Source organism: Hippocampus zosterae, chromosome 2, assembly GCF_025434085.1.
Source record: "Hippocampus zosterae strain Florida chromosome 2, ASM2543408v3, whole genome shotgun sequence".
Taxonomy (NCBI): Eukaryota; Metazoa; Chordata; class Actinopteri; order Syngnathiformes; family Syngnathidae; genus Hippocampus; species Hippocampus zosterae.
In genome coordinates, this window is record NC_067452.1 from 3,148,274 (window position 1) to 3,220,362 (window position 72,089).

Genomic DNA, 72,089 nt, shown 5'->3' on the forward strand with positions numbered 1-72,089 from the left:
GGCAGAGGAGTCCTTAAATACTGAGGCTACTAATCACAGATTGGCAGCAGGTGTGCACAGAAGTCCGCTCATGCCACCTGTTGGCCAGACCGAAAACAGAACCGTGACAGACACTTTGGAAATGAATTGGGCACCCCGGTCCGACATAATGTCCACCGGGATCCCATGAAGAAAGGAAGGTGTGGATTATGAGGAGGTTCGCGGTCTCCAGGGCGGATGGCAGCTTGGAGAATGATGTGGTTGTGGAGGCCTAATTATGTATTACCATGAAGTCATTGAGCAATAATAACAGTAATAAGAGCAAAAAAAATCCTCAAAAATGCAGAAAATAACATTTTCATGGAATAAGAGGTGTACTCTGAGCAGATTGTCTCGATCCAAATGTGAAGTACTTTTGGAGGCCTAAACGTGTATTACCGTGACGTTGTTGAGCAATAACAACAACAAAATTCTCAAAGATACAGGAAATTACATTTTCATGAAATTAGAGTTGCAGTACAGTATAAGCAGGGAGTTCCCATCTATAGGTGGCGTGGCTTTGGAGGCAAAATTATGTACAATCGTTAAGTTATTGAACATAAATAAGAGCAATAACACCCCACCCCCTCAAAAGTTAGAGGAAAGGACATTTTCATAAAAATAAAAGATGTAATGTAAGCAGGCAGTCCCCATTTATTAGTAATTTGGTTTTGGATGCCGAATTATTAACGACCATGAAGTTATTGAGCAATAATAACAACAACATCAATGTGAAAATACTGGAAATTACATTTTCATTAAATAAAATTTGTAGTATCAGCAGGTAATTCCCATCGATATGTGATGTGGTTTTGGAGGCCAAATTGAGTATTATAATAAAGTTATTGAACAGTAATAACAGTAATAACAACAACACAAATCCTATAAAATACAGGAAAGGACATTTTCATAATATAAGAGTAGTTAATATAAGCAGGTAGTCCCCATCTACATGTGATGTAGTTTTGTAGGCCGACATATGTTCTACCACGATGTTATTGAACACAACAACAAAAATGTCTCAAAAGTACGGGAAATTTTATTTTCTATAAATAGGAGTTGTAATATAAGTAGATAGTCCACATCTATATTTGAGACTATTTTGGAAACATCATGAAATTATTGAGCAGTATTTAAAAAATTTTTTTTTTGAAAAGTAGAGACATTTTCATTTTCACAAATTAAGAGTTGTAGTATAAGCAGCCAGTCCCCATCTATATGTCATGTGATTTTGGACGCCTATGTAAAATCATGAAGTTATTGAGGATTGAGACTAACTCTCCTTTAAAATCCCCAAAGTTAAAACACATATCCAACATAAGGGTTGTACTGCAACCATTTAAAGACCGCGTGTGTGTGTTATTATTGAAGAAACACCATGATGAATTATGACGAAGTCTTATTTTTAAATGGTTCATTTTCTTGTCGCTAGTTGCTATTTGTTGACGGTCCCTGTGCACTGTCCTCTCGTCAGCTCTTCATAAGAAACAACGTCGAATTCATCGTTCCGACTACGAGTGGATGTGTTAAAAATCATCCCAAATCTGATTGTAGCTAATTGGCTACATCACTGTGATTAGACAGAAGCATACTTTGTGTTTTAATTATGCTTAGTTATTCCGTTATTGGACCGACAACTCCGAATGTGCCAATCTGTTGCATATTTGACCGGGCTTGGGCAGCACGGTGGTAGCCATGGCGACGAGACGACAACAGAAAAAGTCAATTGACAGCCGCTAAGCTAACAAGCTCAAGACACGACGGTATGTTTTCGTCCGGTATGCGCGTGTATATGTTAAACATTATATTGTCGTGTAATAGTAAAGATAATTCCATGTATGTTTTGGTGGGGCAAGTTCGAGCATTGTAAAGTTCTATCAGCCAGTCACATCGCCGTAAAAACAGAAATTAGATCACAGTTTACGTATGTAAATGTTGTATTTCACCAGGTAGACGATCGAATGAGACCCAGAACCATTGAATTATGAATTTAGATAAAGATAAAAATGAGGGTCCTCATAATTTTCATTGTTGTTCATTTACGATTTTGCATCGACAGTAGTGTATAAGCTAATGAAATGACTTTGGCCTCACGACGCATTAAGAAATGTTGGAAGCAGCCAAGTGATTTAGAAATTTGATATCAGATTTTTGGACCAGGCTGCCATTTTGGTGACGCACTCGAAGGGCAAAGGAGTCAGTCAACTAACAGGTGAAGTGATGGAGATGCTGGTGGAGTCCAATGAGGAGCAAGCAGAAAATGGAAATGAACAAGTGCAAGAAGCAATACACGTCTCAGCTGCGAGTGATTTCCTGTAAGTGACCGCTCACCTCATGTCAGGCATGGCTCCGGATTTTTTCTCTCCTGGTTCTTGACCTATACAGAAATCCATCCATGCATTTTCTGATCCACTTATACTAACAAGGGTCGCAGGGGGTGCTGCAGCCTATCCTAGCCGTCTTCGAACAGCCGGCAGGGGACACCCTGGACCAGTTGCCAACCAATCGCAGGGCAGACAGAGACGAACAACCATCCAGGCTCACACTCACACCTCGGGTCAATTTCGAGGTTTCAAGCAGCCTGCCATGCATGTTTTTGGGAATATGGGAGGAAACCGGAGTCCCCAGAGGAAACCCACGTGGGCACGTGGAGAACATGCAAACTCCACACAGGGAGGCCGGAGCTGGAATTGAATCCGGTGCCTCAGCACTGTGAGGTCGACGTGCTAACCACTGGACCCACGGACTGTCCTGATACAGAAATGTATAAATAATTTTTGCTATTTTTAGGATAACAAATAAAATGCCAGAGAGGCTTAACTGGGCTACACAGATTTATGATGGGGCTGTAGCACCCCTTTAGCCCTTTTGTAGGGCCATCCCCGCTTCCTCTCATGACACACACACACACACACACACGCACGCGCACACGGAAACACTCTTGATCTATATTGCTGTTTGTGTTGATAATATTTGAGTCTGCAGGAGCTGGATTTTGAGTTGCGAGTGTGTCTCACAGGTCCAGTCCACTCCTTCCTGAGTCATACAAGTGTAATTCCGTGGAGGAAGTCCGGCTGCTGGCCATTGCCGACAACTTCCAGCGTCAGTATTGTCTTTTGTGTCCCGAACGCAAATCACTGCTGCTCTGCCCCATCAATGAATGCGGCGTCCAGGTAACTGTACCTACGATCATTAGACATTGCCCAAACTGAGGTAAACTCTGTCGGTCTGTCTGATACCTGTGTGTGTGTGTGTGTGTGTGTGTGTGTGTGTTTAGAAGTTTGTTTCAACCACTTTGCGCCCCACCATGACAAGCCATCCCGGGCTGCTCAATTGGGAAGGATGTGCTTTGTTTGTGGCCGATTTCTTATCTCTGAATCCTTTGGAGCCACCTGGAGAGCTTGTGAGTGACATCCAGAATGTGCTATTAATAGAATGGAATTGTTTTCATACAAGTACAGTGGTACATTGACTTACATGTTGAATTCATTTTGTGAGTAAGCTGACTATCCAATTCACTATCGAATTGTGAGTGAGATGCGGAATGCTGAGTGGATATTGTGCTATTTGTGTCGCAGTGGTGTATCTTAAGCTTTTATGGACTTCAGGGTACATAAATCATCCTGAAGCAAAAGGCAACAGGGACGTGCGGTCAGGGGAGGCAGGTGAGGCAGTGCCGCATCTCTGAACGCGCATTGCATTGCGCAATCATCACAAACTGGGTTGATACATGCAACTGGCACGTCCTGCTTGCCGTACATCTGCACATCAGCAATATAACATTTGCAGATACATTTATTTGATCTGCTTTTCTTAAGTCTGGCTAATGTTTTAAAACATTTATGTTTAATGTTTTTTGTGACATATTTAGATTTGCTGATGGGAAATAAAACCGCAGTGAAAAGGCATAGGTTGCGGCAGATCGTTCTCTGCCCCAATTAAGAGGGCGTACGTGAGCAAACAGGTACGTTGCGCTCTTCTTCCGTGCAGAGGCGCCAGGCGAGTCAAGTGCGATCCTTTTTTAAATTTGCTACGTCGGACAGCCAAAATGGAAGAAAAGGATTATATATCGAAGCTTAAAAACTTCTCAAAACTTGACTTTCAGTCAAAAGTGGACGTGATTAACACAGGTAGACCAACGCCGGAGTGAAAAGGTTTGCTTCAAACTACAGGACAGCCCGGACAACTTTTCAAACGGAGTGGTAAAGAACAGTGATGTGGCTGTCCTTCGAAAACCCGTCTTTACTGTTTTCCCTGCCTTTTGTTCTCGATTTGTCTGGATATTGTGATATAAAAAGCGCAAGGATCGATTTGGCATTGAACGAACAGCGGAGGTTCAACGTTAGCATCCGCAATGCCAAGGTAAGGGAAAACCGAGAGATTGTGAAAGACCTCATTCATGCAACCTGCTTTTTCGCTAAACGGGAGTTGCCATTTCGTGGTCACGACGAGAGGGCAAGCTCTTCTAATCGTGGCGATTATGTAGAACTATCACATGCTTTTGATGAGAAAGATGAGAGGTTAGCTAGACATTTGGACTCATCCAGTGTGCTTTCTGGCTTGTCCAATAGAATACAGAACAATATAATTGAAGCTTTCGGTGATGTGATAATAAATGATCTAAAAAGGGAGATCAATGCTGCCCCATTTGTTTCCATAGAGTTGGACGAGACTACGGATATCACAAACAAAGCACAGATCTGTTATTTTGCGCTATGTTGCCAAAAGTGAAGTGGACTGTGGTGGTGGAAGCATTATTAGGATTTGATGATGTTAGTGATGATAGGCGAGCCCCTGCTGTAGCTGCGTATGTCTTGGAAGTGTTGGAGAAAACAGCTGTGTTAAAAAACTAGTAGCGCAAACCTATGATCCCGATCGCTGGGACAATGATACTCAAATGATGGTCACTGGATATGATCGATGGCTGTCAGAAGCATCGACATGCTTTTTAATAATGGCGTATGAGGGCATTTTCAGTGAAACTGATGCACTTTTTAGAGTGCTGCAAAACAAAGTCATGGACATTGGATATTGTTGTGCGCGAACCCACGACACCATCGGAGTTGTTGAACGCATGAGACGGGACTTTAACACACTGTATGAGCGATTTGAGCAGAAATTCAGCACACTTGGCCGAAACAACAGTGGAAGAAATCAGTCGGTCAGAGACGAGAGAAAACAAATGTTCGACAAGATTATGGTCAACATCAGTGTTCAGATGAAAGCTAGGTTTGATCATTTTGTGAGCTAGCTTTCCTCGGTTTGGTCGACTGTACAAAATTTAATGAGATGTCACAACATTTTGATGACACCAAACTGCAGAGCCTGTCAAAATCTTATAACAAAATAAATTAGTCTAAGAAAAATACAATAGAATATTGTATTTTTACCCATGGGGTCAAATTTTGGATATGAAATTACCAGTAGCCAATTGAATAAGCTACTGTTTTTGGTTGATACATTTGTAAATCTGACACTAAAGGAGTCGGTGCCTCACCAACCATGAACCTCACCGCACGCCACTGAAAGGCAAATATAGTTATGTTTGCAACCCATTAATAAAATTGAAAGAATAGTACTATTCTTTATGGTGACCTTAAGTTCAACTCTGGATGTCTTTCCATTTCACAAAAAATAGTTGAATCTGCAGCCTTAAAAAAAAACATTTGAGTGGCATGTTTTAACTTGGTCTGAAACATAGAGCAACAGGTCATCAGCATATAACAATTTAATTTCTAAATTTGTCCTTACAATACCATTAAAAATAGAAGACCTCGAGTAAATGCACAATTCTTCATTGAAAAATATCTGACTAGAATGTTGTTGGTGATAATATTGGAAATGCAATGTATAAAGAAGGCGTATCCATGATGTAAAGATCTGAGCAACATTTATTTCCGTGAGAAAAACAAACAAAAATACTGCCACTCGACCCGATCAAACGTCTTCTCAGCATCGACTAAAATTACGAGTTCAGGCATGGTCATAAACTGCTACGAAGAGATAACATGTAATAAGCATGAGCATTTTAATAAAGTTTGTCGATGTGTGCCCTGCGATTGACTGGCAACCAGTTCAGAGTGAATCCCATCAGAAGTCAGCTGGGATAGGCTCCAGCATGCCCGCGACCCTCATAAGGATAAGCGGCTCAGATGATGGATGGATGGATGTTTCATCACGCTTGTGGCCAGAAAAGTGACTCGAAGTGTGTGCTTGAGTCAAGAATGTATAGAGCTGCCGCCAGCACATAAGTGCTGCGCTCCATTAGTGTAGAAGAAACCCATTGACCAAAAAGCCTAATCCAATGAAGATAGGACCTTGCGTTAACCATAAATAAACATGATTTGCAAATCATGTTCAACCTACCGGTATATTTAATCAAATACACTACTAATAGACTTCATGTGAGACGGGCCTGTAGTAATATTCTTAATGTGCTTTTGAAAAGAGAGAATTGAGTCAAACATAACACCGGGATTTTTTGCAGAGTCGCTTTGGGTAATAATGCATTTATCAAGGCTCAGTCTGATGTCCCTATAAATAGGTGCTAATGATGAGCAGGGGCAGTAATCAACATCTCGTTTTTTGTCATGGTGAAGAAGAAAAAAATTGACATCCATTGTTTAATCTGAGAGCGGCCCGGTAGTCCAGTGGTTAGCACGTCGGCTTCGCAGTGCAGAGGTACCGGGTTCGATTCCAGCTCCGGCCTCCCTGTGTGAAGTTTGCATGTTCTCCCCGGGCCTGCGTGGGTTCTCTCCGGGTGCTCCGGTTTCCTCCCACATTCCAAAAACATGTGTGGCAGGCTGATTGAACACTCTAAATTGTCCCTAGGTGTGAGTGTGAGTGCGAATGGTTGTTCGTTTCTGTGTGCCTCACGATTGGCTGGCAACCGATTCAGGGTGTCCCCTGCCTACTGCCCGAAGACAGCTGGGATAGGCTCCAGCACCCCCCGCGACCCTAGTGAGGATCAAGCGGCTCGGACAATGAATGAATGAATGTTTAATCTGAGCGAGGCTCACCTCTAGATTACAGGAATTGTGTGGGTTTGTTATTTCTGAAGGCGTACATAATTGGGTATTATTATGACAGTAAATAAAGTTATATTTACATAAAATATTACCGAGCGGAAGTATGTAGATGCTAAACAGGAGTGTACATGTAAGTACACATGTAATACTATGAAATTCTGAAGTTGCATTGCCAGAAAAACGGATTTAATTGCATGGTGCGTCTGCTCTGGGAGCTACAAAATAAACCAAGAAAGTGCCGAGCCTGAAATACCAACATACATTTCGAGGTGTTCGCATCGCTAAAATGGTGTAATAATAATAGTATTGATGAGGTGTCCATAGCTCAGATCATTTGACATTTTTGCAAAGGGCCGTTTCAATCGAGTGGTCAGCCCTAAATCCTGACTGAAGACGTTCAAATAAATTCTTGGCCATGTAATCCTGAAGCTGTTGCGCTATGATCTTTTCAACAGTTTTTACAATAAACAGGTTTACACAGACTCTGGGTTGAATTATGGCCGCTTAAATAGGGGTTGATGAACAGCAAGCTTAAAACTTCCTGATAAAGTGCAAGAGGAGACTGAGTCTTACTGCCCTGATTAACATCAATCATCTGAGGATTGGACTGGGGCACGGTGTCCTGAATCTCGTCCCAAATGAGTTGAATATCCTGAATAAAAAAATCGTGAGTTGAGTGAAGGGAGCTAATGGAGGTGGCCTGCTGTAGCGTTAGCATTGCCATTGTGTCAAATTGTGGGTTGTTTTCATGAGCCCGGTTTATTCTGGAGAAATAGGTGGCTATAGCTAAAAGGAGAGCTTCTTTGTATTTCAGCAAGCACCATGCCTTACAGAAGTCCTCAAGTTTAATCGCACAACATTTGCCCTCAATCCTTCGACATGACTGTCACACAAAGTTCACAGTAAGGCTCTTTGGACGAGTTTTAAATCTTAATGGTGCTACAGAATCAAGGGTGTTTAACAGAATAGCAATGGCCTCTTTTGTGAGAATCTTAATCGAACCAATGTAAGTTGGAAAGGAAGCGTTGACAGAGTCCATAACTCAGAGAGCACGACAGTGATTGAAGAACTAATGTTGCAGCTGTTGTAGTTTTCTTTGTTGTCAGGACGATGGCAATGAGCCAAGACTGCACATTTTATAAAGTAGTGGTCAGACTAGCAGTGGTATACGGTCATATCATCTCTACATCTCTACCAAACCAAACACCATACTTCCATCATCCTCCCAAACCAACTGTCTGCAGGAATTAAAATCACGGTTCACCTCAAACTTTCAAACTGAACAACAATAAAACTGAACTCCTCCTCATTGGCACCAAATCCACCCAAAACAAAATAAACAATTTCTCCATTCCCTTTGATAGCTCCTCCATCTCCCCCTTCCCTCAGGTCAAGAGTCTGGGCGTCATCCTTGATAGCACCCTCTCCTTCACCTCACATATCAACAATATCACTCGTTCTGCATATTATCATCTTAGAAACATTCACCGGCTCCGCTCTTCTCTCACCCCTCACTCCACTGTGTTAATATACACTGTGTGTATAGTGTCACTCCTCTCTTCGTAGTTAGATTTGATTGTTAAAGTATCATTCCTCGATTCTTATTTAGAATTGATTGTTAAAGTAGGCCGCTCTTCCCCCAACAACTGCTATACTTGTTCACACCCTCGTCACCTCCTGACTTGATTCCTGTAACTCTCTCCCGCTCGGTCTCCCTCAAAAAACCCTCCATAAGCTTCAGCTGGTCCAAAATTCAGCCGCTCGCATTATCACGCTCACACCATCCATAAACCATATTACACCTGTCCTCCAACATCTAAAACTGGCTCCCCATTATACACCACATTCAATATAAAATCCTGCTCCTTACATTCAAAGCCATCTATAACCTTACCCCTCCATACCTGTCTGACCTCATCCATATTCCTACACCTGTCCGCTCTCATCGATCTTCCTCCTCTCTCCTCCTCACTGTCCCCCCTGCTCGCCTCGTCACCATGAGAAACAGAGCCTTCAGTCGCTCTGCTCCCCAGCTCTGGAACACGCTCCCCGGTGACCTTCGTAACACAGACTCATGAACACATTTCAAATCCAGCCTCAAAATACATTAGCTTATTCACTTTGACCATCAATCCATTGTCTCCTTTTTGTTTTATTTTATCTTATTCTATTTGATTTTGTTTTTAAACATTATATTTGTTTTTTAACTGCTTGTTGTAAGGTGTCCTTGAGTTCTTAGAAAGGCACCCACAAATAAAATGTATGATTATTATTATTATCATTACATTTGACATTGCTAAGCCCCAAGTTAATGCCAAATCTAAAGTATTACCAAATTTTATGTGTCTTTTATCAGCATGAAATCAAAAGTATCATTTATTTTTGGAAATGCCGTGTTCTGTGGTGGTTCTAATGAATATTCAAGTCACCCATCCAAAGTATATTATCTGCATGTGTCACCATGTCAGCCACAAGCTTAAAACTTTCAAATAAAAAGGCCAGAATAAGGGACAGGGAGATGGTAAATAACCGCTTGATTGAACAGCTGTGGATCGCCTACTGAGAACTTCAAATGGGAGAAATTCAGAGCAGAATGGAGAAAATAAGGGGCGACACCTACGCCGTTCTCACAAGGAAAAGCAAAATGTGAACTCACACATATTTAGAGGAGAGGCCTCATTTTGAGGTAGAATCTCTTGTGTGATTTTTACATACTTGGCCAATAAAGATGTTTTTGATCGTGATTCTGGAAAAAGTGGGTATGGTGAGCCCACATGTGCAGGAAAAGTTGAGCCTTTCACCTGCCGTGACACCCCTTGTTTAGTGTATGGACATTGAGCCCTCTCACTGGGAAGTTTGGGTAAACCCTTTCAGCAGGGAAATTGTGGCTGTTAAGCCCCTTTCAACGTGAAAAATATGAGAGACGAGCCTGTCAAAAAAGTGGGGTTGTTGGGAAGGATTGCCTCAAAAAAAAATATCTGTTGAACCCTTTCATTGGTAAAGGTTTGTGTGTCTATGTGCAGCCCAGGTTCTTGTTCTCTGCCACCTCGGTGTTACGTAGTCAGACAGCGACATGTTTCGAGTACGCCACATTACTGTGCAGTCTGCTGCTGGGCGCCAACTACGACGCTTACTGTGTTAGTGGCTATGCGAGCAAGGAGATGTGTCTGCTAGACCAAAGCCTGCAAGACTGCCCACTGCTGGATGCCCAAGCAAAGGTAGTAAAGTCTGGTCAGCATGTGTGCATGATGGGACACCGAGCTCTTGTTGGTGTGGTGCAGGATGCAGCCTCTGACTTGCCGCCCGACATTGAGCCTGGGCTGAGATTACAGCGCGAGCCCAAGAGTCGTTTCTTGACGCAACAGGCCAAGAAGAAACAGCAAGAGGCCGAAGCTAAAGCCAAGCAACAGGAGGTAACATGAAAACACATATCAGTGAGACTTAGCTTGTGCGTTTACAACATTTGATCCGAGCAGGAGATTCCGCAGCCACCTGCCGACCCGCTGCAGGGTTTGCGGGTCCACTGTTGGGTACTGGTGTTGGCTGGGTGCCGCAGCATCCAGGAAAACTTCTTTGTTGACCCGCTAACAGGAAGGAGCTACAGCACCACGTCTGCACATTTTCTGGGCGTCGAGAGTGTGTGGAACAACCTGAACTACTATGTCAACATGCAGGACTGCAAGGACGGCTGTGCTGTAAGTGTCGAAAACGTCAATGGCCTAAAAGGAAATCATTTTCAACTAGTGTAAAAAGTCCAAAACAGTTTTCAAACGCCATGATTTTTAATATATATTTTAAAAGGAAGCACTGGAAAAGGTCCTCAGTCAAGCAAAAGCCATAAAATGTGTTTGTCTTTGTCTCTTCATCCATCTATGCATTGAACTTGCAAATGTGCATGATCAAAAAATTGAATGCTTATTTCATCTGGCGGTTTCCAGCTAATTATTAGTATCGCAGCTGCTAGGGTTTATGTTGCCAGCCAGTGTAAACTCTGCTCGCATTTTCATATATTCCACTTGATCACTTGGGTGCTACTTGTTCAAATTATTCAAAATGTTATATTATTGTCTTGGTTTGACGACATACCGTGCACAACAGCTTCCTCCTCCACGTTGTTCTGGAGATACTGCCAGTGGAGGAACTAAAATGACTGTATTCTCTGATTCCATCCACATTCTCTCTCTCGCTCTCTCTCTCTCTCGGTGTGGAGAGGGGAGATGTTTTCAAGGCTGACATTTCTCCGTTCATCAAGCAGGAAGTCGACTGCCCTGATTTAATGGAATTGTGTGTCTGTGTGTGTCTTTGCATGTGCGTGTGTGCAGGAGCTGGTATATGACCTGCATGACATCAAATTGTGGGAGCCCGTCCTGTTTGGTGCCATCAGTAAAAGACAACTGAGCATAAACCTCCTCAAGAGGAAAGAGATGAAAATGATGGGCATGACTTGGGTATGTGGTCCGTGTTTGTGTGTGTGTGTGGGGGCGGGGGGAGTGGTCTGTCTTGTGCATGCGTGCATGTATGAGGCCAAAAAAAAAAGTCAGAATGTGACACTCAAATACAAGAAAATGGAGACACAAGATTCTCAGAATGTAACACGAAGTACCTTCAGCGTCAAAGAAAAACAATGTGAAGATTTTTGTGTCAAGGAGGAAGAAGAGGAAGAGGAGGCCCGTGTCTTTGAGATGCCAAGATCCTGGGTCACTTCAATTAACATTTCCAAACAAGGTAACCAATGTCTCATCCCTTAAACAGTGCCCAGTGTTTGACAATTTTGATATGTTTAGTTCTTATTGAAAATAAACCACATCATGATGGGAGACATCTACATTAACAATGAAGGTTGCTTCATGCAGCAATCAGCAACCTGGGGATTATTCTGAATTCAAAACCATCAATCCAATCCCACATCAATCCTCCATAAAGTCAGCCTTCTCTCACCTTAAAAACATCTTCAGAGTCTGCTTACACTTCACTGACTCGATTGCCAAGATCCTTATCCACTCACTTCTTGTCTGGACAAGTGCAACTGAGTCCTGCCTAACAAGGTCATGGACAGGCTCCAATACGTCCAGAACTCCTGTTAGTTCTAACCTGCTTAAAGCATTACCAGCTTCCGAACTGTCTTCAAATTTATCTGAATGATCAATAGATCCCTGCACACTTGGCCCTACCGTATGGTACATCACCACCCTTGTTCCATTCCACACCTCTTCCTGGAAGCTGCCCTCATCCGACGCTGGCCTTCTCTCATCCCCAAGAGATTTTTCAAATTTTCAGATAGTGGTTGAAGAAAGTACCACGCACAACAGTTTTGTTGATAAAGTTATATGTTCACATAGGAACTGTTCTTGTATATCACCTTAAGAACTCTCTCATTCATGGACGTCTGAAGTCCATGGACCGTTTACTCCTGGAAGTCATTTGAGCATTGTGCTACGATAAAAGAAATGCCAATGGGTTTTTCGGAGGCGGTCATGAATGCCTCTCGAGTTGACCGGAAGAAAAGAAGGGAAGGAGACGGACAAAGACACACCTGAGTTTGTTGAAAAAAACGAGAGCTGTGGTTGTGGTTTTATTTTTTTTTTTAACGCAGACTTTATTAATGGTTTTCACAGTCTCAGCAAGTACAGGTACTGTACGTCTTTGTCCGTCTCCGTGCTTTCTTCCGTTCCACTCGAGAGGCGCTCATGGCCGCCTACGAAAAACGTCAATTGATTCTTAAAGCAAAGAAATCACAAAATAAATTCTGTAGGGGGGATATATAATTTATTTTGTGATTTCCTTGCGTGATTTTCTGTTTTGATGCATTATTTTCCATTTTCGTAGTTTCATTTAAGTACTTAATTTACATTTTTCAGAGGCGGTCATGAACGCTTCTCAAGTTGAACGGACGCCTCTCGAGTTCAATGGAAGGAGCATAGCACCATCTAGTGGACGCATTATAGATTGTGCCTTTTAGTGCGAGGCGTCTAATACATGAAAAAATAAATTACAAAATAGCCATTCATTGAAGGTGCGCCTCATAATCCAGTGCATCTTTTCCTGCGGAAAATATGGTATATATATATATATATATATATATATATACACACACATACTTACATACATATATATATATATATATACCGGGAGACGGTGGTTCGAATCCCGCTTGGGGCAAAAAATGAGCACATAACACCATCCAGTGTGGGTCCTTGGGCAAGATCCTTCACGCTAATGCCTACCTCATACAATGATGAGAGACAATAAAACGAATGACATGCCAGCTCAGACGTCGCCCGGCCAAACAAGGTCAGCGTCAGGTGCTGGGGAACCAGAGCACCTTGATGAAAAATGGGCGACTGGAACAAAGCGGAGATGGGCGAGATGCTCTGTTGGAATGCTACTACTCAAGCAACCCTAGTCAGAGGGGTTACATGCAGAGAATGTGGGCTAAATGGTTACTTCGAAACCCACAGTCACGGTTGACCACGAAACAACTAGTAGCTCAGTGTTCCAACATCCACAAACGGCAACTGCTGTCACAACTTGAGATTGATGAGGTACAACGCAGGTTCAATGGTGAAGGGCCCCAGGCTGCCAGATCAGAGGAGGTCATACAAGAGATTGGGAGGCAAGCCCCAATGAATGCAGATGATGAAATTGGGTGGCCAGCCCCAATGAATGAAATGCTGAGCGAGGCAGCAATTGACCTGAAAGCTAAGATCATGGCGAGAATGAAAGCTGGGCAACCTAGAAACCGATTGCAACGGCTATGTGAAGTACCATCTGAAAGTCTCATAGAAAGTGTGCTATGCAGCACTGAGGGTGATCCCTACCGTAACGATCATAGAAACCAATGAGCTGATATACGCTTCAGCATCAGTGATCCTGGAGACTCTGGGCTATAAGAGCAACCATGGAAGCCATGAGATACGTTACCCACCATGGAAAAGACGGTTGGAGGCTAAGATCAAGGCAGCCCGGAAAGATGTGAGTCAATTGACGGAGGCCCAGAGAGGTGTGATGAAAAGGCCGATACCCGAGAGGTACATCCAGATGACCATACCTGAAGCACTCGAAACTGCCAAACAAAGGCTCCAAGCCTTGTCCAGTCGCGTAAAGCGGTACACGAAAGAGAATGAGGCCAGACGAATAAACAGGCTGTTCGCAACACAACAAGATGTCGCCGGGCAATGGCGACATGGTGCTACGCTGTGCAATAATTTGGCTTTTATTTTCTGTTATCTGGACTAAATCGTGTCAGTGTTTTCACTATACTAGGGAGGATTTACTCAAGCATCGATACAGTTCTGGTGAGTTGTCTCACTTTGCCCTAGAAGCTCGTATTTTGATCGAGGAAATCCTGTCCGAGTCTCCAGAACCCAGCCAGTCTACTCGTAGAATACGACCCGTTAGCCGGCGGAGGCGGGGATCGAGAGGGGGTGCGCTGGTGAAACTCCGGAAACGTAATTCCCGTGCCCCTCTACCGAGCATCATGCTGGCAAACGTGCAATCGCTGCGGTACAAGATGGACGAGCTAATCAGCCTCATGGACTCGCGACAGGACTTCAGAACATGTAACGTTTTTTGTATCACCGAAACCTGGTTAGAGTCAAAGATACCCGACGCCACTGTTACACCCCCCGGATTCGCCTTGTTCAGATTCGATCGTGAATTTGACCAGGTCAACAAAAGCAAGGCCGGTGGTGTGTGCTTTTTGATCAACGAGTCCTGGTGCACCGATACAAAGGTTATTTCTAGGTCGTGTACTCCGGAACTTGAATGCCTCACCATTCGCTGCCGTCCCTTCTATTTACCACGAGAGTTCCCTTCAATTCTACTGACAGTTGTCTACAGCGAACCCAAAGCCGACACCAAGAAGGCAATGAACCAGCTCGCTGACGTCATCGCGAACAATGAGACCGCGAATCCAGGGGCTATTTCTATCATTGCCGGCGACTTTAATCAATGTAATCTCCGTAAAACTCTTCCAAAGTTCTACCAGCACGTGACTTGCCCAACTCGGGGGCCGAATACCCTCGATCACTGCTACACCACGATAAAGGACGCCTATCAGTCACTGCGACGTGCCCCCCTCGGTACCTCTGACCATGCCTGTGTCCACCTCATCCCGACGTACAAATCTCAATTCAAGCGTGAGAAACCATTCAAGAGGACAGTCCGGCAGTGGACGTCCGATGCCATTGATCGACTACGTGGATGTTTTGAATGCACGGACTGGGATGTGTTCCTAGAAAATGCGACCCTGGATGAGTGTACCGAGGCGGTGACTGATTACGTCACATTCTGCGAGGATTTATGCGTCCCCATCAAGGAAGTGACCGCTTATCCGAATCAGAAACCCTGGTTTGGCGGTGCCCTCAGGCGCGAATCACGTGCTCATCAAACAGCCTTTCAGTCTGGAGATGCGGCCGCGTACAAAGCATCAAAGTATCGGTTCAAGTCCGCCGTCAAAACCGCCAAACGCGACTACGCCAGGAAACTCGAGGATTCCCTCGAGTCTACAAATAGTCGCGACCTCTGGCGGAGAGTGCGGAAAATAGCGCCGTACAAGTCTGGCGGCAACAAGAACTATGATCCTGACGACCCAACTCTACCTGATGAGCTGAACAGGTTCTACAGCCGGTTTGAAAAGTCAATGCCAAAGCCTAATACCAGCGATGAACCCGAAGATCCTGATCGTCTGAAGATTTCTACTACTGACACCGTGAAGCAGTTTAAACGCGCAAACGTCCATAAAGCGACGGGTCCCGACAAAGTCTCGAACCGTCTCCTCAAGATTTGCGCACAGCAACTCGGTGGAATCTACACAGAAATCTTCACTGGTCACTTCGTCTTTGCAAAGTTCCTGCACTTTTCAAAGCATCTGTCATCATTCCCGTACCAAAACGCTCGCCGATAACTACTCTAAACGACTTCCGCCCAGTGGCTCTGACTTCAAATGTCATGAAGTCTTTCGAACGCCTAGTAAAGGATGTTCTCCAGTCGTTACTACCTCGTTCTATGGACCCGTACCAGTTTGCCTACAAGGCGAACCGGTCAGTAGATGACGCTGTGTCTATAGCGCTTGAGAAAGTGTACCGACATCTTGACAAGAGTACTCCGACCTACTGCCGACTTCTTTTCATAGACTTTAGTTCCGCCTTCAACACAATTCTTCCGTCCAAGCTTTTTACAAAACTTCTAAATTTAGGACTTCCGCTGAACTTGTGTCACTGGATTTATGACTTTCTTTGTCTGAGACCGCAGGTTGTTAAAGTCGGCTCCTCAGTGTCCAGTGAACTAATTCTGAGTACAGGCGCTCCACAGGGATGCTGCCTGTCTCCCCTTCTGTATTCCCTGATGACACATGATTGCGTGGCCTCATTTACTGATTGTCACTTCTTTAAATTTGCCGACGACATCACCGTTGCTGGGTTCATTGTGGCCAGTGAGCGCGACTACCGCCGCCAGGTCGACGAACTGGTGATGTGGTGCACCGAGAACAATCTCGAGCTCAATGTCTCGAAGACGAAGGAAGTAATCGTCGACTTCCGTCAGGACAATCCGAAGAAACCCTTGGCTCCTCTGGAGCCGATGGTTATCAACGGCACGGACGTCGAAATCGTTGAAACCTTCAAGTTCCTGGGAATTCACATCTCTAGTGACTTGACCTGGTCGGCGCATGTCGGCCACTGTGTAGCAAAAGCTCAGCAACGCATGTTCTTTCTGCGACGCTTGAGGAGCTTCGGGGTCGGCCAGCGCATTCTGACCAAATTCTACCGGGCGGTGATCGAGAGCGTTTTATCGCTCTCGATCACGGTCTGGTTTGGTCGTGCAACGGTCGACGACCGGCGCTTGCTCGAGCGAGTCGTTAAAACCGCTTCCAGAATTATCGGTCATGATGTAACGTCTTTGGACGAGATTTATGTTCAGCGCTCACTGCGGAGAGCTCATTTAATCACACAAGATGACTCTCATCCTGCTAACGAATTTTTTGAAGAACTTCCATCCGGTAGAAGATACAGATCGATACTTGGTAAAACTAGTCGCCATCGCGAAAGTTTTTTCCCTAATGCAGTCCGTCTTCTGAACAAAGATTTAAGCACAGCGTGTTTTAAGCATTTTAAGCATTGACTAGTCCAGTAATGTAATGTTTGATCCTAGCAATTTATGCATGCGTCCGCACCTGTTGAATTCTGTTATGTGTATACATATATAGCTAATAAATGATGATGATGACAACCTGCGAAAGTGTACGCTCAGTGGCAGGGTTCTAACAACAGAGCTGACCCACCAAGACTGGAAACTAAAAGGTACTGGAAAGGCATATAGGAGAAGGAGGTTGCACATAACAGCAGTGCACAATGGCTGGTGACCCTGAGAGAGGAGCAGAGCAACCTCCCTGAACAGAACCCAGTTAACATAACAGTGGCAGACATACAGGAAAGAGTCTCAGATATGAAGAACTGGACAGCACCAGGCCCGGACATGGTCCACACCTACTGGCTAAAGAAACTCACAGCACTCCATGAGCGCCTAGCAGTACAAATGAACCAGCTGCTCAGAGATGGGACTCATCCAGAATGGCTAACCGAAGGGCGTACGATCCTGATCATGAAGGATCCCTCGAAGGGTGCAGTCCCATCCAACTATCGGCCAATAACCTGTCTCTCCACAACATGGAAGCTCATGTCAGGCATCATTGAGGCTAAGATAAGTGGACACATGGATCAATACATGAACGAAGCGCAGAAGGGCATTGGTAGAGATACCAGAGGAGCCAAACATCAGCTCCTGGTTGACAGAACAGTCGCACAAGACTGCAGGTCCCGACGTACCAACCTGTGCACAGCTTGGATTGATTACAAGAAAGCCTATGACTCGATGCCACATACATGGATCACTGAATGCTTGCAGTTGTATAAGGTGAACAGGACCCTAAGAGCCTTCGTTGCGAACTCGATGAAGATGTGGAAAACCACACTTGAAGCCAATGGCAAGCCACTTACCCAAGTGTCCATCAAATATGGCATATACCAAGGTGATGCACTCTCCCCACTGCTGTTCTGCATAGGACTGAACCCCCTAAGCCAAGTAATCACCAAGACAGGCAGAAATGGAGCTACAATCAGTTACCTCGTCTACATGGATGACATAAAGCTGTATGCTAAGAGCGAAAGGGACATAGTTTCCCTGATCCACACAACCAGGATCTACAGCAGCGACATCGGGATGTCATTCGGGCTTGAGAAATGTAGTCGGATGGTGACTAAGAGAGGAAAGGTAGTCCGCACTGAAGGGGTCTCACTCCCTGAAGGAACAATAGCAGACATTGAGGACAGCTACAAGTACCTTGGTATACCACAAGCCAATGGCAACCTCAAACTGGCAACAAGGAAAGCGGCTACGGCCAAATACCTCCAGCGAGTGAGGCAAGTCCTAAGAAGCCAGCTCAATGGCAAGAATAATACCCGGGCAATAAACAGCTATGCCCTGCCAGTGATCAGATACCCTGCAGGAATAATAAGGTGGCCAAAGGAAGAGATTCAGACCACGGACGTTAAGACCCGAAAGCTCCTAACCATGCATGGAGGGTTCCATCCCAAATCCAGCACCCTGAGACTGTACGCAAGCCGAAAGGAAGGAGGCCGGGGACTAGTGAGTGTGAGAGCCACTGTCCAGGATGAAACATCCAAGCTCCATGAATACATCAAGGAGAAGGCTCCAACGGATGATGTACTCAGAGAATGTCTCAGACAATGGGGAACAGAAGATGAGGCGCTGGAAGAGGGACCATCATGGGAGGACAAGCCCCTACACGGGATGTACCACCGGACCATAACTGAAGTGGCTTGTCTCAAGAAGTCCCATCAGTGGCTAGAGAGGGCTGGCCTGAAGGACAGCACAGAGGCACTCATCCTGGCTGCTCAGGAGCAGGCCTTGAGCACCAGAGCCATCGAGGCCCAGATATACCACACCAGACAAGACCCAAGGTGTAGGTTGTGCAAAGAGGCACCTGAGACGATCCAACACATAACTGCAGGGTGTAAGATGCTGGCAGGGAAATCCTACATGGAACGCCATAACCAGGTGGCTGGCATAGCCTACCGAAACATCTGTGCGGAGTATGGACTGGAAACCCCAAGGTCAAAATGGGAAACACCTCCGAAGGTGGTGGAGAATGACAGAGCGAAGATCCTGTGGGACTTCCAGATCCAGACTGACAAGATGGTAATGGCGAACCAACCAGATATCGTGATCATAGATAAAGGACAGAGGAAAGCCGTTGTAGTGGATGTAGCGGTCCCAAGTGATGAAAACATCAGGAAGAAGGAACACGAGAAACTCGAGAAATACCAAGAGCTCAGAGAGGAGCTGGAGAGAGCCTGGAAGGTAAAGGTGACGGTCGTGCCTATGGTGGTCGGAGCACTCGGGGCAGTGACCCCCAAACTAGATGAGTGGTTGCAACAGATCCCGGGAACAACATCGGACATCTCAGTCCAGAAATGTGCAGTGCTGGGAACAGCAAGGATACTGCGCAGAACCCTCAAGCTTCCTGGCCTCTGGTAGAGGACCCGAGCTGAATGAGGGACGGACACCACCCGAGGGGTGAGATGAGGATTTTTTTTTTATATAGGCGGCACGGTAGTCCAGTGGTTAGCACGTCGGCTTCACAGTGCAGAGGTACCGGGTTCGATTCCAGCTCCGGCCTACCTGTGTGGAGTTTGCATGTTCTCCCCGGGCCTGCGTGGGTTTTCTCCGGGTGCTCTGGTTTCCTCCCACATTCCAAAAACATGCATGGCAGGCTGATTGGACACTCTAAATTGTCCCTAAGTGTGAATGTGAGCGTGGATGGTTGTTCGTCTCTGTGTGCCCTGCGATTGGCTGGCAACTGATTCAGGGTGTCCCCCGCCTACTGCCCGAAGACGGCTGGGATAGGCTCCAACACCCCCGCGACCCTGGTGAGGATTAAGCGGTTCGGAAAATGGATGGATATATATATATATATATATATATATATATATATATATATATATATATATATATATATATATATATATATATATATATAAAATATATATATATGTATATGTGTGTGTGTGTGTGTTGCATTTTCGGCCGACTGGCTGCATTTTCAGCCACATAACTTCACTTTAACCGCCGATCGACAGCACGTGCTTTCCTAATCCGAAAATGATTATTCGCAGACTGGGTCCTTCGGTGCATAAAACGTGGGAAACTTCGACATGTTTAATGTGAATTTGGACAGCACATGCAGTCGAGTTTCGATGGAATTTACATCATGCGACCATCGGAGGAAACAGCCTGTGAATTTGGACACACCCATAGAGTTAGAGAGATCGAGAGAGAGTGAATGTTCAGATATCTCACAAATCATGTGAGATGGAAACATGGTATATTTTGTCTATTTTTTTAATGTTTGAGTCAATCTGTGTAGAGTAGGAGTGTTTGTGTCGCCAATGCACATGACATTCTAGTTAGTCGAAGAAAAAGGAGATCTGTCACTCCTAAAGTTACAAACAATAATTTTATGAGTGGTGCACTGTCATTGAGGCAGTGAATAAATATTATTTCATGATGACAGTAGTGCTGTCATAACACTGATGGACTGACGTTTACAATTTGGTTCGTCTTGAAATAAAGCTTCACATGTTCTCAGTGTTGTTGACGACAGAGTGCTGTTCGCCACGCCATGAGTTTTTCTCCCCTTCTGCCACGAGCAGTTACAGCTGTCTTAGAAATTTGGAACACAGTGGATAAATGACAATGATCCACACAAAAGCCTTCAGCCCAAGAGAGTGTCGAATAAATCCTGCACTCATGAAACCTTTATAAAATTGAAACATGACACAGGTGTCATCACATCTTTATTGAACGGGTGGTCTCTTAAGAAAATGAAATTTGCCTTGCTGCAGAAATTTGAAGGTGTACTGTTTGCTCCTTTTGTTGCTTTTGGGGTGGAGGCCTGTTCCATATTTGTTTTCATGTGACCAAAGTCAATCATGGTACGCTGCAGTGAAGTGTTGCGTGTCAATACATTGTAACGTTTTGTTTTTGTGTTCAGACTTGGAGACTTGTTGGCCAGGAGGCAGGAAGTTGACTCGCTACAAGAAAGCAGAACTGGAGAGGTTTGCACCTTCTCTACGATTGGACGGTCTGGTGACCCGATTGAGCATCTACAAGGACCTGGACTGTGTGTGCATACACGCAAAGTGCATGTGTGATGATTCCATCGCATGTGTGTCTAGTGTAAGTGTGTGTGCGTGTGTGTGAATGTTTTTTCAGGTACAGAGGTTTTGACAGTCAAGGAGTGGTACCAGGACAGAAATGACCACCTAAGTGAGCGAGAAGTTAACAAACTGACAGGCATCACCACTGAGCGCTTCATACCAGGACGACACTTTCACCTCTTATGTAAGTTCTTACATCTCACACACACGATGACCATCACGTGATCTTTTACCATTGTGCGACTTCCAAGATAATCAAGCAGAGGCAGACAATCAACTCAACTGTATTTATAGGGCCTGGCTGGCCCCTCCCTAACAGTTTCATGGATGGATAACACGGCCCGATGTTAATGAGGTCATAGCCGCTCATTCAGTGAAGGAGGTTGAGTGGTACATGAATTAAATCCTGAAATGACTGAGGTAAATGATAATGCATTTTATAACATTTATTAAAATGACAGTCATTCTGATAATATTCATTAATCAATAGTAAAACCCGCAAAACGTAAGGAATCCACAGTACATGAACATCACAAAATCATTGCAGTGATTATGTAGCTTAAAATCCAATTGATTGGATGATAAAACCAAATAAAGTATAGATAAAAAGCGAATATGACAGAAAGGTAATAAAATGATTATATAAGATTAAATAATAGTAATAATAATAATTAAATAATATCTTGATGAGCCTGGAGGTTGATAGCGCCTAACGCCCATTTTCTGAACATTAAAACATTGTAAAAATAGTTTTTCTCTGACAACAAGAATAGGTTCTTAATTTTCTTACAGAAGTAAGGCTTTGTAGTATCCTAGTCTCTTTGGAATCTACACAGCATCGACAAAAAAATCCTCCTTCAAAATAAAAGAAAATCTGTACTTGCTCTTAGTCATTCTCTCAGCTCGGACAAAAATTAGAAAACGGAAAAAAGTAAAACTCCGTGCTTGGTCTCCTGGAGTGCTGGGCAGAGTCTTTCTCTCAGCTGGCCCTGATTTAAACAATGCAGTGTTGTTTTTTGACTGCCTCAAGTCAAGACGTGGAATCAAGAGTCGTTTGGAGCCAGAATCAAAATGAGGAGGCGAAATTGGAGCTGGAATCATGCGGATGGAATCATCCATTTTCTGATCCGCTTCATCCTCACAAGGGTCGTGGGGCGTTCTGGGGCCTATCCCAGCCGTCTTTGAGCAGTAGGCGGGGGACACCCTTAACCGGTTGCCAGCCAATTGCAGCGGAACTGGAATCATTAAATTTTAAATGATGCCTAAACCTAGTAATTAGTTTAAAAGGGGAAAAAGACTTGAGCATAAAAAGTCTCTCTCTTCCGCCCAATCTGCCTCTCTTCTTTCTCTACAATTCATTGTCCTTTTCATTTTGTGTACAACTCCACTTCCAATTGACATAAGTTGTAACACACCACTAACTTTGTTTTCAGTTCACAGATTCACATCCACTCAAACAGATGGCGTTGAGCACGAAATGGAATTCAGTGGCGCTCGTGTGGACGGACTCGTGCGGCGCGTGGACACACCGGTGGAAATGACGGAGAACTTCAAAGGTCGTGAGGACTTCCTCTACTACAGACAAGTCATCTTCGATAGCGACATCCAGTTGCCAGAGGAAAGCACCGGCTCAGAGCCAGAAGAGAGACCTCTCCTGGTAACCCACTTCTAATGACATACACGATACAGTCATAGTGTATATTGAACTTCCACTGTAGTAAGTTTGTCAGTGAGTCAGTTACTTGGTGAGTCGGTTGACTGGTTTGGAAGTTAACGATAATAATAATAATAATAATAATGATAATAATAAGGCGTCCTGGTGGTCCAGTGGTTAGTGCATCGACCTCGCAGTGCAGAGATCCAGGCCTGCGTGGCTTTTCTCCCCGGTTCCCCCTGTTTCTTCCCACATTCCAAAAACATGCATGGCAGGCTGATTGAACACTCTAAATCACAAATGTCAAAGTCAAGGCCATCGGGCCGGAAGTGGCCAAGAAGGTCTTCTACGCCCCCTGGGCTGATGTTGATTTATTGTTAGCCTGCAGATCTTTTACACGCCCCAGTATTACATTTCCCACAATGCAACAGTGACGCACCAAGCAGTCGGCCGCTTCGGTTCAATATTGGTGTAGCAGTCGTTTGCGTAACAGTAAAGTTAACTTTCAGATAGCCATCAAAAATGGCAAAAGAGAAGGTGGACACCGAGAACCCGGGTTTTCAAACAGGGTGGGAGTCGGAGTATATATTCACAGAGGTAGCTGGAAAACCTGTGTGTCTTCTGTTCGGAGAAAGGCTCGATTACTGCAATGCCCTTTACTTTGGAGTCAGCCAGTCCTCCATTAAGCGTCTCCAGCTGGTCCAGAATGCCGCTGCTCGCCTCTTGAACTGGTACTCGTAAGAGGGAGCACGTAACTCCTACTCTGGCATCCCTTCACTGGCTACCCATTCATTTTAGAGTCATTTTCAAGATCTTCTTATTTGTTTTCAAATCTCTAAATGACCTCGCGCCACCTTACCTCTCTGAGCTCATCCGCCCCTACACACCTGCACCGGCGCCTCAGGTCTGCGGACCAGACATTATTAGAAGTACCAAGAACTAAACTGAGGCTCTGAGGGGATCAAGTCTTTTCTATTGCTGGTCCCTCTCTCTGGAATGACCTTTACTGTTTGTTGTATATGTTAAATTGCTCCATGTACAGCACTTTGTATGCAGCGATGGCTGTTTGAAAGTGCTCTATAAATATAGTTGAGTTGAGTTGAAAAAGTGTGGCCTTATTAAAGAGTAGAATCTGAGATGACATCATGAAACGAAACACATGGACAAAGCCAAGAATATGGACATGGAACAAAGGCTACAAAAGGTTGAGGAATTAAAGCAAAACATCAAATCTCAAAAGGCTCTGTTCAAAAAAGCCAAATCACAAAGCCAGCCTGCTGTCAAGGCCAGTTTTATTTTGGCAAAAGAGATCGCCTAATTAGCCTGGCCATTTACAGAGGGGGATTTAATCAAAAACTCAATGCTTGGAAGTTTGTGACGAAGTTTGCCCAGAAAAAAGCAACTCTTTGTAAACATGAGCATGAGCAGAAACACCATTGCCGAGCGAGTAGAGGAGTTGGCCATTCATCAAACAGCAGCTTGTGAAAAGGGGAAAAGATGTACCGGTAATCGCATATTCCTTGGTTGTGAATGAGAGCACTGACGTTTGTGACCTTGCCAAGTTGTCAATTATCATCCGCGCAGTGGACTGCAGCCTAAGCGTGACAGAGGAGTTTTTGGCTTTACATCCTATGCATGACACAACTACAGTGCATGAAAAATATACGGCAGTGGGTGCTGGGCAGTTTGCCCGTTTCATCCCCGACACAATGGCCCAGCCACGCATCCAGGCTGCTGGAAGGGCGAACAACTATTTTCTTTGATGAAGCTAAAAAACTAGAGCTGTCAGTTTAGCCCGTTTTTATTGGCATTAATTTAAATGAATTTTAACGGGATTATTTTTTTTTCTCGCGAGATTAACGCGGCACACGTCACAAGCGGATGTTACGTTGCGCTATAAATACACCAGAAACAAAACAACAAGCACGCTGCAGAAGTCCACGCCCATGTCTGTTTTGCCAGCCACGGCAGCGTGAGACACCTAAAATGGATACTTAAAGAGTTTATGATTGGAAAGTTTACTTTTAAAAAGTTGCCAGATTGCTCCACTGACAAGACCAAAGTTACCCGTTCTTCTCTCTGTGTGTATCATACAGGTATACGACGTATGCCACTGACGCGATTGTTACTTGTTTGGAACTATTTTGTGTGGAAGGTTACGGCGTTCCGTGTCCATATAAATAGAGCGGGTGGAGCTTCTCTGTGTTCGTCTGACAGTGACAGTGTGCTGCTGTGGTAGCGACCTAGCGAAAATCAAACGTGTTGTCATCGAACCAAGTGTAGTCATCCGAAATGAGGTCTACACAAAAAACCGTAGAGAGACTTCTGCGCAAGAAGGACCAACACAATCAACATAGCCTGACTGTGTTAGGGGGAGTGAAATCCCCCCTCTTTCAGAATAGTTTGCCCCAGGAGCACGGGGGAAGTGCTTGCGCTTGTTTGTACGACTGACAATTTTGAATACAGTTTTGAATATTGAAATCAAAACCTGGATGGCACAAAATTTCTTGAAATTCAACGAAAAGAAGACAGAAGTGATATTGTTTGGTCCCAGTGGCCCTTGTATATTCCATCCTGTAGACTTGGGCCCCCTGTCTCCTTATCTGAAATCAACGCTCTCAAACTTGGGCCTTAAACTGCACAGTGATTTCAAACTCGATCGGCAAATTGGTGCCTTTGTTAAATATAGCTTCTTTCACCTTAGACAGCTGGCCAAAATAAAACCTCTCCTCTCACATGAACACTTTGAGACAGTAATTCATGCCTTTGTCACATCCCGGCTCGATTACTGCAGTGCCCTGTACTTTGGAGTCATCCAGTCCTCCATTAAGCGGCTTCAGCTGGTCCAGAATGCCGCTGCTCGCCTCTTGACTGGTACTCGTAAAAGGGAGCACATAACTCCGACTCTGGCATCCCTTCACTGGCTCCCCATTCATTTTAGAGTTATTTTCAAGATCCTCCTCTTTGTTTTCAAATCTCTGAATAATCTCGCGTCACCTTACCTCTCTGAGCTCATCCGCCCCTACACACCTGCCCGGCGCCTCAGGTCTGTGGACCAGTCTTTGTTAGAAGTACCAAGAACTAAACTGAGGTTTAGAGGGAATCGAGCCTTTTCTGTTGCTGGTCCCTCTCTCTGGAATGACCTCCCACTGAACATTCGGCAAGCCTCCTCGCTGCCCATCTTTAAAGCCCTCCTCAAAACTCACTTGTATTCTTTGGCGTTCGACTCAGCATGACTTAGATTTGTTCTTGATTTTACTGCTTGGTGCTTTCTACCGCCTTTATTGCCGATTCGTCTTACTGTTTATTGTGTATGTTAAATCGCTCCATGTACAGCACTTTGTATGCAGCGATGGCTGTTTGAAAGTGCTCTATAAATACTGTTGACTTGACTTGACTTGACAGCGGCACATAATGAACACTGGTGTCCGGGGTCTCGTTATTCTCCAACAAACATACAGAAACAGACTGCTGTGTTCAAAGCAAACTTGAGAAAAACGAAGTATGCAACCATGGTTTAAATCCACTATAGGGTGAGTACTAGTTTATCTTAGATGTGCACTTTATAATGTTATATTGCTCTGTTTTGATTTTATAAAAAAAGCTGTTAAAGCAGCTGTTGTATGACAAAATATTGTTTTCACTGTTGTTGATGGACAGTAATATTCTGTGAGAGATTATGTGTGAACAACTGCTCCAAGTGAAAAATGTTCATTGTTTGTATTTATAGAAATTGTTATTTCAGTAAATATTTGCATTTGGCACATAGAAAACTGATTCATGATTCCAAGTTGATGAGCGAATTAAAATGGGGGGAAAATAGGACAAAAATTGTAAAGGGAAATTCTGAAAAAATAAAAAAATGTGTGAGTAATCACGATTATTTTTTTAGTTCATTTGAGTTAATTATGACAGTTGCATTTTTAATTATATTTAATATTTTAATCGTTTGACAGCTCTATAAAAACACATCACACAGAAGTCGACTTACTGCTGAACACCTTCACTCAATTTTCAGGATTTCCTCAGCTCGGAGCCTGACCCCAAATATTGATGAACTTGTAGAAAAGATGAGACACCACCAAATATCAGCCTCAGCCCAAAAGAAGGGAACATTACTGTGCAATCACCCCAAAAACTGAGCAATCACTGTTTGCTCAGTTTAAGTTTAAAAATTAAAAAAGTAAACTTTTACTTTTTTTTTTCACTGCAAGTTACTTCTCCTTGAAGAAAGTGTTGTTTTGGTTAATAGATTTCTGCACTTTATATTATTGTATTTCAATCCAATTATATTTTTAAAGTATTTTATTTGAGTGATGATGGCTATTATCATCACTATACTGGCAGACCCAAACGTATAGTGAGGGTTTGTTGGGAGCGTCTGGCGGAATCCCCTGTCAGAAGGAGTTTCAACTCCCACCTCCGACAGAGCTTTTCCCATGTTCCGGGGGAGGCGGGGGACATTGAGCCAGAGTGGACCCTGTTCCGTGCCTCTATTGTTGAGGCGGCCAATCTGAGTTGTGGCCGTAAGGTGGTTGGTGCCTGTCGTGGCGACAATCCCCGTACTCGCTGGTGGACACCAGCAGTAAGGGATGCCGTCAAGCTGAAGAAGTCCTGAAGAGTCCTATCGAGCCTTTATGGCTTGTGGGACCCCAGAGGCAGCTGACGGGTATCGACTGGCCAAGCGGACCGCGGCTTCGGTGGTCGCCGAGGCAAAAACCCGAGCGTGGGAGGAGTTCGGTGAGGCCATGGAAGCCGACTTCCGGACGGCTTCGAGGAAATTCTGGTCCACCATCCGACGTCTCAGGAGGGGGAAGCAGTGCACCACTAACACTGAGTACAGTGGGGATGGGGCGCTGCTGACTTCGACTCGGGACGTTGTGAACCGGTGGGCAGAGTACTTCGAAGACCTCCTCAACTCCACCAACACGCCTTCCTTGGAGGAAGCAGAGCCTGGGGACTCTGAGGTGGGCTCTCCTATCTCTGTGGTTGAAGTCACCGATGTGGTTAAAAAGCTCCTCGGTGGCAAGGCCCCAGGGGTGGATGAGATCCGCCCGGAGTTCCTCAAGGCTCTGGATGTTGTGGGGCTGTCCTGGTTGACACGCCTCTGCAACATCGCGTGGTCAACAGGGAGAGTGCCTCTGGATTGGCAGACCGGGGTGGTCGTCCCTCTTTTTAAAAAGGGGGACCGGAGGGTGTGTTCCAACTACAGAGGGATCACACTCCTCAGCCTCCCTGGTAAGGTCTATTCAGGGGTGCTGGAGAGGAGGGTCCGTCAGGAAGTCGAGCCTCAGATTGAGGAGGAGCAGTGTGGTTTTCGTCCCGGCCGTGGAACAGTGGACCAGCTCTACACCCTTAACGGGGTCCTTGAGGGTATGTGGGAATTCGCCCAACCAGTCTACATGTGTTTTGTGGACTTGGAGAAGGCGTTTGACCGTGTCCCTCGGGGAGTTCTGTGGGGGGTGCTTCGCGGGTATGGGGTACCGAACCCCCTGATACGGGCTGTTCGGTCACTATACCACCGATGTCAGAGTTTGGTTCGCATTGCCGGCAGTAAGTCGGAATCGTTTCCAGTGGGGGTAGGACTCCGCCAAGGCTGCCCTTTGTCGCCGATTCTGTTCATAACCTTTATGGACAGAATTTCTAGGCGCAGCCGAAGCGTTGAGGGGGTCTGTTTTGGGGGCCTCAGTATTACATCGCTGCTTTTTGCAGATGATGTGGTGCTGTTGGCTCCTTCAAACGGGGCTCTCCAAATCTCACTGGAGCGTTTCGCAGCCGAGTGTGAAGCGGTTGGGATGAAAATCAGCACCTCCAAATCTGAAACCATGGTCCTCAGTCGGAAAAGGGTGGAGTGCCCCCTCCGGGTCGGGGAGGAGATCTTACCCCAAGTGGAGGAGTTCAAGTATCTTGGGGTCTTGTTCACGAGTGGGGGTAGGAGGGAGCGGGAGATCGACAGGCGGATCGGTGCAGCGTCTGCTGTGATGCGGACGTTGTATCGGTCTGTCGTGGTGAAGAAGGAGCTGAGCCAAAGGGCGAAGCTCTCAATTTACCGGTCGATCTACGTCCCAACCCTCACCTATGGTCACGAGCTATGGGTCATGACCGAAAGAACGAGATCCCGGATACAAGCGGCTGAAATGAGTTTTCTCCGCAGGGTGTCTGGGCTCTCCCTTAGAGATAAGGTGAGAAGCTCAGTCATCCGGGAGGGGCTCAGAGTCGAGCCGCTTCTCCTCCACATCGAGAGGAGCCAGATGAGGTGGCTTGGGCATCTGATTCGGATGCCTCCTGAGCGCCTCCCCGGTGAGGTGTTCCGGTCATGTCCCACCGGGAGGAGACCCCGAGGAAGACCCAGGACACGCTGGAGAGACTATGTCACCCAGCTTGCCTGGGAACGACTCGGGATCCCCCGGGGAGAGCTGGAAGAAGTAGCTAGGGAGAGGGAAGTCTGGGCTTCCCTGCTAAAGCTGTTGCCCCCGCGACCCGGCCCCGGATAAGCGGTAGATGATGGATGGATGGATGGATGATGGCTATTAATTTTTTTCCCCTTTCAAGTAAATTTAGCCCACTTTTGCAAAAAGAAAAAATATGGGCTATTGGTGGTGCCTTGAATAACACGGGCTTCTTTTATTTAATGTTCATTTTACGGGGATTTTTATATAAAGGAAATGTATCTTTGGTGCCTTTTGAAAATTAAAGATGACTGACAGAGCCATCAGAAAATGTTGCTTTATTTATCTGATCATCTTGAAATATATTTGTTAGGTGTTCAGTAGGTTCAATTTGGTTCACTAAACTATATGAGGTCATTTAAATGTTTCAATGAACATTCAATCAGTCCGGCCTTTGGCTTGGAGCAAAATTTTTTATTTGGTTCTCCGTCCATTTGACTTCCTGCTCTAAATTGTCCCTGGGCGTGGGTGTGGGTGTGAGTGTGAGTGTGAGCGCGGATGGTTGTTTGTCTCTGTGTGCCCTGTGATTGGCTGGCAACCAATTCAGGGTGTCCCCCACCTACTGTCCGAAGACCACTGGGGTAGGCTCCAGCACCCCCCACAACCCTAGTGAGGATGAAGTGGTTCAGAAAAATGAATGAAAAACAATAAACGAGAGCTGCAAGCAAAGACAGAGGGCCGTTGCAAGCCTGGCCGCGTTGGGATTCTTGCATGTTGGGCTACTGGCACATAAGACGAATAAAATCCAAAAGCTTTTGCCAGGCCTGATGTGTGTTGTGATGTGAAGTTTCATGAGTATGGGCCCAGGTTTAAAACTAAAAAAAAATTAGCATTACTTTTCTTTGAAAACGGTGACTTTCTAATGGCAGAGTGCAACCAAACAAAAAGCTTTCAGTAACTTTTCATCTTGAACATGTTTAGATGAAACACACACAAGTTTGAAGAGGATCGAATATATAGATATTCGCGTCACATGGTGCATGATAGGTAAAGAATTGTCTCTGTCTTATCACTTTCCCTTTAGAACGATTGTGATGCAGGGTACAAAGCTATCATTCGGACCATTTCTATCGCTGGAAAGTTATTTTTTAATTTATTTTGGGGTGTCATTTGATACTCCTTATATGGAACACCCTCTGCTGGGACACATCAGTGAAGATTCATTTTTTGCTGAATGCGGGCAGCGAGGAGCTCATTTCTTGAGCCCAACACTGCCAGCAAAATACAAACAGTCTGAATAAATGTGTTGTTTTGTTCAGATGACGTGAGTGAAGTGATCTGAGGCAGCATAACACTCAGCGAATCAATCGCCAATGTGACATACAACCATAATATTGTAATATGGACACAATTCTCGATTTAAAAGTGGCATCCATCCATCCACTCATCTAATTTCAAATCCGCTTATCCTCACAAAGGTCGCGGGTGTGCTGGAACCTATACTAGCTGTCTCTCGGGCAGTCGGCGGGAGACACCCTAAACCGGTGGCTCGCCAATCGCAGGGCACACAGAGACGAACAACGTTCTGCGATCACACTCGCACCTCGGGACAATTTAGAGCACTGTCTCTGAGAACTGTCCAGGCCGCACAGAAAGAATACCGGTAAATAACTTACATACCTTCTGTTTTATTTATTTTGGAATCAGAAAGATGTTTTATTTTCAGATTCAGATTCAGAAAACTTTATTTATGCCCATGGGGTGATTTGGACTTAACAGGCACGCTCTGCACAAGAAACATGAAAAACAATGACAAATATGGGTTGCAAAGGGCCTGTCGGTCCTCGCCGTATGTACAGAACCCCGAGATCGTAGTTGAGAAAGTAAATACGAGGGAAGGAGAGGGGGGGGGGCATGCTTGAAATATCCTTTATTGAGGATAATTTAAGTCTAGGGGAAAAAAAGACCCAGCACGTCAAAAGCATATGACAGTTACAAGTCACAAGACATAACATGTAATGAGGATGGATGGGGGGGAGCGTGACGCGGCCTGACTGGCAAGCTGCCAGTCCATTCAGTGCTCAGCAGATCAGATCACGTCGCAGGGAAAAAACTAGGAACGATGAAGGCGGTGATGACAAGGGTGTGTATGCGCGTGTGATTGTCTGGTTGTATGTGCGTGTCCAGTCCTGGCTTATCAGTCTATGGCCGAGAAAGAGGGGGTGATGGTAGGGCGCTAGCTTCGATGCGTGCATTCATCCAGGGGAAAAGTCGAGATAGCAGATGTTTTGGTAAGGACTGCCTACAATTCCAGACAGCCTAGAGTCCGTGGTCTGTGTCTTTCCAATGGCGCAGATCAGCCAAATATGCGATTTCTTTTTCTTGAGCGTGGATCCCAATTTCTCCAAGTTGTTCTCCATTCTGCGGTTTAGCTCAATCACCGCTTGAGTCCAAGTTGTGGACATCTGTGCCGTGCCATCCAAAAGACCGGCAGTTTCTTCACTTCCAATAAAGCTGCTCCCGTCGGTTGAATTTTTCGATAGATCAGGAAATTTTTCGATAGATCAGGAAATTTCGAAAAATTACCGGATTTTCCTGTTATATCAATCTACAGTAAAGTCCTGGAGGGCTGCTGTCCTGAATGTTTTACAAGTCTCCCTGTTGCAACACACCTGATTTAAGACCGGATAGATACAACAATAAAATATGATATGACCTGTATAAAAAGTGTGGTATTTTCGAAAAATAATAATAAACACAAATCATGACACGACGAACGTCCTATCTGGCCGCAACATTCTCTGGTCGTTATGGTAACATTTAAAAGTGCCTTCAAAATTAGATACGACACAATTAAAAAGTGCATTAAAAATACGACTCACCATCGCCGCTTTTTATGCAGAGTAGGCTTGGTGCATGTGAATTTCCTGTTGAGATAAAGACATATTTGAAATAGGACTCCTGATACTGTCTATGAAATGCCTTCTCTTTCTTGAAAGTGGGAGGTTCCTCTCCTGTCTCCTGGCTGGGCCTTTTCCCCTTCCCGAAAAAAAATTATCAAAGACGTTTGTTTTTTATTCATTTTGCTGGCTCCTGGGTTTCATTTCCTATCACGTGACCGAGAAGCGCACATTCACCTGCATCAAGAGTGACACACTGTGCAGGAGTGTCAAACTTAGGTCCTGGAGGGCCGCTGTCCTGTATGTTTTCCAAGTCTCAAGTCTCAGGTGTGTTGCAACAACACACCTGATTCAAATGAACAGGTCCAATGTCAGGCTTCCGCAGAGCTTGCTGATCGGATCATTTGAAGGCCGGTCCCTGAAAATATTGTCTGACATGAAACAGGTCTGTGGGGCAAAAAACGTTGGGAACCTCTGATTTAGAGTGTTCCATTAATATGCCATGCATGTTTTTGGAATGTGGGAGAAAATCGGACAAAACCCACGCAGGCACAGGGAGAACATGCAAACTCCACACAGGAAGCCCGGAGGCGGAATCAAACCCTGCGCCTCTGCACTGTTTGGCCGATGTGCTAACCAGCCACCCACCGGCCCGGGCCGCCCTTAAAAAGTGACTGTGACAAGAAAATGTATTTCTTTCGGGCTGATCACATGTCGTGTCTCTCATTAGTTTTACTGTCCGATACATTCTTAACTGCACTTAGCCTCTGTGTGTTCGCTATTGGTTTCAAGATTCATTAAATATCATTAAATAAATAAATAAATAAATAAATAAATAAATATTGCGTCCGCACAACTTTCACAGCGAGAAGCTGTGAAAGTCAGCAAAACAACAGCAAGTCACATAGAGCAACATATACAGTACTGTATTCCATGTACTGTATATGATTTTTAATTTTTGTTCCTTTTTTATTATGAATATGTTTGAAAAAATTCGCGATCCACTGAAGATGCGATAAACGAACTGCAAAATAGCGAGGGTTCACTGTAACTGTGTTCAAGAAATGGACAGTGTGTGTGTTTGTGTGTGTGTGTGTGTGTGTGTGTGTGTGTGCGTGTGTGTGTGTATGTGTGTGTGTGTGTGTGTGTGTGTGTGTGTGTGTGTGTGTACAGCAAGTGTTGGAGCGTTTCCACAGAAATCCAAATAAGGATGCGAATGACGATGTTGCTGAGCGAGTGTTTGTGGCTTTGCAAAGAAGGATAGAAGTGAAATACCATCTGGAGGAGCAGCGCTTCGTGCCGTGCAGGAGGACCTTCATCAAGCCGCGAGAGTCAAAGGACCAGCAACACAAGGCCGAGGACTTCAGGGCTGACATGGTTTCCGGCTTCCACGTACGCTTGCCCAACCTTGTGTGTTTGTCAGTCGGCACGTAGAAGTGTAGCACGGTGATATTGTTTTTGTGTATTTAGGTGGATCCTGCCCAGAAGCCCCTCAACACACTGGCTCTCTACGACCTTCTCTCAGACCTTGTCAAAGCTGAGAAGGGCGTGGCTCTCCAGATCAAGAGCTCCAAGAAAGAGGTGAGAGCACTTTATTTGTCTTCAACATTTCTTCATGTTCTCCATCATCATCACATGACCTTGTGACATGACCTTCGTGTATGTGTGTGTATGTGTGTGTGTGTGTGTGTGTGTGTGTGGCTCTTTCGAGTAACACGGTAAAAAATTGGCTCTTAGTCTCTGATTGGTTGGCCACCCCTGGCTTAGAACGTCTGCCTCCGGGTTCGATTCCGCCTCCGGGGTTCCTGTGTGGAGTTTGCATGTTCTACCCGTGCCTGCGGGGGTTTTGTCTAGGTACTCCGTTTTCTTCCAACATTTCACAAACATGCATGACAGGTTAATGAAGTACTCTAAATCGTCCCTAAATGTAATTGTGAGCGCAAATGTCTGTTTGTCTGTGTGCTCTCCATTTTGGCTGGCAACCAGTTCAGGGTGTCCCCTCGGCCACTGCCCGATAAAGGCTGGGATAGGCTCCAACATGCCCATGACCCTTATGAGGATAAGCAGATTAGGAAATGGCTGGTTGGATAGATGGATGGGAGGGTTGGCGGTAGTAGCAGTACACGTTGGCCAGGGCCTACGCCAGTGGCCCCCAAACTTTTTCCTGTGAGGGCCGCATAACCTTTTGCTTCTGTGATGGCAAGCCGGGGTCATTTTGTAACAAATAGATGCAGAATGCCGGGTATTTAACCCAAAGTGGACAAACGATTATTTTTTTGTTCACCGCAAAGAAAAGGCTTTCTGTCTCATCTGTCAAGAGGCGGTATTCAAAGAATACAATCTGCGGAGACACTATGAATCCCGTCACAACGACAAATACGAGAGCTTGCAAGGACAAATGCGAGCAAACGGTCAAAACTGTTAGCTCAGCAAAATGCACTTGTATGCCAAGCTCAGCTGGACCAGTCAGTCATCTGTTCGAGGTAGCTTTGGTATTGCTCAACTGATAGCAAGCATCGGTAAACCTTTTACTGATGGAGAGTTTGTCAAGAAATGCATGAGTGCTGTCGTGGAGGAGGTCCTGGAGAAGAAAGACGTCTTCAATAGCGCGAGTCTATCAGCGAGTACAATCACCAGACATATCGAAGAAATCGCGGTAATGTATATGACTAGCTGCAGCAGAAGACTAAAGAATTATTTTCATTAGCACTGGCTAAGATCACGAACGTGCAGGACAGAGCGCAACTGCTGATTTTTATTTGTGGGGTTAGCGCGAACTTTGAGATGTGCGATGAGCTGGCAGCCCTCCAAAGTCTCAAAGGGACGACGACGGGGGAGGATATTTTCGGCAAATTGCACCAAACTATGAAAGAGTTAGACTGGTAAAAGCTGGACAGCAACACAACTGACGGGGCTCCGAATATGGTGTGCGTGTCTCGGGACTCTAATAGGACGCGTGAACTGGGAGATGGAAGAACGGGGTTTCAAATTCACTGCCAAATACACAAGCAAGCACGTACTGTGCTGCAAAGTATTGACTTGGGATTCTGTCATCAACGTTGTGGTGTCATACATAAACTTCATCAGAGCAATGTTGATTATTATTTATTTCATTAATGGTGCAATTTATTTCCTGGCTTTTTTTTCTGTGAAGAACCCGTTGAGGGTTATTTACAATTCATTTGTCAATCGTATGTGCCATTCCTCCTCATTCATGAACAGGACCCCAAGATACTTGAACTCCTTCACTGGGGGCAAGATGTCATTCCTTACTCAGAGACTCTTTTGGACTGAGAAACATGGTCTCAAATTTAGAGGTGCTGATTTTCACCTTAACTGTTTGACACTCGGCTGCAAACTGTTACAGCGTGTTGAAGGTCACATCTTGATGAAGCTAAGAGGGAAGTCTCAGCACAGTGCAAACTTCACCAGAAAGAAATCTGACTTCCTGTCACAAATGTGGACCAAACTCTGACACTGCACTGAAAAACCTGTACTCTGTGTTTGAGTACACCATCTTTCTGTAGCTCCCCCAAAGGTACCCCATTGTCCCAGAGCATACCACACCGAATCCTCACGAAGGACAACCCCTCTTGAAGTCCACAAATCACATGGAGACTGATTGGGTACAGTCTTGTACACCATCTAAGATCCTGCCATTGTGTAGACCTCGTACATTCTTACACGGCCAGGATGAAAAACCACACTGCTCCCCCTGAATCTGAGGTCCGACATCCCAATAGATACTCCTCTCCCAAACCCCTGAATTGACCTCATCACAGAGGCTCAAGTGTGATCCACTTGTGGTTGAAACATCCTCCTTTTAAAAAAAAAAAAGTGACCAGAGCCGTGCTCTGCCAATCCGTACATACAAATGTTTTTGGATGGTGTCGATGATGAAGGCTTTGGCATCATTGACACCTCTGCCTGCCTGGTATGCAAATTGGAGGGGGTCAAGGCGTGAGCTGGTCTTTGGGAGGATGTGCTGTTTGACGATCCTCTCCATGGCTTTCATCATGTGGGAGGTGAGGGCCACAAGGCGGAGGTTGTTCAGGGTCTTGGGGTTATTCTTCTTGGGAATGGGGGGGATGGTGGAGTGCTTCCACAGTTTCGGGACGGTGGCGGTGTTCATGGAGGACTGGAATAAGAGCTGGAAAACGCACCCGAGCTGGTCAGCGCAGTGCTTGAGGACCCGGCCACTGACGTTGTTGGCTGCTGGTGCACTGTTGATCTTGGTCCTCTTGAGGGCCCTCACATGTCCTCTGTGTGGAATGTGATTGAAGAGTTGCCAGGCCGGAGGTGGGACCTGATGTTGATGAGTTGCGTGGAGTTATCAGTCTCGACAACAACTCTGTAGAAAGAGTTGAAGTCGTTGGCGAGGGAGGCTGGGCTGCTCCCAGGGATGAGGATAGGGGCGGTGGTGGTGTTCACAGCTGCCATTTTCTTCAGGCCCTGCCAGGCTGCACGGAGGTTAACGGCATTTAGTTTCTCCTCCACCTTGCACTCGTAATGCAGCTTGGCAATCTTGATGGCTCTCTTGACCTCAACTCAACTCAATTCAACTCAACTGTATTTATAGAGCACTTTCAAACAGCCATCGCTGCATACAAAGTGCTGTACATGGAGCAATTTAACATATACAATAAGCAGAAAAACAAATCGGTAATAAAGACGGTAGAAAGCACCGAACAGTAAAACCAAGAAAAAATCTAAGTCATGCTGAGTCGAATGCCAAAGAATACAAGTGAGTTTTGAGGAGGGTTTTGAAGATGGGCAATGAGGAGGCTTGCCGAATGTTCAGTGGGAGGTCATTCCAGAGAGAAGGACCAGCAACAGAAAAGGCTTGATCCACTCTGATCCTCAGTTTAGTTCTTGGTACTTCTAATAATGTTTGGACCGCAGACCTGAGGCGCCGGGCAGGTGTGTTGGGGCGGATGAGCTCAGAGAGGTAAGGTGGCGCAAGGTCATTTAGAGATTTGAAAACTAATAAGAGGATCTTGAAAATTACTCTAAAATGTATGTGGAGCCAGTGAAGGGATGCCAGAGTCTGAGTTATGTGCTCCCTTTTACGAGTACCAGTCAAGAGGCGAGCAGCGGCATTCTGGACCAGCTGAAGGCACTTAATGGAGGACTGGCTGACTACAAAGTAAAGGACATTGCAGTAATCGAGCCGGGATGTGACAAAGGCATGAATTACTGTCTCAAAGTGTTCATGAGAGAGGAGAGGTTGTATTTTGGCCAGCTGATACAGCGAGAACAGCTCTCGCCTGTTGAGACCTCCCTGTTGATCTTTTTCTCCATCTCTGTGCCCGAGAAGAAGATGCACTTCTTCCGGTTGATGATGTCCTTTGGCTCCTTGGTGATCCAGGGTTTGTTGTTGGGGAAGATGGTGACAGTCTTGGAGGGGATGATGGTTTCCTCACAGAAGCGGATGTAGAGGAGACTACATCCACCTGGACATTGATGTCGTCGGAGAGGGAGAGAAGGTTGCACCAATCCGTGGACTCTCGGCACCCCTGGCGGGCGGTGATGCTCTCCTGATCCACTTTTTGATGTTTTGGTTACCTTCTCAACTCTCCTCATGGCCGGGCTGTAGGCAGGAAGGAGCAAGATAGTGTGGTGATCAGCAGAGCCGGGGCTGGGGGGGGCTTGTATGCATCAGGGATGGAGCCGGAGCATTTGTCCAGTGTCTTCCCCTGGCGGGTGGTGCATGTGATGTATTGGTTGAAGCCTTTGAGGGATTTCTCTGGGTTGCAGTGGTTGAAATCACTCATGATGTGTGGAGGTGCAGTGTTGTTGTCGTTAACACTGGCTTGGAGCGCTCGCCATTAGCACCGTGCGAGCTGGAGGCGCTAGCAGTAGCACTAGCTTGCTATTAGCACCGGGGCTAACTAATGAATGAAATAAGATAATCGAATAGGGAAAATGCGGAATTAATAGCTCGAACAGTCGCGCTGGGGTAACTCGGGCCTGTGGAGCTAGGAAAAAGCAGAGAGTGGAGGTGAAAAATGTGGGGAAAAAGCAAGAAAAGTAAGAAAAACCGCTCCGGACGTAGACTGGTCGACCACAGCGCAGCGACCCGGAAGTAGTTCAGACAATGGATTAATGGATCACAAATGCTCTGACACTGCGCTGTGTCCGATTGTACTTGTTGGAAAACGGCTTGTTGAAGTGCAGCTATGATGAGGATATTTGGAATCATTTTGCTTTCAGTTTGGCCCTTGAAAACGTCTTTTCATTCAAATGACCATAAGGACACATGGAGTGGTCTTGCATTTGTGTGGCATGTCCAGAATTGACATGCCACTGCTCAGTTAATAATTTGGAGTGATTTATTCTTTGAAGCATTAATTATATATATATATATATATATATATATTCGCCCATCTCCGCTTTGAGAGATTCAGAATAAGAGATTCAGACCACGGACGTTAAGACCCGAAAAGCTCCTAACCATGCATGGAGGGTTCCATCCCAAATCCAGCACCCTGAGACTGTACGCAAGCCGAAAGGAAGGAGGCCAGGGACTAGTGAGTGTGAGGGCCACTGTCCAGGATGAAACATCCAAGCTCCATGAATACATCAAGGAGAAGGCTCCAACAGATGACGTACTCAGAGAATGTCTCAGACAATGGGGAACAGTAGATGAGGCGCTGGAAGAGGGACCATCATGGGAGGACAAGCCCCTACACGGGATGTACCACCGGACCATAACTGAAGTGGCTTATCTCAAGAAGTCCCATCAGTGGCTAGAGAGGGCTGGCCTGAAGGACAGCACAGAGGCACTCATGCTGGCTGCTCAGGAGCAGGCCTTGAGCACCAGAGCCATCGAGGCCCAGATATACCACACCAGACAAGACCCAAGGTGTAAGTTGTGCAAAGAGGCACCTGAGAAGATCCAACACATAACTGCAGGGTGTAAGATGCTGGCAGGGAAAGCCGACATGGAACGCCATAACCAGGTGGCTGGCATAGTCTACCGAAACATCTGTGCGGAGTATGGACTGGAAACCCCAAGGTCAAAATGGGAAACACCTACGAAGGTGGTGGAGTATGACAGAGCGAAGATCCTGTGGGACTTCCAGATCCAGACTGACAAGATGGTAATGGCGAACCAACCAGATATCGTGATCATAGATAAAGGACAGAGGAAAGCCGTTGTAGTGGATGTAGCGGTCCCAAGTGATGAAAACATCAGGAAGAAGGAACACGAGAAACTCGAGAAATACCAAGGGCTCAGAGAGGAGCTGGAGAGAGCCTGGAAGGTAAAGGTGACAGTCGTGCCTGTGGTGGTCGGAGCACTCGGGGCAGTGACCCCCAAACTAGATGAGTGGTTGCAACAGATCCCGGGAACAACATCGGACATCTCAGTCCAGAAATGTGCAGTGCTGGGAACAGCAAGGATACTGCGCAGAACCCTAAAGCTTCCTGGCCTCTGGTAGAGGACCCGAGCTGAATGAGGGACGGACACCACCCGAGGGGTGAGATGAGGATTATATATATATAGCGGCTGGATAGCTCAGTTGGTAAGACGGTGGTTCGAATCCTGCTTGGGGTTTGCCCCAAGCGTGATTCGAACACATTAAACCATCCACATAACACCATCCAGTGTGGGTCCTTGGGCAAGATCCTTCATGCTAATGCCTACCTCATACAATGATGAGAGACAATAAAATGAATGACATGCCGGCTCAGACGTCGCCCGGCCAAACAAGGTCTGCGTCAGGTGCTGGGGAACCAGAGCACCTTAATGAAAACAGAGCGGAGATGGGCAAGATGCGATAACATGGCTCTGTTGGAATGCTACTGCTCAAGCAACCCTAGTCAGATGGGTTACATGCAGAGAATGTGGGCTGAATGGTTACTTCGAAATCCACAGTCATGGTTGACCACGAAACAACTAGTAACTCAGTGTTCCAACATCCACAAACGGCAACTGCTGTCACAACTTGAGATTGAGGTCATACCAGTGATTGGGAGGCAAGCCCCAATGAATGAAATGCTGAGCAAGGCAGCAACTCACCTGAAAGCTAAGATCATGGCAGGAATGAAAGCTGGGCAACCTCGAAACCGATTACAATGGCTATGTGAAGTACCACCTGAAAGTCTCATGGAAAGTGTGAATGCAGCACTGAGGGTGATCCCTACCATAACGATCACGGAAACCAATGAGCTGATATACGCTTCAGCATCAGTGATTCTTGAGATGCTTGGCTATAAGAGCAACCACGGAAGCCATGAGATACGTTACCCACCATGGAAAAGACGGTTGGAGGCTAAGATCAAGGCGGCTCGGAAACATGTGAGTCAATTGACAGAGGCCCAGAGAGGTGTGATGAAAAGGCAGATACCCGAGAGGTACATCCAGATGACCATAACTGAAGCACTCGAAACTGCCAAACAAAGGCTCCAAGCCTTGTCCAGCCGCCTAAAGCGGTACACGAAAGAGAATGAGGCCAGACGAATAAACAGGCTGTTCGCAACACAACCTGCGAAAGTGTACGCTCAGTGGCAGGTTCCTAACAACAGAGCTGACCCACCAAGACTGGAAACTGAAAGGTACTGGAAAGGCATATGGGAGAAGGAGGTTGCACATAACAGCAGTGCACAATGGCTGGTGACCCTGAGAGAGGAACACAGCAACCTCCCTGAACAGAACCCAGTTACCATAACAGTGGCATACAGGCGGGGGACACCCTGAATCAGTTGCCAGCCAATCGTAGGGCACACAAAGAATCACAACCATCCACGGCCACACTCACACATAGGGACAATTTAGAGCGTCCAATCAGCCTGCCATGCGTGTTTTTGGAATGTGGGAGGAAACCGGAGCACCCGGAGAAAACCCACGCAGGCCCGGGGAGAACATGCAAACTCCACACAGGGAGGCCGGAATCGAACCCGGTACCTCTGCACTGTGAACCCAACGTGCTAACCACAGGACTATATATATATATATATATATATATATATATATATATATATATATAATTTTTTTTTAAATATATTATATATTTAATGATGATGATGATGAGAACATTAAAATGGGGAAAAAAATAGGACAAAAAATGTAAAAGGAAATTCAGAAACAATAAAAAATGTGTGAGTAATCACGATTAATTTTTTTGTTCATTTGAGTTAATTATGACAGTTGCATTTTTAATTAGATTAAATATTTTAATCGTTTGACAGCTCTAATATATATATATATATATATATATATATATATAGATATAATCAAAATTTAAATACCTGTAAAATGTTACATAAGTTAATTTCTATAAGTTGGCAACTCTGTGAATGTGATGCGGTTGGGGAAACCAATGCAACCAGTACAAAGAAGTTATTCTCGACCCTTTTTCTTAAAATAATAATAATAATTAATAATAATAATTTAAACTAATCCTAATTATTTTAGGGAAAAAAATTATTATATTCTTGTGCTGTGTGGCAAGGCTGTCTTCAATGACCATGAGCTTTTCCAGGAGACTGACGTTGTTGCTTCACAAAGCTGAGTGTGCCCAGGCTGCTTCCCTTCTTCCTCCAGAATAGATCTTTTCATAATTATGCAGTCTTGTTTGAAAGCATCTAATCAAGTGTGCCTCAAGATGAGTGTTTGTGCATGGTATCTGGGCATTAGGATGATTTGCAGTAATGTAGCTGGTGTATGCACAGGTGCGAGACATCGTGGTCTGCAGGGAGCAGGAGGAGGCCGACATTCTTCTTCACTTCTCACCGTGGACCACCACTGGCACTGCCAAAGCATGCAATCTCCGAGAGGAAATGGTTTGGATCTGCTTTAGTGCATGGAATCCCACAAAAACAAACAACCTAGTAGAGGCCTTACAATCTCACATGTGGTGACCTCACTCGTTTAGATTCATTTAATTTACCACACAGGGTAAAGAAAGTGTTATTTTAATGCAAAGTAGTGAAAATAGTTTAAGAACATACTTATTGGGGCTCTTGATTGCTTCTCTCATCCGAGAAGTATTGCAAAATTTCTGCAATACTTGTCTGCGAAAAGTCTGCGAAAGCTGTTTGGTGTATTTGTCACCGGTACTGAAAATCTGGATGTGTCTTAGGCAATAACGAGTCTCCATTCACATTAAGAATGGCCGAATGCACGAGGTTAGTCGGCTATTTGTTATATGTGTTGGATTGCTCATGGTTAATTAAGACAGTTTAGGAAAATTACATGACTCAGATGCTTGCTCTCATTATGGTGGAGGATTGGCACGACTGTGAACTTTGATGTATATGGCTGCCACTTGCTCCATGTTCTTATCATATTACCGGTAATCAATGACAGGACAACAAATTTGCAATTTTTGGGGGGGTATATTTAACCAGGATTGCCTGACACGTTTGTGCCAAAAGGCAAAGTAAATCTCCCTTCCCATGGTATCACTAGCCAGGTGGGCGGGGAATCATAAACTTAGTTTCCTTGCCTCTATATACAGTATATTAGGACTACAGTTAAGGAATATTTTGGTATTCGGATAACCAACTGAAAATTCTAGAGAATGATCGGGTGTTCTGATAAAAAAAAATCTATCTTTCTCTCTCTCTCTCTCTCTCTCTCTCTCTCTCTCTCTCTCTCTCTCTCTCTCTCTCTCTCTCTCTCTCTCTCTCTCTCTCTGTCTGTCACTCTGTCTGTCTCTCTCTCTCCATATATATACTGGAGAGAGAGTGGGAAAGAGAGAGAGAGAGAGAGAGAGAGAGAGAGAGAGAGAGAGAGAGAGAGAGAGAGAGATCAATATAAAGAGAGAGAGAGAGGTTTTCTCTAACATTATATCTTTCGAAGAGCAGCACATATTTTACTTCATGCAGATTGCTGATGCCAAAACATGCCAGATGTGGCCACTTTAGTTTGTCCAGGTGTGAACTCATCAATAACAAAAAATGAAAACAAACACGTGTGTGGGTATGGGTGTCGCTTAGGAGCGCGTGGCTGCCGAGGAACAGCGGTGGTTGCAGGAGAAGGAAAACGACTTCCTGGCTCCCATCATCAGCCGACTGTGTGACATTGAAATTGTGAATGCTGATGATGCACAGCGGATATACAACGAGAGCCTGACAGACTTCAAGAATTGCATCATGGCACAGGCACAACATATCCAAGAACGTCACGACCAGGTATCTGACAATACAAAGAACACCTCATTGTGTGACGCATGTTCAAATATTTCTTAAATGAGACAAACTGTATACTTTTATTCTCAATTTAGGAATTCCCAGATTGTTTTAACAAATGCTCTCTGACATTGCTGTGTCAAAATCCACAAAGGATAAATACTTGGGAGAGTACACCCACTTCTCGCACTCTGCCAAAAACCACTTGTTTTTGGGAGAAGCTTTCTGTCTCATGCAAATGTAGCATACGGATTTCGTTACCGTGATCATCGGGGGCTTAGTTAGATCATTGTAAGGAAGTGCGGATTACTCTGGGTGGATCTCAATCTATTAATTGCGATGGGCCTACACTGAAAAATGTTTTTCTTGAATTTGCTCAATTTTATTTTGTCAAATGGTTGCGCAAAATAAAATCATCTGGATCCCGATTGGTTTTATAAGTCGACTATAGATCCACTTAACAAAATGTATCTGGATCCAGAAGAGTTTATGTGCAAACACTTGATGAAATAAAATCCACAAAATTTAACACACCTTGATGCTTCAACCAGCAAAGTGTTCTCATGCCACCATATCATGGAGTGCTGTTGTCATGTTACAAAACTTTGGACTTCGATACTCTAGCTGACAGTGAAACTACTTCAAATTACATATGTATTTATTCAGGACATGATTAGGACCAGTGGCGTGCGGTGAGGTTCATGGTTGGTAAGGCACCGACTCCTTTAGTGTCAGATTTACAAATGTATCAACCAAAAACAGTAGCTTATTCAATTGGCTACTGGTTATTTCATATCCAAAATTTGACCCCATGGGTAAAAATACAATATTCTATTGTATTTTTCTTAGGCTAATTTATTTTGTTATAAGATTTTGACAGACTCTGCAGTTTGGTGTCATCAAAATGTTGTGACATCTCATTAAATTTTGTACAGTCGACCAAACCGAGGAACGCTAGCTCACAAAATGATCAAACCTAGCTTTCATCTGAACACTGATGTTGACCATAATCTTGTCGAACATTTGTTTTCTCTCGTCTCTGACCGACTGAGTTCTTCCACTGTTGTTTCGGCCAAGTGTGCTGCATTTCTGCTCAAATCGCTCATACAGTGTGTTAAAGTCCCGTCTCATGCGTTCAACAACTCCGATGGTGTCGTGGGTTCGCGCACAACAATATCCAATGTCCATGACTTTGTTTTGCAGCACTCTAAAAAGTGCATCAGTTTCACTGAAAATGCCCTCATACGCCATCATTAAAAAGCATGTCGATGCTTCTGACAGCCATCGATCATATCCAGTGACCATCATTTGAGTATCATTGTCCCAGCGATCGGGATCATAGGTTTGCGCTACTAGTTTTTTAACACAGCTGTTTTCTCCAACACTTCCAAGACATACGCAGCTACAGCAGGGGCTCGCCTATCATCACTTACATCATCAAATCCTAAAAATGCTTCCACCACCACAGTCCACTTCACTTTTGGCAACATAGCGCAAAATAACAGATCTGTGCTTTGTTTGTGATATCCGTAGTCTCGTCCAACTCTATGGAAACAAATGGGGCAGCATTGATCTCCCTTTTTAGATCATTTATTATCACATCACCGAAAGCTTCAATTATATTGTTCTGTATTCTATTGGACAAGCCAGAAAGCACACTGGATGAGTCCAAAAGTCTAGCTAACCTCTCATCTTTCTCATCAAAAGCATGTGATAGTTCTACATAATCGCCACGATTAGAAGAGCTTGCCCTCTCGTCGTGACCACGAAATGCCAACTCCCGTTTAGCGAAAAAGCAGGTTGCATGAATGAGGTCTTTCACAATCTCTCGGTTTTCCCTTACCTTGGCATTGCGGATGCTAACGTTGAACCTCCGCTGTTCGTTCAATGCCAAATCGATCCTTGCGCTTTTTATATCACAATATCCAGACAAATCGAGAACAAAAGGCAGGGAAAACAGTAAAGACGGGTTTTCGAAGGACAGCCACATCACTGTTCTTTACCACTCCGTTTGAAAAGTTGTCCGGGCTGTCCCGTAGTTTGAAGCAAACCTTTTCACTCCGGCGTTGGTCTACCTGTGTTAATCACGTCCACTTTTGACTAAAAGTCAAGTTTTGAGAAGTTTTTAAGCTTCGATATATAATCCTTTTCTTCCATTTTGGCTGTCCGACATAGCAAATTTAAAAAAGGATCGCACTTGACTCGCCTGGCGCCTCTGCACGGAAGAAGAGCGCAACGTACCTGTTTGCTCACGTATGCCCTCTTAATTGCGGCAGAGAACGATCTGCCGCAACCTATGCCTTTTCACTGCGGTTTTATTTCCCATCAGCAAATCTAAATATGTCACAAAAAACATTAAACATAAATGTTTTAAAAACATTAGCCAGACTTAAGAAAAGCAGATCAAATAAATGTATCTGCAAATGTTATATTGCTGATGTGCAGATGTACGGCAAGCAGGACGTGCCAGTTGCATGTATCAACCCAGTTTGTGATGATTACGCAATGCAATGCGCGTTCAGAGGTGCGGCACTGCCTCACCTGTCTCCCCTGACCGCACGTCCCTGATTAGGACAGTGGTAATTTGTTGGTATGTTATGATAAAATGAATAAAGTATGAACATACACTGTATTTAAAGATGACCTAAAGAAGGGTGAAATAGTTTTAGAAAATCCCAAATGAAATATTTTTATTTCACAAATAATGAAACACAATACATCAAACAAAGAAAAAAAGTATTTTGCATGTTTAACAAAGTACCAGTAATCGTTTTCCCGACATGAGACCCCGGCGAGCGACAAACCTAGAAGTGTGACGTCACTTGAAGGACAACAAAAGCAGGGCTCAATATGGAAAGTGTACAAAGCCAGGCATAAGTCCATTCAGAAAGCGATGTTTCAGACTTATCTGAGGGAATCCAGGTGTTTGAAAAATTGGAGGAATAGGAGGTTGTTGCCAAGATGTATGTTGGACCTTACATCTTCTTCTTCTTCCTTTCGGCTTGTCCCTTTTCAGAGGTTGCCACAGCGAGTCATTTATTTCCATCTTTCCCTCTACTCTGACTCCAACTACCTGCATGTCTTCCCTCACAGCATCCACGAATCTCCTCTTTGGCCTTCCTCTCTGTCTCCTGGTAGCTCCATCTCTACACATTCTCCTACCAATGTATCCACTCTCCCTCCTCTGTACATGTCCAAACCATCTCAATCTGGCCTCTCTAACTTTTTCTCCAAACTTTCCTGTCTGAGTTGTCCCTCTGATTACCTCATTTCTGATCCTGTCCAGCCTTGTCACTCCAAAGGAGAATCTCAGCATCTTTAACTCAGCCACCTCTAACTCACCAAAGCAAACAAGAAGGGGCTCAGGGGCGATCCTTGATGCAGTCCTACCTCCACCTTGAAGTCTTCTGTCCGTCCTACTACACACCTCACCACTGTTGTACTATTCTCATACATGTCCTGAACCAACCTAACGTACTTCTCTGCAACCCTTGACTTCCTCATACAGAACCACAATTCCTCTCTTGGCACCCTGTCATAAGCCTTCTCTAAATCTACAAATACACAGTGTAGCTCCTTCCTACCTTCCCTGTACTTCTTCATCAGCATCCTCAGGGCAAATATTGCATCTGTGGTGCTCTTCTTCAGCATGAAATCATACTGCTGTTCACAATGTTATGTTGGACCTTACATATAGGAACGAAATACTCAGGATGTTGTGCCCGAACGGCTGGACATGGAGTGGAGACAAAACCCATCTGGATTGTAAGAAATGGTCAGCTATATAGGCTGGAGTTATTAGTCTAGCGTTGTTGTTTGCGATGTGATACTGTGCCACGCTGTAAATTGCGCACGATGGGATTACGGATTTGGTCCAGGTATTCCCGCTTGCACTGAGAGCACACGTCATTGTGGGTTGGTGTCCTAAATTGTAATTGCAAGGTTAGTTCTGTTGCATTGTCAGCCCCTCTGCACATTATATCGGCAGCATTGTTAGTTGCAAACCATGACAGGGGATTCCATCCATGCACTCATATATTTTGAATAATTTTATAGAGGAATCCATCCATGTACTCGTCAAGTACTTTGAGTCAAATGTTTTCGGAAACAGCTGTCAAAGTTGTTCATTGATTATCACACCTGCTTTTTTGCAAATCCTCGTCAACACCGGCATGAAATTCATTCGCTTTGCGGTAACCAAACTGTATCGTTCCAATTTTCTCGTCCATTTACCATCCATCCATTTATTTTCGTATCCGCTTTATCCTCACAAGGGTTGCGGGGCATGTTGGAACTTTTCCCAGCTGGGACAACCTGAACCGGTTGCCAGCCAATCGTAGGGCATGCAGAGCCGAACAACCATCCACGCACACACTGACACCTAGCGACAATGTAGAGTGTTCAATCAACCTCCCATGCATGTTTTTGGAATGTGGGATGAAAACCCACACAGGCACGGGGAGTACATGCAAATTCCACACAGAAGGGCTGGAGCCGGAATCTAACCTTGCACCTCTGTACTGTGAGGCTGACATGCTCACCAGTGGACCACCGGGCCGCCTCGTCCATTTACGTGCCCTATTATTTTCCTTTGGCCACTTAGACAACTGTTTGCCTTAATGTGAACAATGCATCACCATGCGCTGACACATTTCGCCAAATAACTTGATACCAAGGGGCAAAGAGCAGTTAATGGGTCAATCAGCAATACATTGCAATGGCTGACTGGGGTCTCAGCATTCTGGAAAAGACATCACTTGCTGGAGTTTGCCAAACAAAAGCATTTTCATTCTTAAGAGCATTGCTATGGGTCTACCCATGCACCCCGGTGTGTTGTGTTAAAAAAAGAAAAGGATGCTTCACATATTTTTAACCGTTGCCATAACTATTACTCAAAAGATAGTTGGCCAGGTTGACTTCACAATTGACCTTAAAGATTTTAGGTATATCCTATACCAGGGGTCGGCAACACGCGGCTCCAGAGCCGCATACGGCTCTTTAGCGCGATCTAGTGGCTCCCTGAAGGTTTATAAAAAATGTTTGAAAATATAAAAAATGTGGGAGTGAAATTTCGTTTTTTTGTTTTAAATAAGATTTCTGTCGGAGTAAAAACATGCCACAACCATTCTTAACGTTTCCCAATGCAGTAAAAATGTGTAGAATACATATTACATTTCAATGTTTCTGTCAACGAAGATTTGCGTCATAGCATGTGAAACATGTTTCTATTAGCAGGGTGGGATGCAAGGCAGGAGGCTGTTGCAAAAAAATAAAAATAAAAACGTGTTTCATGTACAATTCACCGAGGGTACTGGCAAAGAGAATCTGGAGGGCCGTGAAAAGCATTTTTAAAACGGTACACGTGAGCTACGATAGTCAAAAACACTGCAAAAGTGCGTCCCATGCCTCCACAGCATAAGTGTGTTGTTTATGCGCGGGTCGATCATGGTAGGTTGGTTGCACGAAAAGTATATCTTGGGTCAAAAAAGGTTGAGCACCCCTGCTCTACAGAATGCACTGCACGAAAAAAAATAATTTAATCATCAAGGCTCATCGTGTAATTGTAGTAAACGTAGTCATTTTAATAGTAGACTAATATAGCTCATATGGATACATGTTGCAGCTCCGGAAAAAGGAGAGCTGTGGTGTTGGTTTTTTAAAACATACACTTTATTTATGCTTTTAACAATCTTGACAAACACAGACACGTCTATGTCCGACTCCGTGCCTTCTCTCCTCTTGTTCGACGCGAGAGGCGTTCAAAGACATCCTCCGAAAAACGGAAATTTATGATCACTTCAATGACACTAAGAAAAGCGAAATTAATGCACCAAAACAGAAAATCATGCAAGGAAATCACAAAATAAATTCTACGGGGCGTTTGTGAACACACAACAAAGGAATGAATAAACAATTCTGAGACAGTCAAGTCTCCTACATAATACAGTATGTGTTTCCTTCTTTGCAAGTTTTATAGTAGGCTTTTTTTTTTGCGGCTCCAGACTTATTTGTTTTTTGAGTTTTTTTGTCCTATATGGCTCTTTCAACATTTTGGGTTGCCGACCCCTGTCCTATACTGTACAAAAGTCTTGGGCCACCAAAACATTTTTTAAAAATCGACTAGCAACAAATTAAGCCTCCTTTGTGGTGCTATTAGAAACTCTGAAACTCCCTCCAGATCAGGAAACCTTCACTCTTCTGTCCAACCCAAAGTGAGTAGCATATTTAATCATATACAGTGATCCCTCAATCGAACGCGGTTCACTTTCCGCGACTTCGCTGTTTCACTGATTTTTTTGTGCATTTTTTTAATGCTTTTAATAATAATAATATAATAATAACACATTTTATTTAAAAGCACCTTTCATGCCACCCAAGGACACCGTACAGACAATTAAGGAAATACAATGGAAAAATAAATAAGAAATATATAAAAACAGGACAGAAAATCACAAAACAGAGGAAATGGAAGAATTGTGTGATGTAGGCAGTCCTGAACAGGTGTGTTTTTAGACGGGACTTGAAAGTGGAGAGAGGTGTTCAGTTTTGGAGGTCCGGAGGTAGATTGTTCCAGAGCTGAGGAGCAGCGTGACTGAAGGCTCTGGCTCCCATCATGCTGAGGCGGGTAGGGGGCACTGACAGGCGGAGGTAGGACGAGGATCTGAGGGCGCGAGTGGGGGTAAGCACCTGGAGAAGGTCGGACAGATAGGGAGGGGCCAGGTTGTGGATTGCCATATATGTATATAGGAACAATTTGTCGTTGATGCGGTATTGGACAGGGAGCCAGTGGAGCTGCTGGAGGACGGGGGTGATGTGCTGCCGGGAGGGTGTTTTTGTAATGATGCGAGCAGAGGCGTTTTGAACCAGCTGGATTTTATGGAGGGACTTTTAAGGCCGGACGAAGAGGAGAGTGTTGCAGTAATCTAAGCAAGGTGTGACACGACTGTGGACAAGAATAGCAGTGGCGAAGTCTGTTAATATTGCGGAGGTGAAAATAAGCAGTGCGGGTGATGGTGTTGATATCATGCATTAGCCAACCTAACCAGGTGGGCTAATGCATGATGGTTGATGTTGCAGCCAGAGTTTCTGTGAATGCGTCAAGAAGCAGACCAGGTCGAATTGATTGAGCCCGAGTTTTTGTGCTCGACGTGTCTGCGTGACCCGCGGTGGATGTAGTGACGTCGTGGCAGGCAAGTGATGTCCGGATGATGGTGCAGCTCCGGTGGCGGATCCGAAGAAGATCTGCGACAGAATAGTGGAGCAGTCCTGCCACTGGCTGATGGCAGAGCGTCAGGAGTATCCAAAGTAGTCCAAAGGCGGCAAGGAGGTTTTTGCGCCCCATGTCGAGGAAGGAAAGCCGATGTGGTGACAGCTGGTTAGCATAAGCTACCGGCATTATCCCTTGACTGAGTTACAATGGGGTATGATTTATCAGATAAATTAATGATCCAAGTTACATCAATCACAGTACCCACAGTCCAAACAGGATCCCAAAAAGAAAATCAAAAGGAAGATCTGAATTTAGCAGAGCTCAGGAGTGAGAAGCAGCAATATACACGCCTACGTCCTCTCACCCCGGAAGTGAGTGTTCTTCTCTTATTTTCTAAGTGAATTGTGTTCTGCATCCTGATTGGCTAAGGCACTGACCAACGTGAACAGCCTCCGCACCTCGTCTTTGTACATACATACCCCACAATGTCGACGAAACGTTCTGCACCGGCAAAGACACCTGAGGACGCGCTCAAGCAATATTATTTTACAGTACAGTATAAGGGTGTTCACACGGCACACATTTGCATCGGTGCTGCACCAACGTATTTTGTTGCGATATACCTTACACCGGTGTAAACTTTGTGGAGCGTTCACATGTAAAAAGCTGCTGACTAAAGAGAGGCGCGTTAATAACCTTTGTGCAGCCCCACTTGCATTCACACGGCAGTTTCTGCGGTCGTGCAACACGACGGAAATAAAACAAAGAGCTGTCATGCTGGTTCTTTTTAAAACGTACACTTTATTAATTTGTTTAACTCAAGCAACTACAGGCACTTCATTCTCCGTCTCCGTGCCTTCTGCTCAAGAGACGTTCTATGACCGCCCCCGAAAACGTAAACATAATGCGCCAAACAGAAAATCAACAGAGGAAATCACATGGAAAGGAAGTTCTATGGGGGCATTGTGAACACACAACAGAGGAACTACACAAACAACTCAGAGACAGTCCAGTCTCCTACAAAAGGAAAGATGACCGAAGTACAACAGAGCACGAAAGCAAAGCATTCTACCCATATGTAATCAACTCTTCTCACGCGTAGCGAGTCCACCCCTGTAGCGTTCACACGTACCATTTTGTATTGGTGCTGCCCCACAAACGAGCATTCACTCCTGAGTACGTTTTTAAACCACCTCCTTGAGCAGGGTTAAATTTGCTCCGGTTTAAGCTGTTTTCAGGGGCTATACCGGTGTAACTTTGTACGGGTGAACGCTCTACAGGTGCTGCACCGGAGTAAAAGTTGCCGTGTGAACACCGCTTATTTCCAAAAACTATTATAGTTATTTGTTGAAAATGTTTAGGCTTTTTTTGTTTGTTTGTTTTTTTGTGCTTGGGCCTGAAAACAGGTTTTGGTCTTTGGTTTTATTGTATACATAGTTCAGTATTTTATAATAACTGTAAAAAAAATAAAGCTGACTACTTCAAGGGTTTCACCTATCACTGGTTCTTTTTTGAATGTAATGATAAACGAGGGATTACTGAATACCTTGGTGGAGTCGTGGATGAGATCCATGCAGCGGACACATTGCAGAACAGAAATAACCCTTGCTCTCATATGACACTGAACATTTGATTATGTGACGATTATCAGAAGCTAATGCTCGTATTATGACAGCGTGTCTGCTCATGCTAATCCGTACAAACACTGCATTTCTGCTCTACTTTTTGCTTGAACGACCATGTCTTGAAAGTAGAGGCTCTCAGTGGGCAACTATTCCAGGCAACTGAAAACAAATAATTCAATTCAATCATGAGTGGGAATCATCTGTAGCTAATTCTGCATTTAATGAGTATATGCTCTTGCCAAGCCAGCAAAGAGCAGTGACAATGCTCTAGTGATACACAGATCGCAGTTTTTCGCACAGAAATGTCTCCGTGCGACATGTGAGTGTGCCACATTTGAATGGAATGAAGGAAGCCGTTTTCTTTGAATGGAGTCTGCTGCACCCACAATGGCGCAAATCCCCTTTTTTACTGCGCCGCCTGCGAAATTACCAACATTTGGAGTAACCTGCCTCCATGCAGATATAAAACACATGTTCAATTCTGAAAATAAGGCCCTAAATAAGTCCAACCCTAAACTATGACTATTCACATCAAAATAAGAACTCTCATATTTTGTTTACCTTATATTTCATTGACATGAGAGGTCACAATGTTAAGAAGCCAGTGGCACTTTGTTCATAAATCCTATTGCATCAAATGTCATATTATGTATGCGTGTGTGCAGGCGACACAGGTACTACAGAATAAACAAGAACATTACCAGGAGAACCGTCAGAACATGAGTCACCAGGAGTTGAAGGAGTATCAGGCCTACTGCGCCCAGCACATTTTTCAGATACACATCGCCCAGAAGCGCCTCAGAATGTATGTCATGCGCACGCACAAACGCACACACACACAAATATTTGACACAATGTGTGTTTGCAGGCACAAGAGATCAGCAGCTCAAAGGTACCGTGCACTGGACCAAAGGCTCAAACAACATCCCAGGCTGGCCCCTTACCTGCTCAACTGAACACAAACACACTCACACACACACACACACACACACACACACACACACACACACACACACACACACACACACACACACACACACGCCCTGTTTGAAAAGACATGAGAAATCTGGCATTTCGTTTTAGTGGTCACTTTAGGGTCATAAATTTGTAGGTGCAATAATTCCGCAGCTGGCACGCTGAGTTCCTTTCCTCTTCACTTGAATCAAACATCAGAGCCCATTAGTCACTGCTTACAACTTTCGTCTTTTCATTGGTAAGATCTGAAAATGAATCCTGATAGAAAAAAAACAATTGTGTGGCAAGTTATTTGTGTTTTGACTTAGTGCCCTGCGATTGGCTGGCAACCAGTTCAGGGTGTCCCCCGCCTACTGCCCGAAGACAGCTGGGATAGGCTCCAGCAACCCCCGCGACCCTAGTGAGGATAAAAGCGGTACGGAAAATGAATGAATGAACTTAGTGCCAAGTTGGCACTGTGGCATTATCTTGATATACACACACATGTACTATTGCTTCCCAGGAATGTGTTCACGTCGAGACCAGTTTTTGAATGGATGCTCCAAAACAATGTTGTCATGGTAACAAACCAAAACAACTGCATCTGTCTGTTTTCAGTTAAACACTCCTCTTGCCTAATTCGTCCTGGATCCATTTACTAGATGGAGATTTTTCAACACTCTTTCCCCGATTTTTTGTGGAGCGTTATTGAATAAATAAATACGAGAGTATGACCTTATACATCGCACTTGCTGGTGGTCATCTCATTAAGAGGGAGTCATTTGTCTCAAAATTATTCACACAAATGCCTCTGTGATGTTCAGATGTGTTTCAGCTCTATGAATATATATGGTGATGGTGGTGGTGGTTGTGGGCGGGGGGGGGGGGGGTGTCAACCTTTAATCCCACAATCCGATGTAGTGATGTGCCCGACTGTGCCGAGGCTCTGATGCGTGTGCCGAGTAAACCGGAAGAAAATCTGCGAAGCGCGCATCGAGGAGTGTGTCAATTACGCTTGTGGCCACACCTGATGTCTCGGAACGCGCGTTGCTCCACCCGAAGCCTCGCGGGACGGGATTCCTACGTCACCGCCAACAAATAATTTTGCGGGTGAATCGAAATAAATTCGGCGCGCCGGGACGACAATGAGCTGACAGGTGACACTGACTAGAGGTGTTACGTTTCGGACAAGCCCAATTAAGTTTGGACCCCCAAAGTGTAGACGTCAACAAGGTCTCCGTTGCAAAAATGTTTTTAATACAAAAATCGCCACGACTAAGAGATAACATAAAGCGCTGGTCAAAACAAGGACCAGAGGGCACAAAAAACGAACAACAAAAAGCGCTTGCACAAAAGGCAAGGGAGGAAAATAAGGATCGCGAAGACAAACAAAAACAATGTATCAAAATACACGCAAGAGAAAGCCAAATCACAAAATAAAATCCAATACTTACAAAACCATTGGTACCGAGAGTTCAAAAGCGAAACACGACGAGAGCTATAGCAAGAATAGTCTATGAGCATGGAAACAGCAAGGCATAAACACTCCGACAACAAGAAGACAGATTGCGGGTGCTTAAATACACAGTTCCTTAATTGACAGATTGGCAGCAGGTGTGCAGCCAGCAAGTCCGCTCAGTCTGCCACCTGCTGGCCAGGCCCAGAACAGGAACATGACAGTACCCCCCCCCTCAACGGACGCCTCCTGGCGGACCACCCGGCTTCAATGGGTGAGCAGTGTGGAAAGCACGGAGAAGGCCCGGGTCCAAGATCCAGGAGCGGGGGACCCACTGCCAATCCTCCGGTCCGTAGCCTTCCCAGTCGACCAGGTACTGGAACCCCTTACCCCTGTGCCGAGAGTCCAGGATTTCCCTCACCGTGTACACCGGGTCACCGTCGACAATTCGCTGAGGAGGAGGCGGGGCGGGAGGATGAGCCAGGGGACTGGTAGCCACCGGTTTAAGCAGAGAAACGTGGAAGACTGGGTGGACCTTCATGGTGGGCGGCAACAGGAGCTTGACAGAGATGGGGCTCAAGACAGACTCCACCATGAACGGTCCCGTGAAGCGAGGCCCCAACTTGCTCGAGTTACCAGCCAGACGCAGATCCCTAGTAGACAGCCACACCTTCTGCCCCACCTGATAGCTCGGTGCCGGGCGACGTCGACGATCTGCAATCTACTGGTTTCTGGTGGCGATACGCGACAGGGCTGCCCGAGTCTCTCTCCACACACAATGGGCCTGCTTGAGATGGTGCTGTACCGACGGGACTTCCACCTGCCCCTCTTGAGATGGAAAAAGCGGAGGCTGATAGCCATAGGCAAACATGAAGGGAGACTGACCTGTGGCTGAGGAGACAAGGGTGTTATGCGCGTACTCCACCCAAGGCAGGTGGACAGCCCAAGATGAGGAACGGTGGAGACACACATCGTAGAGCCGCCTCCAGGTCCTGGTTCATCCTTTGGTTCTGTCCGTTGGACTGTGGGTGGTATCCCGACGACAGGCTTGCTGTTGCCCCCATGGCGTGATAGAACCTTTTCCACACCCTGGACACGAATTGGGGACCCTGGTCCGACACAATATCCAGCGGGATCCCATGGAGGCGAAAGACGTGGCTGATGAGGAGGTCGGCGGTTTCTAGGGCGGACGGCAGCTTGGACAACTGAAAGAAATGGGCTGTCTTGGAAAAGCGATCCACAATGGTGAGGATTACGGACTTTCCCCGGGAAACAGGGAGCCCAGTGACAAAGTCCATGATATGGGACCAACGTCGAGGAGGAACAGGTAAGGGTCGTAACAAACCAGCCGGAGGCTGATGTGAGACCTTACTGCATGCCCAGACGGAGCAGGCCTTGATGTAGTCCAAATCATCCCTTCGAAGCTCAGGCCACCAAAACCGCTGAGTGACGAGATGCAATGTCCGGTTAACCCCGGGATGGCATGCCACCTTCGATGTGTGTCCCCACTGTAACACCTCTGCGCGCAGATGTGGGGGCACAAATAACCTCTACTACAATAGCAATATCAGGGTTAGGGTGTTGCAACACGGGTGGCTTAGTGAATGACTTCTTTAATTCGGCAAACGCTCTGTCGGCCTCCAAATCCCACCTAAACGGGACTTTGACGGACGTCAACCGGGTCAATGGAAGTGCTCTCTGGCTGTAATTATGAATAAAACGACGGTAGAAATTAGCGAACCCCAAGAAACGTAACTGCTTCCTCGTGGTGGGTGTCGGCCATTCCACCACCGCCTTAATCTTGGCAGGGTCGGCTCTCAGCTGGCCCTTCTCCACGATGAACCCAAGGATGAAATAGAATCGACGTGAAACTCACATTTCTCTGCTTTGACAAAAACAATTCTCCATTAGATGTTGCAAAATCAGCCTGATGTGGTGTTCATGTTCCTTGATTGTCCTTGTAAACAAAACAAAACACGTTCAAAAAATCTCTCAACACGTCATTGATTAAACTTTGAAACACGGCAGGAACGTTGGTTAACCCAATAGGCATGACTAAATATTCAAAATGGCCCAATGGTGTCTTGAATGCAGTCTTCCAATCGTCCCCCTCCCTAATACGGACCAAATGGTAAGCACGGCGATCTAGTTTTGAGAAAACGGTTGCTGATTGGAGGGGGTCAAATGCAGAATCTAATAGTGGAAGAGGATATTTGATTTTTATGGTGATTTCATTTAGTCCCCGATCTACACATGGTCGTAACGGCTTGTCTTTCTTTTCAATAAAGAAGAACCCGGCCCCCAATGGGGACTTAGATGGCCTCATGAGGCCAGCCGAGAGTGAACTATATATGTATTCCCTTAAAGCCTCTTGTTCTGGCCGTGAAACCTGATAAAGTCGGGAACTCGGTAGAGGGATGTTAGTCAGCAAGTCAATGGCACGTCGTAAGGTCAGTGTGGAAAGCGCGGAGAAGGGCCGGGTCCAAGATCCAGGAGCGGGGGACCCACTGCCGATCCTCCGGTCCGTAGCCTTCCCAGAATGACCCGACCACCTGGACCCCGCAGGTACTTCGGATTGGTCCTTGTTCCACCATGTGCCTGGCGGAGCGCGTCTGCGGCCGACACCCCTTTCCCCTTTCAGGCAGCGCTGGTGATGTGGCTGTCCTGTTTCGTCACGTCCGGCTGTTCCTTGTCCCCCGTTACATCGAGCTCCGTCCACGTCGGGCCACGCCCAGCCAAAAGGATTGCCATCGCTTTTGTTCCTGTTCCCTGGCGAGGTGACCTTCACCTCGCTTATCGTTCCTGCATTTCTGCGAGGCGAAGGTCGCCGTCGCGTTTCTTCCTGTTTTGCGGCGAGGCAAGGATTGCCGTCGCTTTTAGTTCCTGTTCCCTCCTGCCCGAACACTCTGTTTAAAAATATTTTTAAAATCCATCAAATGTCACAAAATTATCTTCACAGGGTAGCCATTTTGAGTTACTGATGATTTTTCGAGGGTAATAATAAATATTATGGTATTCTTTCAGACGGTTGCAACTACAAAGACGGCAGTGATCATCTTTTGAGGATAATGAGAAATCCAATAAATTGGTATTCTTTCAGAGGGTTGTATTGACAAACTGTGACCAGCAGACGGCAGTGTTCGATTTTGCCTTGCAAGTCCAAGTGGGGCTCTCTTGTCGGGTATTCAGAAATGAAATGGTGTTCTTTCAGAAGGTGGGAGTAACTAACAGAGAGAAGCTATCGCAGCTTGCCATGCACGGCCAAAGAGGGCTCTCGCATTTGAGAGCGAAGAAGAGCCACAGACAAGGTGGGTAATCAGAAATATGGTATTCTTTCAGGTTGCAATCACAATTATGGCCAGCAGACGGCAGGTAGTGACTTTTGCAGTGCATGTCCAAATGAGGCGTTCGCATTTCAGAACAAGATGCGCCACGCAAAAGGTAGAAAAAGAGGTGAACGGCGAACATTGTGAATAAAATGCTATGGTGTTTGTGTTCCAGAACCCCCCGCCCAAAAAAAAAAAAAAAAGCACACAGGAAGTGGATTTTGAGACGTGCACACAAATTTAATGCAAAAGTGGAACTGTGGCGTTCATCCATCCATCCATTCATTTTCCGATCCGCTTTATCCTAATTTAAAAAAAACTTGTTACCAACAAAGTGGAAGAATGTCAACGCAACACAATAATGGAGTCCAACGCTATCCATAATATATATATAGCATCCTCGTCTCGAAAGGCGATGGTCGACGCGTAGGGGGGGATTAGGTCCTGTACTGGACGCATGAGCGCGATTGGCTGAAGAGCCCTATTCTTGAGTGGCATTCCCGCTGGCATTTCACGCAGGTGAATGTTGAGGATGGTGGGGTGGTGCGTGGAGCAGCTGCGCGGCACTTTCTCGCTGCCCGCTTCTGTGAAGCCCGGTCCTGCTCCTCCGCCGCAGCCTCGGCGACCCCTATGCGGATGGTGTTGCGCCACGTGGCTCGGTCTGCTGCTGCACTCTCACATCTGTTGGGATCCACCCGGACCGCCTTTAGGTCACGTTTGACAGTGTCCTTGTAGCGCAGCAGGGGCCGGCCCACACTCCGGCGTCCCTCAAGCAGCTCGCCATAGAGGATTTCCCGCGGCAGCCGGTGGGGGTCCATGCGGAACGTATGGCCGATCCAGCGGAGCCTCCTCTTCATCAAGGTGCATTGGATGCTTAGGAGGCCGGCTTGTTGGAGGACCGCGGTGTTTGGAATCCGGTCCTGCCACCTAATGCGCAGCAGCCGCCGGAGGGCACGTAGATGAAAGGTGTTAAGTCGCCGTTCCTGCCTAGCGTAGGTGGTCCATGACTCACTGCCGTAGAGTAAGGTAGAGAGGACGCAGGCCTCGTACACCATAACCTTGGTTTTTGCACTGAGAAGGCTGTTTTCCCAGACGCGTTTCGACAGCTTCGCCATCACACCGGCAGCCTTGGCGATCCTCGAGCTGATCTCGGCGTCGAGTGTTGTTGCACATGTGACGGTTGAGCCTAGATAGGTGAAGGAGTCGACATTTTGCAGCGGCGTGTCCTCGATGGTGATAGAGGGGGCGACGGTGGTTCCCTGAGCTAGTATATTTGTCTTCTTTAAGCTGATCGTGAGCCCGAAGTCCCTGCACGCACGCGAGAGTCTGTTCACCAAGTGCTGGAGTCCTGCCTCACTATGGGAAGTGAGGGCAGCATCGTCTGCAAACAGTAGTTCTCTTACCAGGATGTTGTAGGTTTTAGACTTTGCGCGCAGTCTTGCCATGTTAAAGAGGCTACCATCTTGCCGTGTGCGGAGGTATACCCCCTCTTCGCAGTCGGAGAAGGCATACTGGAGGAGGATGGAAAAGAAGATTCCAAATAGGGTTGGTGCAAGGACGCACCCCTGCTTCACTCCACTGCTGACTGGGAATGGCTGGGAGGTAGCGCCGTTGAAGCGGACTGTGCTTTGCATGTCTTGATGGAAGGAGCGGATAACGGTGAGCAGTTTTGGTGGACAGCCTGTCTTCTCCAGTATTTGAAATAGCCCGCTCCGGCTGACCAGGTTGAATGCTTTGGTCAGATCAACGAAGGCAATGAACCAGAGGTCTTTGCTGCTCGCGGCACTTCTCTTGAAGCTGGCGGGGGGAGAATATAATGTCCACTGTGGATCTTTTAGCCCTGAAGCCACACTGCGATTCGGGGTAGACTCGTGAGGCGAGGCGCTGAAGCCGTTTCAGGGCGACGCGGGCGAACACCTTCCCAACGATGCTGAGCAGAGAGATGCCCCGATAGTTGTTACAGTCGCTGCGGTCCCCCTTGTTCTTGTAGAGGGTGACAATGGAGGCATCCCTCATGTCTTGGGGGATGTGGCCCTTTTCCCAGCAGAGGCTCAGAAGCTGGTGCAGCGGTTGCAGGAGCGTGGGTTTCCCATGCCGCAGTACCTCAGGGGGCATGCCATCCTGGCCTGGTGCTTTGCCATTGTTTAGAGCGTCGATTGCGCTCGCAAGCTCGTCAGGCGAGGGTGCGCTGTCCAGTTCCTCCATGAGGGGAAGGTCAGGCAGGGAGTCAAGGGCTGCTCCTGCGACTGTGTTTTGAGTTGCATATAGCTCTAGGTAGTGCTCGACCCACCTGTCCATTTGCCTGCTTTGGTCTTGGATCGTGTGACCGGTCTTGGACTTGAGAGGGGGCGTAGGCTGAGATGATGTTGGCATACCGTGCTGTGGTCTTCATGCGCAGGGAGAAGAGACGGGACGTGCCGCCGGTCGGTGTTTCCACTGCGTGGAGCAGGGAGTTCCTCACTGCGAAGCCCACGCCATGCTGGCGCGGTTCCTTCTGCGGCCGACCCTGCCAGAAGAAGGTGTAGTTTTCTTCCCTGAGGGACCCGCTGTCTGGCAGGTGTGTCTCCTGGAGGCAGGCCACATCGATGTTCAAGCGGGCCAGTTCCTTCCCAATGATGGCGGTCTTTCTTAGGTCAGTGATCTGAGTCGGGTCGGGGGACATTCCGGGGCACATAGTTCTGACGTTCCAGGTTGCTATGCGAAGTGCTGGGGACTTCTTTCTCTTGCGTGTTTTGCCTGGTGCATGGAGGCACTCACTTTCCGGGTTTCCCCTGCTCTCTACGCACCCAGTAGAGCAGGCGAGTGTGACGGGCTAGCACCCTATTGACTGGGGGCTGACCAGTTTGGGGCGGGCGATAGCTAGCCAATGGAGTGCGATGACTCCTCCCACCGTCGGACGAGGCCCCTGGCGCTTCGGCTCCACGCCAATTGGCCGGAGCTCTAATGATCCGGTAACTGCCTCTTCCCGTGGTTGCTTTACGAAGTCTTGCGACTTCGGTGGAGACCACTCTCCAGTGCGCGTCGAAGGCTTGGGCGGGGGATATGGAGACACCGAGTTGCCCAGGCTGTAGTGTCCCCCTCTCGGCGTCACCGATCGGAGCCCAAGGGAGAGGATGAACCAATACACTTGGGACCAGGTCTGCTGCAGGAGTTGCCAGAGTCGCTGACTGCGTGTTTGACCCTGCCTGTCGGGGCTCCACTCCGGGTACACTGGTAGGGTGTACCACCGTAGCCAATGCCTAAGAGGCAGACCCTGCGAGGCAGCAGGGGGATTTGGATTCAGAGTTGCCTTCTCCGAGCCTTTGTCTAAAGAGACCCAACCTACAAGGCAGCAGGTTTTTACAGGGTGAGGTTGTTAACCTCACGCCCAACCCCCAACCTGGAGGACCAGTTGGATGCAGTTTAACGTCATACCCAGGACACCATCCTATCCATAATATGACGATACAATTTGTCCACATAAAAATAAAGCAGTCGCAAGTGTTTCCTTTTGTGTCCACTTGTCACGTTTAGGTTTTGCGGTCTGGTCAGCAGGTGGCATGAGCGGTCTTCCTAGCACACCTGCTGGCAATCGTTAATCAATAGAGACACTATTTAAGGACTCCAACGTTCTACACTTGTTGTTGGAGTATTGTTGATTGCATTGCTATCCTCACTGTCCACTCATTGTGGACCAGGAGATAAATCCAAACGAATAACAAAAGGTGCTTGCACAAAAGGGCAAGAAAGGAAAGTAAAGCCCGCAAACTATGAACGAAAAACAATGTAACACTTAGTACACACACAAAAGCCAGATCATCAAAATAAAACGGTACTTACACAAAACTTGGTACCGAGAACTATACACGAAATCACGACGAGGTCAAAAAGCCACTAAGTCAAGGAACAGTGAGGATAACAATGCCAATAAACAATACTCCCACAACAAGTGTTGAACGTTGGAGTCCTTAAATAGTGTCTCTATTGATTAACGATTGCCAGCAGGTGTGCTAGGAAGACCGCTCATGCCACCTGCTGGCCAGACCGCAAAACCGAAACGTGACACCACTAGGTGCCTCCCACGATTTACGATTGGAATGCACTGAATTCATACACCAGAAACGAGTTGAACCGCAAGTTTAATTGATTCACTCTAAAATACTTCGTTAATTAAACTATATACCTGTATATTATTCTTTCTACCCACATTCTTGCTGCTGGAGGCTGTAAATTTCCCCAGTGTGGGACAAATAAAGGATATCTTATCTAAGAAAAAAACGTTTGTATGTTCTACAACTCCGGAGTAAGCTATGTGTTGAGCATGGTATCCAGTTTAATTGTTAATGTGTGATAAATAAAATAAATACTTTCCTGAGGTGGGACGCCTGTGACCCCAGAGAATGTGTTTTTTTTTCTCCCATGCTAAGTAACTGCAATTTCACTCCAGCTACTGCTAAGTAGATACCACAGGCATACTCACCATGTGCACAGCAAGTGTCGAGGTCCAGATTTCACATGTCCATTTGTTTACATGAGTTAACGCAACCATTCTAGCAGGATAGTAATAGCAGCAGGCTCAGGTGCACCCGTCCGTGTGGCCAACGGCCGCAAACCCTGCTCTTAGCCGGAGGATGGGATCCCCAGCTGTGGTAGGGTTCACGAGAGCGTCAACCAGGGACCGGCTGTCGCAGATCAGCTTGGTCGAGAGCCACTCGTGCCGGTTGGTGTCGAGCCAGGTGACGGCCTCCGCCATGGCCGCCAGTTCAGCTTGGAAGGAATTACTCCGGCGACCGGTTGCCGCGTGCCATCGGTGAACGACTATCGCCGCGCAGTACCACCAAACCAGCACCACCGTCCTCGACGCCTTCCCGCGTGGACCAGTCAGTGTAGACCTCCAGGTCCGTTTCTCCAACCGCGGCGATGGCAACCAGGGCACCGGCAAGCTGTTCGTCCGTGGAGTTAGTCATGGTCACAGCAGTCATGGCCACCAGTGGTGGCGGAGCGCGGACCCAGGGAGGAGGGGCAGGTCTGGGAGCACCCATCTCATGCTCACCCAGAAGTCCTAGCCGGGACAGGGTGACCTCGCCGCGCCAGTCGGACCGGCGTAGGCGCTGTCGTACCGGGCTCAGCAGCAGGGTCCTTCGAGGGTCATCAGGGGGCAGACTGAGCCAGCGATCTGCCAAGAGCAGCGCACCCGTGCGGTAACTTGATGTCAACGGAGGGAGGCCAGTCTCGTGAAGAACCGCCTCCGTTGGTGTGGTCTGGAGATGCCCCGTGACGTGAGAAAATGTGAACTGGAAGCTTTATTGTCCGGTGCACCTCCTCTGGGTCCCTGGACACTGCAATCTCCCCGGTAACGAGGTCGCGGATGATGAGGCCAAGCTGGGTTCTGATATGCAGCAGCCCGATGCCTGCCCGGATGCCTCCACCAGAGCCGCGGTCATCCCCGACGACGCGCCACACGGCGCCTCTCAAACTTGACGAGGAGTCGGCCCTTCCGAAAGAGGATCGGACGAACCTCATCCGCTTCCGCAGCGGCCACCACCCCGTTCCGCCACTGGCTACACCGGATCGGTACGGCAGAGGATGCGACCTGCCGGTTGTGCACAGAGGAGGACGAGACGTCTGAGCACCTCTGGCTCCAGTGCCAGGCATTCCTGGCCGAGCGCCATCGCTACGGACTCGGACAGACTCTAGATGAACTTGCGCGTCTCCCACGGGCATCGCTGGCGCTTCTGCGGACTATTCTCAGGCGCTTGCAGTGATACAACAACAACAGCAGCAGCAGGCAAATGATTTACAATGGAGAGCAGTGATAAAATGGGTGTATATCAGTCAACATTTCATCCATCCATTTTCTGATCCGCTTATCCTCACAAAGGTTGTAGGGGGTGCTGGAGCCTATCCCATCTGTCTTTGGGCAGTAGGCGGGGGACACACTGAACCGGTTGCCAGCCAATCACAAAGCAGGGCACAAAGAGATGAAAAAACATCCGCGCTCACACCGAGGGACAATTTTTAGTGGTCCATTAACCTTCCATTCATGTTTTTGAAATGTGGGAGAAAACCAGAGTTTCCAGAGAAAACCCATGCAGGCCCGGGGTGAACATGCAAACTCCACACAGGAAGGCCCGGGAATGAACCCGTGACCTCTGCACTGTGAGGTCGACGCGCTAACCACTTATCCATTGGGCTACCCAGTCAACATTCCTCCAAGTAAATTCACATCTCACTTTGATGCAAATAATATACGTGCAGAATGGACAGGTTGAATATTACAGGTCCCTATGAAGCGCCAGGAGTGCTTTTTACAACTATCATGACATCAGATGGGAATAACTACTATTGTGAGTTTTGCAATCATATCAAGGCTTAGAAGATTACAAATTTACATTATTGGCCCACATAGCTGAATCTTTGAGACAAGCATTTACTATTGGCAGAATCAACCTGGTTGCCTCGAAGCCAGGCCAGGTCAGACGTCCTCATTTAATTTTTTTAAAAATATGCATAAAATCTTTTTTTCGTTTTTACAATTTTTTTCAGTGCATTATTGCACGTGACTCAGTAGCATTTATAAGGTGCACAATTCTGCCGCAGGCATTTTATATTTTGCAAAGCGAACAGCTAGTTGTGGCATCCATGTGATCCGGGAATGTAGCATTATCACATTATTCACTATTCAGAGATAATTTTCTGCAGATAATTGTTAATTTGTCCCCATTTAGTTTTTTGCAGTGTCAACACGCTGTTTGCAAAGAAAACAATATGAATCTTGAGGGTCTAAATGTGGACAAAACTGAATGAAACACACACATCAGGCCTGGCACAAAAGCTATGTTTTAGAAATTTGTTGCATAGATGTCTTTGTGCTGCCCCATACAATTTTTGATGAAGCATTCAGTTACACCTACATCTTTGAAAACTGGGGGGCTTATATCACAGCCCAATACCTACAAAAAATATTTTGGAGGCATATGGTAAACCTCACAGGAAGACTGCCATTTTTAATTTCTTTCAAATTCTGCACCATTTTAGTCCTTTGATAGCAGTCATAGTTTAGCAATCTGATCATCTTGCCATAAAAGGCTAAAAGTTGGCTCCAGGGATATTTGGTCACCACCGACAAGGTACTGAGCCTTCCGGTCTGAAAGACTTGCTGCTTGTCCAACACCAGTTTTTCCACCTCCATGTGACTGATTTAGCGGTAAAAAAAAAAAAAATTAAAAAAGAAAAACCAAAGACTGTGAGCGACTTTTAGCAAACGCTCCAGACCTGCTAGGTAATTACTATGCAAAATGTCATTCGTGTTTCGGACTGAAAACTGTGAAGGGTCTAATGAGGGCTTTGCTCACAGAGGAGAAGAACCTTCTGATTCTACTCTGCCCGGCTTTGTCGTGCCAGTTGCTGAGTGTGTTGGTCAGGTGTGTCAGCACAGCTTCGTCAAAGCACGGCTCATCAGACCTCAATGCTACTAGCAACTTCTCCTTGGAGCCAAACTGTCTGAAGATGTATTTGATGACTGCCTGGATGAATCTGCTGTAGCTGATCATGTCCTCGGCCGCCAGTGATGCCAAGTTGACTTCGAGCACTTTTTCGGAGAGACGCCGAATGATCATAAGCATGTCATCCGGCTGCAGAGACTTGCGGACCTTCTTTGGGAAATACTTGATCATTGTGATGATCAGCATGCTAACAAAGTTCCTGGTCACCTCTCGTAGTGAAGACTCACTGATGAAGGCCTCTGGCTGCTCCTCATCTTGTTGGGTAGACACAGTCGGGGAAGCTTCTGACTCTGTCTCCAGAGCCCTCTGCGAACTGGAAGCATTATTTTCTGACGTGACAATGGTGGTGATGAGAGTGTCGATGTCTTTTAAGGCACCACACACCTCGTCGGCGCTCACCTTCCTCTTTCTTGGCTCCATCTCCATCCAAAGAAGCACCTGCTGTAAAAACTTCCCAACCGAATCCTCGATAATGTTTTTCATGATCTCTGGATGCTGGACTATTTGCCCACTGCGTGGAGATTGCCTGCCTGAAAACTCGTCGGTGAGGCTGGACTGGTTAGCCTCGATGTAATTGTAAATTTTATCTCTCAACTGTGTTGAGAATGTTGTGATGTCACCTCTAAGACTCTCTAGGGTCTTGCTGACTTTTGGTCCTTCCAACGGAAACTTGTCATACAGGTCCTCCACTTCGTCTTGTATTCCTTCAAAGTTGAGTGGAGGAGGACTACGAGGCTTCTCCAGGTTGGACGCCGGCAGGGATCCTTCATGATTGAATGCGCTGCCACGGGCTGAGCATTGCTCAACCCCCACCAGGAAGTCGGATTCCTTCTCCATGTCTGGAGAGGCTACATCTGTCACAAGTTTGGCAAATCGATTTTTTGAAAACTCCACAAAACTGCTTTTTCGGAAGACCTCGTGGTGGGGCGTGGGCTGCTCTCGAGAAGAAAAAAAATTGGTCAAGGTCTTCAGGATCAACCTCAGATCAAAATGAGGACAAGCAGACACACTGGTCTTTCTGTCTATGTTGGTGGCATAGTGAAGGTTGCCCTTAATTGTTGTGACAATATCAGAGGCTGTCCCGTGAATGTCCGGGCAGGTATTTGGTACGGTGCCAACAGGATCAGTGTCTGTGGGCTCTGACCACTTGCGTAGGATTTCAGTCACCGCCTCTGTTGTCTCTCCTACACCAATGTTTGATTTTGGACTGGAAGAGGATTTTCGACTCTGAGGCTTCTCATTCTCCGTCACCTGAGTGCTGCCGTTATGTTGACGCCAGCATGCTCCCAAACACCGTGTGTTGGATTCAAGGTGGCCTAGGTAAGACCACAGTGCACCACAAGAGAGCCTTACCATCTTGTACAGAACCTCCAGCTTGGTGAATGTCCCAGGGACGTAGATGACGGACAATGGTTGCTCAGCGTCTGTGTCCGTGGCCAAAGCCAAAGTCCGGTTGACCCTCTGGGAGATCTCTTCTGCAAGCAGCGAGTCCAGCTTGTTGGTATAGTCACACGGCTGCTCGGGAATGCTGAGCGCTGATGCGAAGGCGGAGTTCATGGCGCCGTCCATGACCGGGGCCATGCATTTGGACTTCCTGTCCGCCACCCGCTGCTGGAAGAGGGGCAGGATCATTTTCAGGGTGTCAGCTGAGAGTTTCTGAGCAATCTCTGTGCACATGTCAGCCAAGATGGCCCCTGTGTCCGAGTCAAAGTCTCTGGCTGCCAGCAGACACCACTGCGCTGAAGAAATGTTGTTAAAATGCTTCATCACAATCGGAAGGACCACTGCTTGCTTGTCTGTGCATCCCGACTCCATTCTCGAACATCAAAGGCATCCCGATTGTGGTGACAAATTGTCTCAATTAAAGAATGACATACTCAGTCTGCCCAAAGAGGGACACCGTTTCACCCTATGACAAAGGGGCCCTTTGATAGAAATCCCAATTTGCCTTATGATGTCATAATGTTGCTCCGCCTCTGTCCCACTTCTGCTTCCTATCTGATTGATGATGTCATTTTGCTCTCATTAATCAAAGGCGTGGCTCTTAACAATGCCGTCTTGAAAGGTAAATGTTTTCCTCAGCAGTCATTGTTCACTTCAAACGAAAACAGACCATTTGAAGTGAACTTCTGATAATATAAAAGTGATGTGAATCTCTTCCTGCTTCATACTCGTGACACGCAGCCATTGTCTCTAATTCGTGAGTGCCCGGAATATTGTGTTATTAAAAGCTTCGAAGAAATTATTCATCGGCTCCAGCCTTTATTTGAAGAACCAACATTCTCCTCGCCCGAAATTCAACGAACACGCGGGGGGAAGGAGGCCGCTTCCCACCCGCGCCCCCCCCCCCCCCCAACAATAGGCATTTAAACTTATATGACAAACTTAACACTGAACCAGAATAATATTCAGACCGACCATAGCAGTTTTACTTTATTTTCATCAGACATTTTAGCTTTAATTACGCACTTGAGTTGACATGTGGCTTTAATACAGGTTATTGATTTGGGAAACCACCTGCAATCCCTAGGTGTACAACTACACCTGGCTTGGAAACTTATTTACATAACGAAAAATGGAGCCTGGCGACAAGGAAATTTCTTTTCCTATCACATTCGAGCGAGATTACCAAATGTTTTTTGTATGTATGAAACCACACATTTCATTTTCATTTTAATGGAGATTTGTTCGCTTCATTGACTATCCACCTGTGCCAAAAAGATTTTTTTAATGCATCCATTTTCTGGACTGCTTTCCGAACCGCTTGATCCTCACAAGGGATCACGGGGGTGTGGGGGGCGGATGCTGGCGCCTCTCCCAGCTGTCTTCGGGCAGTAGGCGGGGGACACCCTGAACCGCTTGACAGCCAATCGCAGGGCACACAGAGACGAACAAACCATACACGCTCACACCCGAGGACAATTTAGAGTGTTCAATCAGCCTGCCATGCATGTTTTTGGAATGTAGGAGGAAACCGGAGTACCTGGAGAAAACCCACGCAGGCCCGGGGAGAACATGCAAACTCACACAGGTAGGCCAGAGGCGGGATCAAATCCACAAGCTTTGCACTGTGAGGTCAACACACTAACCACTTGCCCACCGGGGCTGCCCACTATTCTTTTCATTAGTGTTTATTTTAAACATTATTTTTAAAAGTCTTGAGCATGAAGCTCGAGCATCTTTGCATAGGCTGTCAACTACGTCAGTTTTCTCTTGCTTTAAATGTTGCTGCCATAAAGAATGGTGGGTGCCTTGAGTTTTGGACCTGGGCCATTAGTGTTTTTTTTTTAATGTAATCCACCTCTTAATCACATCACACAATGTACAAAAAAAGCACTTTTCAACTGTGGCTACATTCACACTGAAGAGCATGTTACGAAACTGTTCCTAAAAACACCCTTGCAGAGTCACAGACAATTGTCTGTATAGTCACCCTTCCATAAACATTTCATGTATTTGAGGATATTACAAAAAGAAAAAAGAAACATGGTTCCTCTTTTCTTCTCATACATTACCTCATGAACTCCTAACCTCTATAGTACAATACAGTAATTCACAATCAATTTTTATCAACATGAAAAAAACTACCGGTACATTGAAAAATCAATAAATAACATCATACTTGTCAGAGATGCTAATGCAAATACTCCTGCCTGCCTATGTATGATAACTTGTTTCCTCAAACAAAACTACCGGTACTCTGAAATTAACCCCCACTCCCCCTGCCCCCTGACCCCCCAAAAAAATCTGAATTGAAAGCAAGCCACTCTGCAAAGCAATGTTGGTTGAAATAGCCTCATAAAGTCAGGTTTTCTGCAACATTGATTCTCTTCCCACATTCAAATCCCATCTCAAAACCTACCTATTCAAACTTGAATGTTAATCTTAAATCCATCTCTTCCTTTATTTATCCTATATATATTATATATCCTAGATTTTATCGGTGGTTTTGTCGTTTTGCTCTTGATTGTAAAGTGTCCTTGAGTGTTGTGAAAGGCACTTATAAATAAAATGTATTATTATTGTTTTTATTTTTCTTGAAAAGTATTTCTTCAAAGTGAATTTTCAATCATGGTCCCATGTCGTCCACCATCGTAAATCAACCTGAACGAACCAGAAGTGATCGGAGCTGAGCCAATGAGAGGATGGAGAAACTCACTTGCCACAGGGCCTGCGGGAAGGCTTTCCGGAGGTCAATCTACAATCTGATTGGATAAAACCAGCAATTACAGTCGTGTATGCCCTATCCTCCAAACACTTTTCGATCATCTCACTTGGATAGTATACTAAAGGAAATTTCCAAGGCAAAAACAACAATTCAAAAAAGCCCCACATTTGACTTTCTGAAGAGGCCCCTGGACATAGGTCTTCTTTGAAATCTTGCTTTTTTTCTACAATTCTACAATCGCCAAAGAAATATGCGTGGATACAAACTTTAAATTCTCTTTAGCATAGGTATCGTTCCAATTTTAGTATATTGACCAGTCTTTACCAAAGGACATTACCCACAATTCTTTGCGATAGCAACATTCAAGGTAACAGGACACCGGCGTAGATGACAGACTACAAAGAGACATTCGAGTTTACACACTCAAGACTATGTTTAAAAAACATTCATTGAAACATATCTCTCTTTTTTTCACAAGTGAATGGTCAACGAGGCCAAGAAATGTACATTCAAAGCAAAAGGAAAAGCATGGTTGCCCTCCCTGTCATCAGTCATCAGTACATTCCTCTGCCTCCAGTCCCTCTTTTGGCGGATTGATGTCTCTGACGGCCCTGATGCAAGTTTGCGAGTGCGAGTTTGTTTATTGAACATAAAACATATACAGTAATAATTTGACAGAAGATAAGGTAGATAAAAAAGTAAAAAGAAAGAAATCAGTCTTCATTTAACACAGTTATTATGTTCAAGGGAGTAGGAAGAAGTAAAAAACGTATCTTGTCCTACCCCGTTATGTGTTTGTATCTAATAAATCATTTTTATATCAATCAGAAAGGAAAAAAGTAAGAAGAAAGAAGTCTCCTTTAAGGCTCATACTTTACCCTTAACCGTGATATTTTTACAACTTTTGGTTTGTATCGGGATTATATACATCCACACCCTGGCACTCTTGTATTCTCAAAACTTTATTTCCACATTACTTTTTAAACTTAAGTAAATCGACATTAATTCTAATCGACATTAGACAGACATTCAAGTGTCCTATCTAATATGTAGGCTACAGAAAAAAATATGCTATTAAATATTTCACATGCACAAGTTATTTCTATTTTTTGTAAATCAATCGGCTTTTTGTTTATGCATAACCACGTACAGCAGTGGTCCTCAACTAGAAATGCTGTCGGTCCACTTTTTTTTTTTTTTTTAAGACCAAGATCCGGTCTCATGCACAACGGTCATGGGGAGCAGGGCAATATGCCCATTTAGTATGGTCAAGCTAAGCTTATACAAATCAACACTCCTCACAACCAACCAATAATGGGGTGCATGAAAATAACAATTATTCACTTTGCCAGTACACAGCAAAAAATGAGGGGTATTGTGTTGAGGTACAGGAACTCTTTTATTTTGTTAAGTTGTGCCTGCTTAATAATAAAAATGTCTTATTTATATATTAAGGGCTATTTCTATTTTAACTTTGTTAAACAGTCGTTGTAATTTTCCCATTAATTTAACAAAAACAAAACAAAATACTAATTTCACCAAAATAAATACTAAACATAAAAACAAAAATATCATTTTCATTTGTACAATTCCCCTTTTCACATCCCTTCTGAAATCACTTAAAAAATATATCAGAAGAGGAGTTAAGAACCATTTTAAATACTGACACCAGGGAGCACAGGAATGTGCAGTGCTTTTCTTCCACTAAAGGTTAATGCAATGTCTGAGGCATGCAAATATTATTTGAGGACGCCATTGGGATGTTCATTTACCATATTGCGGTGTTCTGCTATTAAACAGCTGCAAAGTAGACGGCAGCAGAACTGCACACAATCGAAACCTCCCGCGATTCGTTTTGTCTAATTGTCTGTGTGCGGCTCTCCTGGGCTGAAGCTGTGAGCACACTGTGGCGTCGCGCATGCGTCGGTTTCCTGACACAATCATCCATTTTGAATGCGTGCTGACGCTTATGTATGGACACACCTTAAATTCAGAGGAGCCAATCAGCGCATCGTATATGCTTACGCTTATGTATAGACACACCTTAAGTTCAGAGGAGCCAATCAGCGCATCGTTATCGCCGACATGCCTTGCTCAGGCAGGGTCTCGAATAAGTCAAATATTATACAATATACACACAAAGTCGCGCTGCCGCGGTCCTCTGCATTACATCTGATAGTGCACGCAAAAAATACAACGGATAATTTTAACAAGCGATCGCGGTAATGCGCAGATTACAGTCCACAAATATAAAATGTATAACGTAAAAATCAATTTATAAATTATTTTATACAATTTGCCGAGGGTCCGGACAGAGGAAGTCCGGCCCGAGGAGGTCGTCGGTCCGGTCGTGGATCGCGGTCCGCCAGTTGAGGAAGTGGCCGTACAGTTTTTTAGAAAACATCAAATAGCGTCTAACGGGTGTGAAGAAAAAAGAACAGTGGAACGCGCAGTGATCACGAAACATACTTGAGAAAGGAGGGGAAATGAATGAGTGAATGTGG

The 72,089-nt window shown here is 45.7% G+C and overlaps 1 protein-coding gene across 3 annotated transcripts; it reads left to right on the forward strand.

Annotated features, from left to right (window-relative positions):
• Nucleotides 1-1,431: 1,431 nt before the first annotated feature.
• On the forward strand, nucleotides 1,432-53,888 carry ccdc135 (coiled-coil domain containing 135). Of its 3 annotated transcripts, none has more exons than XM_052058726.1 (18): nucleotides 1,434-1,781; nucleotides 2,166-2,333; nucleotides 3,038-3,191; nucleotides 3,296-3,421; nucleotides 10,070-10,264; nucleotides 10,328-10,459; nucleotides 10,523-10,741; nucleotides 11,369-11,494; nucleotides 11,693-11,771; nucleotides 21,118-21,246; nucleotides 21,339-21,467; nucleotides 22,717-22,940; nucleotides 33,400-33,618; nucleotides 33,697-33,807; nucleotides 41,902-42,012; nucleotides 43,171-43,365; nucleotides 52,863-53,002; nucleotides 53,066-53,888. In XM_052058726.1, the coding sequence occupies exons 2-18, from the start codon at nucleotides 2,239-2,241 to the stop codon at nucleotides 53,151-53,153; spliced, it is 2,472 nt and encodes an 823-aa protein (XP_051914686.1). In that variant the 5' UTR covers nucleotides 1,434-1,781; nucleotides 2,166-2,238; the 3' UTR covers nucleotides 53,154-53,888. The 3 variants fall into 3 exon arrangements, with proteins under 3 accessions (XP_051914688.1, XP_051914686.1, XP_051914687.1); XM_052058727.1 differs by having other exon boundaries at nucleotides 2,179-2,333; XM_052058728.1 differs by lacking the exon at nucleotides 41,902-42,012 and having other exon boundaries at nucleotides 1,432-1,781.
• Nucleotides 53,889-72,089: the final 18,201 nt, after the last annotated feature.

Bases quoted from the DNA above. Each gene is read 5' to 3' on its own strand.
- ccdc135 (XM_052058726.1), top strand. From the start codon at position 2,239: ATGGAGATGCTGGTGGAGTCCAATGAGGAGCAAGCAGAAAATGGAAAT. The intron at 3,192-3,295 runs GTAACTGTACCT...GTGTGTGTTTAG, and splicing joins TCAATGAATGCGGCGTCCAG to AAGTTTGTTTCAACCACTTT. The intron at 33,808-41,901 runs GTGAGAGCACTT...GTGTATGCACAG, and splicing joins TCAAGAGCTCCAAGAAAGAG to GTGCGAGACATCGTGGTCTG.